The sequence below is a fragment of the Trachemys scripta genome, chromosome 4, assembly GCF_013100865.1.
Source record: "Trachemys scripta elegans isolate TJP31775 chromosome 4, CAS_Tse_1.0, whole genome shotgun sequence".
NCBI classification, from domain to species: Eukaryota; Metazoa; Chordata; order Testudines; family Emydidae; genus Trachemys; species Trachemys scripta.
In genome coordinates, this window is record NC_048301.1 from 50,043,739 (window position 1) to 50,115,827 (window position 72,089).

Genomic DNA, 72,089 nt, shown 5'->3' on the forward strand with positions numbered 1-72,089 from the left:
AAAGATCTACTGCAGAGAACTGCAAACCCCTCAATATCAGAGTGTTCACCAATACATCCTTCTCAGGCAGGGGGTAACCCACAGCTGGGTACTATAATTGCCCTACATATTTCTCCACCCATTTCCACCCTGTGGCTCCACTTCATTCACCCCAGTCCCACCCCTGACTCCCCATGGTCTGCTGCAATCCCAGCAACCACACTTCCTAGGCCAAGCCCTCCTCTCACATTACCACCCACAGCAGCAGCATAAGAACCTAAAGATTGTTTGCCAGCCACCGCTGGCCCAGTGTGTAAACCAGAGGGCACTGATTTCTTCTTCCTGGTAGCTGTGCAGCTGACAGGTTCTACTCTTCCCATGGCTGTTGGGGTTTTGGTTCAGGCAAAGACTTTGCTGTGCCCAGGCCAGCTCAGAGCACTGCACTCCCTGTCAATGTCCGTAGCTGTTTCCCCCCTTGTGATTTCTGGTCTGCAATGCAGGATAGCAGAATCTGACCACTCCCTCCATGTCTCTTTTCCTCTCTTTGTCTGATTCTCCCCTTGGTTGTCTCAGGCCACTTTCCACTCTCTACCATACCCTCTTCCCTTGAAGAGGAGGAGAAGGGGTGGGGGACAAAGCAGCACTATCCTGAAGTGCAGTTCCCTCTCAGATCAGGTACCACATTGCCTCCTCACCTCCATTTCTCTAATCTCTCTGCTGGTGTCCAGCTCCTGGGCTCGCAAAGAAGAGGCCACTGAAACCCACCCTTGCTCCTCAGGCCCACCAACATTCCAGAGAAAAACCTCACCAGCCTCTCCCTTCCCTCTTCCTGAGCTTCCCACACCCCATAACAGCCTCAGGAACCTTTACTGGCAGTCTCAAGAGTGAGACTACCCTACCCTTTCCCTCCAATATATCTTGTCCCACCTGCCCCATACTAGCAACGGCTGCATGGTACCCTCTTGTCAACCCCTCCTCACCTAGTGCTTGGCCCATTGGCTCTGCTACTCCAACTGGCTGACTCCATATCACCTTCCTCTGGTCAGTAGTCCCTGTGACACCACCATCTGTACACACCACCAGTATCCCCACCAGTCCAGTTGTGGGACCAGTCTCTCCTCTTCTTCTTCCTGGGGTATGTCCACTGGTCGCTGTTGCTGCCCACTCCCAGTGTCAGCCATCAATTGCCTTCCCAGTTGTCCCCTCCCCATCAGCAGTTCCCACAGTCTCCAGTACATGCTACGGTTCCCCCCAGTCCTCCATTTGGCAATCTCATATGTGGATTACTTGCAGTGACCAGTTCATTGTCCTTTGTGGCTATCTGCAGAATTGCAGCCTCTTCAGCTACTCCTAATGTTTCTGCCATAGCTGCTATCACTTCTATTTCTTTACCAGTCATTAGTGGAGCTCCTTGTGGCTGCTTGGCTCCCCGGGGACACTCTCAATCCCTGCAAAAGGTTTTACCTGTCACTCCCCAGTTCCAGCAACTGCTGTGCTAGCATCCTGCTCTCCTTTGCTCCCCAGATCCCTCCCCCACAGCTGCATCCCCTCGGGAAGCCCAAAGATTCCCCCGCACAGAACCAACAATCACTCCAGGTTCCCGACTGTGCTCACCTGTTCTTAACAATGGCCGTACCCCTATAAGAGGTACACCATTCTCCCCACCTCACCTCCAGGTCCCTTGGGCTTTCTCCAGCCCCTTTCTCTCAACTCCTTCTAGGCAGCACTTGAGCCATGCTGTGGCACTAACAACACCTGAAGATGGTGAAGCTCCAGCAGCCAGATGTCTGGCTGCAGAACCCAGACTTCTCCACCATCAACTTCCTCCCAGCCAAAGGAGGCCAGGTGCCTGAGGCATTTGGAGGGTGAGCCAGGCTTACCTGATGATGAAATGTAGCTGGGGAGGGGCAGGAAGAGGACTATAAACAGAGGAAGTTCAGAGCAGAGTCAAAAAGGCTGATATACTCCAAGGCCCTGAGAGAAGGAGCAAAGTGGCTTGATTTAGAATTTTAATTGGCCATTGTGGCTTAAATAGTCATCTGTTTTTAGTAAACAAACATAAAGATGGACAATGGGGGATGTGCAAGATCCAGTAAACAGCTGGTCATCTCCTTTGGGAGTGCAAAGAGTGTACCATCAAAATGGGGTATTTATGTGAAAAACAGAGGCTTTAAAGCAGGGGTAGGCAACTTTTCAGAAGTGGTGTGCCGAGTCTTCATTTATTCACTCTAATTTAAGGTTTTGCGTGCCGGTAATACATCTTAATGTTTTTAGAAGGTCTCTTTCTATAAATCTATAATATATAACTAAACTATTGTCGTATATAAAGTAAATAAGGTTTTTAAAATTTTTAAGAAGCTTAATTTAAAATTAAATTAAAATGCAGAGCCCCCGGACTGGTGGCCAGGACCCGGGCAGTGTGAGTGCCACTGAAAATCAGCTCGCGTGCCGCCTTTGGCACGCGTGCCATAGGTTGCCTACCCCTGCTTTAAAGTATCAATTTTTTTGATGTAACACCTAGTAAGAGCATCAGAAAAATGGAGCCCTATGAAAAAACCAATACTGCAATTCTTTGAGAATACTGGGAAAGATGAAAGACTTTAATTCTTGATTTATCTGTGGTGTCCAGTGCTTGGTGGACACCACAGATACTCAGAGACTCAGCAGGTGAGTTTGCTTTGCCATAAAATGAGAAGAAAAAGAAGGAGGCTGCAGAGACAGAAGGAAGAACTCTGCAGTCACACACTGAAATAGAGAGGGTGTGAGGAGGAATCCCAGCTGGAAAGTTGGCTCTGGGAGCCTCTCCTGAAGTAAAAAATGTGAGGAGACACACACAGCAACCACCAGGGTGGAGCAGGCTCTGGTGACATGCCCTGAAAGAAGGGCAGGAAGCAGACCTCCCAGGGAGAGAGCCTTGGGAGGTGCTCAGCTGAGGAACTGTGCAGGGAAATGCAAGAGGGATGTATGGTCAAGACCAAGTAGGGTTACGTTTATATTTTTGGTCTGGGATTTAATGGAGGGTTCCAGGGGGAATCCTGACAGTCCTGGTCCTGGAAGTAGGGTGAATCTAGAGATGTTGTGGGGGAGAAAAGTCTTGCTGACAGGTTACAGTAGGAAGAAGTCCAGTGAGATAGCACTAAGGAGTCTGGAGAAGAAGACCTTGGCTGCTACTTATAAGGTCCCTGAACTAGAAACTCGTGAGGAGGTGGGAGGCCAGAGAAGGGGCCAAGGATGACAGAGAGGTGTGGGAGAAGGGGTATGAGGACTACAGGGCCCAGAGTTAGGGTCAAAAACTATTTTGTAAGGACATTTGGATTTTTTAATTTGTTGCCCTGGAAGGGGTGGACTAAATTGTGACCTGGCTGGAGGGTCGAGTTAAGGGAAGAGAGAACACCGCAGGGCCAGAGCAATCATCTGGCAGGGACAATAGAGGACAGAGTCTGCTACGCCACACTCAAAAATGAGGAGGTGCTCTAGAAGCGAGTCTACTTTTCTAAAATCCTTTCCTGTTGGTCCCTCCTTCCTGGTGGCCCGGCTTAGAAGAGGAAAAATAACACTGAGCTGTAGATGGGATAGAAGCTGCTGTCTCCTGATGCCTGGTACACTGGCCAGGACAGCAGTAACCTGGAATTGGTTTTAAAACCTGGAATTGTCCCAGTCAATACAGGATTCTGGGCAGCCTCTGTTCTACTCTGAGCAATGAGGCTGCTCCCCCACTCCATTGCATTGAAGCTCCTGGCTCCCCAGTCCCTGGTACGTTAGAGATAGGGCTCAGTAGTATAAATTTAGAGTATTGTGGTTCTCCTGACTGAGCTGGGTTAATGGGAAAAGCAAGGTGCTGGCCTTGGGCCTAGTTCAGTGGTGGGCAACCTGCAGCCCATGGGCTGCAGCAACTCGTCAGGGTAATCCACTGGTGGGCCGCAAGATAGAGTTTACATTGACCATCTGCAGGCATGACCACCCACAGCTTCCAGTGGCCCGGTTCGCCATTCCTGGCCAATGGGAGCTGCAGGAAGCAGCACAGGACTCTCCCTGCAGCTCCCATTGGCCAGGAATTGTGGACTGCAGCCACTGGAAGGTGCGGGCGGCCATGCCTGTGGACGGTCAATGTAAACACTGTGTTGTGGCCTGCCAGCGGATTACCCTGGTGGGCTGCGGGCCACAGGTTACTCACCACTAGAGTAACAGCAGTTCTTAAGGTTTAAGGCTTAGTGTAGCACATATAAAATTTAAATGTATTCAAATGTACCACCTTTGTAATTTTAATTGGTAGTTCCTATTTGGATATTATACTTTAGACCAACATGCTTACCATCTGATTGTGGTCTGTGTACCGGATGAAAGAAGCACTTGTAGGGTTGCCAACCCTCCAGGATTGGCCTGGGGTCTCCACGACTCAAAGATTAATCTTTAATTAAAGATTATGCCATGTGATTAAATCTCCAGGAATATGTCCAACCAAAATTGGCAACCCTATGTGTGGCACTTGTAGACCAGTTAAACTGTGTATGACCCATAACAACTTAACAAGAGGCATTACAATTGTAACCAAGATGATCTACTTATGTATGGGTATCAAAGAAATGTTAATTAGGCTAACAATCCCCAACTCATTCACTTTGTATTGATAACAATCAAAGGGTAGATGGGACGTGTATTTGTCTGTGTTTACCTACATCCTGTTAGAAGTTTAATAATGACACCAAATTAGCTTCTAGATGCTAATTCCCTTTCATGTCTTAATTGCCTTAATTATGTATGTGACTGTGTCCAGTTAACCTTTCGATCAAAGCTGTAAGATACGGCAGGAAACTAATAATATTATCTACACTGTCTTCAACTTAACTATCTATGCTATAATGAAGTACAGGCTAATTGCTTTATTTAACTAGTTCACCTATGTATGCATAGGGAAGAGATGATTAGCTTCAGAGCAAAGATGTGCATTGCCTATTCTTTCTCAGGGAAAGACCCTGCTGTGACAATTTCTGTGAGGAGGCTGGTTAGCCTGCTAGAAGAGCTATAAAGGAAAGCCCTGGTCCTGGTCCTTTCATCTTTAGTCTGCTTAAACTTTGAACAGGGATAGTATAAATTATAAGATGGAGATTTTCCAAATAATTATTTGGAATACTCTGGAAAATGAATGGAAGTACTTGAACAGACTCTATACTTGGACTGCCTATTGGACTATAACCCTTCAAACTGATTCCCCAAACATTTTTACAAATCAACAGCCTCACCATCTCTGCTATGAAACTGACACAAGGACTTTACACATGTGTATGTATATTGATCTTTTAAACATTGCAACCCTCTTCTTTTTTCCCCTTTTAGTATAAAAGCTTTAGTTTTTTAGTTGCTAAAGGATTGCTATCGGCGTGATTATTGGGTAAAATCTGAGACTCTCACTGACCTGGGGATAAGTGTCCGGTCCTTTGGGATTGGTGAACCTCACATATGGTGAATCAGGTTTTCAGTAACCCCTACCTATATTAGATTGGCTGTCTAGCCAGGAGCTTAGGGATAAATTACCTAAAGGGGACTGTGTTTGGCTTCTTGTTAACCGGTGTGATACTACAGCAGCTGTTTTGTTACTTGCTTGGTAAATCTAATTATAGAATAAACCACCAGTTTGGCGCATTGTCTGCCCTATTTCTTGCAGTCTGCCCTGAGTGAGGCATTCTCAGTGTGGCCCATCAAGGCACCCAGTCATAATTTGTCTAAAACACGCTGCCTGAAGTGGTGTCACCTTTAAATCCACCACTTGTTTCCTGTGTGTAAGCAATTACGATTATAGAGGGGAGAAATGTTTCAGATAAAGTTTATTTGCCAAAAACCGCAGTTTTGATCAATCTGAAACTATTTGCAAAGTTGTCACAAATTTGCTGAATAGCTGCTGCAGCAGTATCCCCAAACGTTAGGGCACTCACCTGGGATGTGGGACACCTGTGTCCAATTCCCCCCTCTGTCTGAAGTGGAGGAAGGATCTGAATTTGGGTCTCTTCTGTCGCCCTAATCACTGGGCAATAGGATATTCTTTCAGTCTCACCTGTGGAACCTGTTCTATTTTATATAAAATATCTGAATAGTCATTAGGCCAGAGAGAGACTGAGAAAATGACTCTTTAGAACCAGTGGTTAGATTAGTCACCTGGGATATGAACCTGGATTTCCCACAGCTCATGTGAGTGCCCTAACTACTGGGCTAAAACTTATAAAAAGGACACCATTACCTCCTCCCATTTTTTAAAAAAAAGCCTGGAAACAAAGGATTTGGGGTTGACTGACCAGTTTTGTTCAACCTGAAACTGATTTTCAATTTGCCTACACTTTTCAGAATTTTTATTTTGTTTTGATTTTAACTGATTTTCAATTTTTTGGAACTGCCACCGAATCAAAAAAATAGGTTATTCACCCTGATCTAATTATTATGTTGTATTCCAGCAGCGTTGGGAAGTGCCTCACATGGGAATTGGTCCTAGTGATGTTCTGGCCAAAGCTCTTGAATGGGATGGGCATTATAAAGAGCAGTGTCTGAACTTTATTATGTACATGCAGATAGAATTCCTCCAAGAGGATCTTCAACAGCTGAGAACACCACATAGTCTGGTAACCAAATGCAAGTTTTTAGCAGTACCTTGTTTTAGTGTACATACCAAGTTGCGGGGCAGGTTTTGATGTGTGTGTGTGTGTGTGTGTGTGTGTGTATTCTGAATTTCAAGATCTTAAATTCAAAGAAACTGCCTGATGACACCTTGTCACTGTTGAACACTTATTACCACCTCCCACTGTTTCACTTTAATTGAATTTCAGTTACTTTTAATGAAAACTTCACACTAATATTTTGTTATGGAACATACTTAGCTAGGAGGGACTGATGTTATGTCTGTATTAGCAGTATACCTTGCTAGTATGCCGTCTCCACTCCTATCCCCAAATCAAGACACAAGGCTTATTCTTCTTGTACACTTAGAGTATGCTCACTTAAATTCTTAAATATTCACTCATGAGAATTAATATTCAAGTGTTGTACAGTTATAGACAGTAAGATATTATAAATTAAACACACTTAACTGTTTTCTTTGTAAACTATGTTCCGGGAATATTGAATGGTATATGCAGTGATATATACATTGAAATCCCCTTCATGAGGTATGACTATGGCCAGGGTGGCATCATTGAGATCACCCTGAAAACAGAAACTCTCATGAGTTGCGCTCTTAGCCTTCACACCTGGAATGGGCTGGTGGAAGACTTTGCAAACAAATGACACCAATGAGGTAAGGTGGGTGAGGTAATACGTTTTATTTGACCAACTTTTGTTCGTGAGACAAACTTTCAAGCTTATGTAGAGCTCTTCTTTGGGTCTGCGAAAGGTACAGAGTGTCACAGCTAAATACAAGGCAGAACAGATTGTTTAGCATAAGTACTTAACCCAAATTTCAAGGGACCATTCAAGGTGAAGTAGCCAATGAGGCACAAAATATGAGAGATCCACAAAGAAGAAATGAAGACAAGCTTTGATGCAGCAATCCACCCTCAAACCAACAGTTATGTGGAGAGAACCAACCAGATCCTGGAGCAATATCTTTGATGCTGCATAAACTTCTAGCAGCATGACTAGTCCTTGCTGCTACCTCAGGCAGAGTTTGCATACAATAATGCAGGATTCATGTCTACAGTGCAAAGCCCCTTTTGTTTGTTTTGTTTCCTGAACTATGGTTTCCACCTTCAGTTCTACCCAGAGCTACTTGCAGCTTCTCACAACCCAGCAGCCCTGGACTGGATACAACAGATACTCAAAACTGTGCCAAGAAGAGTTACAAACAATATATGGACTGTTGATGACAGGAGGCCAGAAGGCTCTTGACAAAAAACCCTACACACAAACAGCCTATTTTGTAAATTGGTCTACCAGTTCCTTAGCCCCTATCGAATTTGCCAGTAAAATAACCCAGTTGCCTTTTAACTCAACTTACCCCATTCTCTCCAAATACACCTTATTTTCCATATATCACTCTTGAAGCCCCACATTCAGGACCCCATTCCCTCACCACTCCCAACGACCTGACCCTGTACCAATACGTGTTCAAGACCATGATGAGTATAGTATATTTTCCACGAGATCCTTGATGTCAGAATCAGACAGGATAGACTCTGGTATCTTGTGGATTGGGAAGCTATGGCCCTGAAGAGCACTTTTGGAAACTGGCAGAGGTCTGTTCTCCTGACTTGGTAAATGTCTTACACAAAAACCACCCTGGAAAACTTGATTTACTACAACCCAGAGGGTACTGACAGGGAAAGGATGAGATAAGGAATTGCAGGCCTTGAACACAGGTCCCCAGGTAGTGCACAGACCACAGCTGCCATCCCGCAACTCACCTGAGCCACTGGAGAAAGGGGCTAGTGAAGCTATAGCTTGCAAAGAGCCACATTCATGAAGCTCCTGATTGGGGGAGACTTTCATCCCAATCAATTGGCTGGGAAGTGCTACTTAAATCAGAAAGAGGCACAGGAAATTGTCTGACCAACTATGTGAATCCTTGGCTGGCTGCTACTATGGATCCTGCTTACTTGCTTGACTCCTGAGCCCTGCCTGTTCTTGGTTCTCATCTTCCTTACCCCAGACTCCCATGTGTTCCTGCCTAGCTCCAGGTCGCTGCTTCTCTGCCCTACCTCAGAAACTGACTCTGGCTTGAGTCCTGATTCTATCTCCAGCTGTCACCTTTGGCTGGGCACTTGGCTCTGACCCGGGCTCTGGTTCTATGCTCCTGACTCTGACCATTAGGCATAGCCATACATGCCCCAGTCCCTACATCAAGAGCAGGAGACTTGACGAGACAATGGTCAAGCCCAGACTGAGAGTCAGCTGAGTACAGCCACCAAATATTACCACCATGTTGGAAGCATGGCAGAAATCGTGGGAAGAGAAAATTGGCAAAAGTACCACATCAACACTAATGGTCAGCTTCTTACCACTACCAACTGAAACATTTATGTAAAATGAGCTCATCACCAGGCATGTGTGTGGAAAAGTGCTTTAGATCCAGATGCACCACCAGCTGATTACTGCAGTATTCAGTTAAAAATTATATATATATATATATACACACACACACACACACATATAACTTAATGATCATTATAATCTGTTGAATATTTCACATTAAAAAGAATGGCTGCTGTATCAAATGAAAATTTAGGTCTGTGCTATACCCCCAAACACCCTTGTCATATACCCCTATTACTTGAGTGTGTATTGTTAATGATTGATATATTGTAAACGTTAGATACAGCCACTCTATCTATTAGAACAAAATCAAGTCAGAAGAGTATGCCTCAGATCATGCCAACTCTTACTGATTATGAGAGGGAGGGGTGGCAAACATAAGTTGAAACCCTGGTAGCCAGGATGAAATGTTGGTATTTCAAAATGCTCAACAGTGATAGTGTCATCAGGCAGATTCTTAAAATGGATGGGTCTGTGACACAGAATCCACACACACACACACACACAGAAAATAGTATGGATCCTAAAATAAACTTAACTAGAATGACTGCTGGACTAACACTAAGGTCACCAGTTCCTACTGGGTTTACTCCATCTGCCATATTCCAACAATCAGCTAAGATCAACAGCATCTTAACTGCTCCAAGACCAGCTTCTCACATCTCCTATCTAAACGACTCAATCAGAAGCTTCACAAAACCTCCCATTCACCTTTTCTATGTCTAATATTAATGAACCTTACTATTATAGCAAGGATGAGAAAAAGGAAAGTTAGGATGGAGAGGAAGGCAGATTTTTTTAAAATTAAGAATAGTATTTGTATACCCATGTGGCTCTCTGTATTCAGAAATTGTCATTATGATGCGTAACCCACTTCTGGTAGCCAACCAAATGTTCTTAGTTGTAGATTCTATTTTCATATCTCCCATCCACCCCAATCATTTCCCAATTACCTGCATCAATATGATTATGAAATTCCTAACCTGATAATACCAACAGAAGCAACATTTGGTGCAGATATTTTGATATGAGAAGATGTGGTAGGGGTAATACAGCAGTAATTGCTGGCTCATTTACGGACTATTTAGCTCGTGCAGTGAGCCAGATGAGAACAGCTAATGAGCACAGCTTCTTGCTGTAATTAGTAGAACAGTAGTGGCTCACAGATGATTTACAGTTTGCAAAAATCTGTGTATTTACTGAAGAGCTCTTGTGTTCTGTAAAGTTGTGACCATGCAATGACTTAGGAATTTCATGCTTCATGCCCTGGCATACCCCTAAAATTGATTAAGTAACATCTTCAGAATAAGCAGATAAAAGCAAATGGAAATACAAAGCCTCCAATTTCTGTGTGCCTGCTCTCCCTCTCCCCATATTCTAGGTTATTTGAATACTGTTTTGCCATTTTGGCATTTTTCCCCTTTGTCTATTATTGTTACATAAGTGAATTAGAAGGCAAATGGTGTTGGCCTAGTAGAGCAATGAAGACAATGCTGCTGTATGGATTGAGAATTGGTAATCCTGCTCATTCAATGGTGAGACTCAAGAATCCTGGGATCTATTCCAGGTACTGGGGGAGGACTGTGTTCTCCAGTGGTTACAGATCCTTTTGCCCTTGTCCCTGCAAACCTGATCACTGCTGGCCCCATCTCCGTCAGCCTGTTCTTGATCCAGTCTCCCACCCACCAACCCCACTTAGCTCCTTGCCCGAGACTCAGTCCTGCCCCCCATGACTTTGTGTTGTAATCATCTTCACACCCTGGCTCTATTCTCCAGACCACCACCTCATCTCCTTGACCAATCACATTCTTCCCCACCTTGGTTCCAGTCTCAGTCTACTCCTCAGACTCTTCATCCCAGTTTCCCTCTTTGTCGTTCCACCTGGCCAGGCTCCTCAGCCCTCTCCATCCCACTCAGGTTGTTTCCTCCTTGCTACTCGGGCACCCACAGTGAGAGCACTGAGTGCACAGAAGAGACAGCCACCCAGCCATCAGTTCCAGTGCGTGGCAGCCCTGTGGCCCCTGGCTGCTGGCCAGAGCAGTAGCAGAGAAAGTCCCATTCACGCCCTGCAGCACTGGGCTGGAGTATGATTAATGCAGACAGTCTTCTGAGCAGTTAGCTGCCAAACTCTAACAAGTCTCTACAGCGCATGTGCAAACTGAGTGTCACTTTATGAATGAGTTTTTGGAAATATTTTATTTAGCGTAAACAATATCTCCCTAGACTTAGCATTTCCTTGGTCAGGTTCTATGCGAAGAACCTAGTTACAGAATCTGAATCCTAGATTTGAGTTAAAATTGTAATTGGGATATAATTATTTAACAGAAAAACCTTAAGGTGCCACTTTTGCATTTATTGATTTGACATTTCCATGAGAAATACATAATGCAGTGCAAACCTGTTAGGAAGAAATTGCCTTTTGCAAGAGAAAAGCAATACAAGTAAGAATTACATTTACTGTCAGGAGTAGTTGCCTTCAGGCACTTGGACATAAATACCGTAAAGACAGGATAGGAATTCTGGTTCCTAGATGCTCTTTAGGCAAGGATTATCAGTGTGAAAATTACAGTAACTTCTTTTATATATAAACATCCCTACCCCAAACCTCTAAGAGAGATGAGTATTTTATCTTGTGTCTAGGAGTAGGGGTGAGGAGAGGAAGAAAAAATGGAGTGGATCTAGGAAACACATGAAATATCTACACAGGTAGATTAAGATTAAACAGGAACCAAACTCACCAACATTTTTGTGATCATGTTTCTCATTTACAATTGTTTAGGAAAATACTCCCACCCCCCCACCCCATTCCTTCAAATTCCTTGATATTCCTTACAACCTACCACTGGGGGGGGGGGGAAATCTTACTTGGAGGCTTGTTCATAGGGTATCTGCCCCAGGCTTACCCTGTTTGGCCTATATTTTTTTAAAAATCAGTAAGAGTAGCCAGTATAAGTTTTCAAAGTCAAATGAAAGGATTTTTAAAAATACAGGGGAACAGACAGTACAGCACGTTTTATTGATTAAGGACCAACAGGTCCCTAAACCATTCCACAGAGGACAATGGGCCAAAGCCTAAGGTCTTTACTCAGGCAAACTCCCTTGACAATTTCAGTGGAAGTTTGTCTGACAGTTTTTGTTCAGTCCTCTGACTAAAGACTGCAGTAATTTACCCATTCATACCACCACCCTCACCCATTCCCTCTGAAAATGACTTTCCTCTCAGACAGACTCCTTGATTTTCCCTACACAGCAACCCAATGTTTCCCAATCCACTCCTGTGCTCTCTGTTCTCTCTCCATTGGCCAGCCTGAACAAGCATCACCTCTTTCTTGTTCTCACTGCAACATTTCATTTTTTTCCAACTCTGAGATCCGCCTTAATGCTTCTATGAATATCCATCTGCCACAATATCAATGATTTTAGCTCATTATTTTGTATACATCTTTGTGGGGGAGTAAAACGAGTGTGAACTACATAAGCTTATGAAAAATGACCATATTGACTATGACCTTACATCTCAGCATTATTTATCACCTTTCTCAATTCACTCATTAAGCATCATTGCTATAACTAGGGAACTTTTTTTCTGCCTATGGTTTCAAAGTTTTCTATCAGGCCTGCAGGTTCTGTCACCATGTCACCTCCAAGTCTGTGTCTTCATGTTTTTACCAATCATGCCTCTAAGTTTGCTGCCAACACATTGTTTTTACAGAAGGACAATGATGCTGCTGTTGCACATACACATAAGTCTGAAGCTTTGACTATGAGGCAATAGCTAACTTGGGGAAAGGAATCTGAACACTGGACAGAATAAAGGATTTCCCTAAATATTCTCAGCGATGTATGTAGCATCTGGTATGGAAGTTGATGTAAATATTCTAAATCCCATGTCAATTCTTCATTATCTGGAATGGGGAAAGGGAAAAGTCCGTCCCTGGAACTCCATTCTGTCACCAAGACAATATCAGAGGGGTAGCCGTGTTAGTCTGAATCTGTAAAAAGCAACAGAGGGTCCAGTGGCACCTTTAAGACTAACAGAATTATTGGGAGCCTAAGCTTTCATGGGTAAGGACCTCACTTCTTCAGATGCAAGACAATATCATTATTCATGGCTTAAAGATAAAGATAGACACTGTTCTGGAAAGGATGTAAAAAAAGGCATGGGAAGCTTTAAAACCATATTTTTTAAGACTTTTAAAAAGAAGTACTCATTCAGATAGCAAGCATATTTAGGAGCAAAATATTGCTAAACACTTGAAATTCAAAACAAAACAGGCAGACCTTCAAGCTCTAATGTGAGCATTTTTGGTATTCTTTACAAAAACAAGACAAAGAAAGATACTGGCACAACTTTGAGAAGCAGTTTTGTGCCTGGATTTGCTGAATAATGTGCATGATGCTTTCACAAGTGTTACACAGTATGCTTCTTGGAGTATGCATGAATACAGTCAACTTAAAGTCGCACATGCACAGCAAAACAAATCATAAATAATGAGATACTGAAAACCAACTGTCACTGAGGTAGCAATTATTTGTCTCTTTTTTGCTTCAGTGACTCTTGCCTTTTAGCCTGAGACATGCAAACAGAACAAACAATTAGTGCAATAATTGATGATCAGTACCTTCAAAGCTTGTGGTGACCTGGTTGATGCTTTGTAAGTCTATTAATGAGAACACCTCTTGCTTTGTGATTAGTGTGCTGCCTGGTGTTCACCGATGGTGCTCGGGAGGTACATCTGTATCAGACAAAAGGTTTTTATCTGCCCTTTTCAGTTAGTTAGTCCCTAATGAACTGATCTTTTGTCCCTTGCTGTTTTTAGATTCCAATTAAACTTGTTTATGGAAGAAGTGAAATAATTAAATACGTACTGTGTTTTCCAGTACTAAATATTGCCTTCTGATTGGATTGAGTTGGATGGCAGTGTATAAAATAAATATAAGTATTAAAAGGCATTCCAATTTTATTCAGTACTTTGCCCTCCTTGAATTAATAAACTGTTGGCTTTTCTTTTGAGCTAGATACTATAATTATTATTCACTGCTGGTCTAATTAAACTTTTTTTTTCCTGAAGAATAAAATCAGTTTTCATTTTTATGCCTGAGAACCCCAAAACAGTGTAGTTTAGGCTACAGCTTTCATTAACAGGGCTGGATGCTTTAAGTTTAGGACAAACTGCCATTATGTTGTGTACAACAAAATACATTAAATAATAGAAAAGTAGCAGATCCTGGTGGAAACCTCTACTAAAGCACATTTTTCTTATTTTATTAAATTCCCTTCATTCTCTCTTGTAGATTATATCCTTATGCACAAGCAGCCTGCATGCTGGCAAAAGGTTTCCTGATGATCATAGAGCATACTAAGAGGGGGATGGGAGGTGGGATGAAGAGCTACAGAGAGCTATTCATCAGTGATTCACCCCCGATAAGCCAGTCTTTCTCCAAAAATGCTTGCCAAGACTCCCTACCTTTACCTTTTGGCTTATGGGTAAAAGCCAGATGGAAATTTAGCCTATCTTGCCTAAGTAACAAGGAAACTCAAATCTCCCCAAGAGCCTTATCAGGGTGTTGTGGGAACCATAACATGGCACTGAAAGGATATGTGAGGCATGGAGGCATGTGATGTTTGGTGCATGAATCATGTAAGAGGAAAACAAGAGAGATCTATAATTTAACCCTTACAATGCTGGTATTTTTCATCTGTATGTCTGCCAGAGAAATGTATGCGTAAGAAGATGCCTTGTGTGTGTGTCTAGTTATTTCATTGCTCTACCATTATACCACTTGGAAAGGTAACAGGCCTAGCTTCTCATGGGGACTGAGTTCTACAAGGTCCAATCCTGAGATTAAAAAGTCATCACTTTTAAGTCTCTTATGTGTAAACTGCGAATATATGACATCAATATAGGTTTCTATGGCTTCCTCTGAGCCCCATACTGTAGTTTTCATGGAAACACAAATGCTCACCTTACAGGTGAAGGCATACAAAAATACAGGCCCACAATTTTTTCAAAAAATTCTAAAAGTTCTTAAAATGTGTATTCTGTAAATGTCCACATATATTACAGAAAACGTAATGGCATACCATGGAATAAAAGGTTTTATGAATGTTTAACTAGAATGATGAGACTCATTCCTGGCTTCAGAACTCTTAATTGATGTCACTTTCACAACCTCATGCTGACAAAGGTCTGATCCCATACTACCATGTTACAAACACCTGTAATGTACAGACACACTATATAATATTCATAAATATCTCTATTACTATGAAATAGTGGGACCTCGGAGAATTTGTTCACATTTTATTAGATCTCATTAGAATAAATAAACCTGCAAGAGCCTGCAAAGCCCACTACAAGATTTTCAAAAGAGACTTGCCACTTTCCATTGGAAGCCAGCATTACAGTTGTACAATATTTCCTGTGTATCACAGTAACATTCTGAAGAAAAGCTCTGTGTAACTCTAAAGCTTGTCTCTTTCACCAAACAAACATTGCTCCAATAAAAGATACTACTTTCCCCACCTTGTCTCTCTCAGTAGCATTATAGGACAGCTCTATACAATGCTGTGCTGATGTCATACAAAAGCAAAATTTCCAATTAAGTGTGTAAAACATGCTGGATACTTTAATAGATTATAAAAGGCTCTTGATCTGTAGAGAAAAACAGTGAAAGTCCTGGATAAAACCCTCCCTAAAAATAAACAAGGTAGTATCAATATGGAAAGCTGGTTTGCATGTACCTTATTCCTGCATTTCAACTGAAACCAGAGATGTAAGTGCCAAAATTGTACGGGAATAGTTACTCTAAAAAGTTGCAGTCCAGTTTTGCAAAGTTGGAGTAGTTAAGATAAAGGTACTAACCTTTTGGGAGCTCTTCCAAATTGAAGTGAGCCATTGAGTCTTTTGAAGTGCACCCATCACCATCTTACAACATTTACTTGATTTAAAAAGCAGTTATATCTATTGTCAGCTGTCAGCCTCCTGCAATGTGTGGAAGTAGAGGCAGGGGCTGGAAATATGATTCTGTATTGTAATTAAATTATTACTCAAAGTTCTGTATTAATATGTCTAATAAGGAATCTGTTTGTCAAAAAGCTTTTCCTGAAATTTTTTTGTTGTCTGTATTGTTACAGACATATTTGCTGACAGGTATTTGAAATAAATTACCAAAATAATTGAAACTAGTGTGATTATACTGTTATTTTGACAAATAAAATATGCAGAATTTCAAAATATTGTACACATAATTTTTAAGTTTTTAGTGCAGAATTCCCCCAGGAGTACTATACATAATTCATGATTACTCATGGAAATCAGATAGCTATTATGTATTTATATAGGGGGAGGAATAGCTCAGTGGTTTGAGCATTGGCCTGCTAAAGCTAGGGTTGTGAGCTCAATCTTTGAGGCACCCGCTTAAGGGTCTGGAACAAAATCAGTACTTGGTCCTGCTAGTGAAGGCAGGGGGCTGGACTTGATGACCTATCAGGGTCTCTTCCAGGTCTATGAGATAGGTATATCTCCATATATTATTATTTATTTACCTGATTTGTGAGAGTAATTCCAATTTACAAGTACCAACATGGATTTGTTTGCCCAAAAAAGGATAAACAAGCAATTGTGCAGGCCTAGGTTCAGAGTACAGTTTGAAAATTTTCTCCTTAGAGCAGAATTCTCTTGTATAAAGCTTATAAATTATAGGAAAGATGTACGTCAATGCTCTGAGATGCGGTGCTTTGGGAATTACAGGAAGGCATGGAAGGGAAGTCAGCTCACACAAGAAGTGCTCATTTACATTAAGCCCTCAAAAAGAAGCTGTGTAGAACAAACAGAAGCTCTGTGCACACTGGAAACACTATACCTGCATTTTACATATTATTTTATATAGTTTAAACATGCTGTTCTAGATCTGCCAAGTTTTTGATAGCTGGTCTCCATCACTGCGTCAGGTCTGTTGCAGGCACACGTTAAGGCACTTAGATTGACAATATAGCTATGGCACTCAGGGGTCTGAGACGTCCACCCTTCACAGCACCGAAACTGTGCTGACCTTAGCCCCTGTGTAGATGCAGGAGGTAGATGGGAGAATGCTTTTGTTGTAGTGTTCCTTTAGTGAGGGAAAAACCCCTTCGATCGCTGTAGGCTTTTTACACTACAGGGTTACACCTGCACCAGGGGTGGCTCTGTTTTTTACCGCCCCAAGCACAGTAGTCAAGCAGCTTTCGGCAGCGCACCTGCAGGCGGTCCGCTGGTCACACAGATTCGGTGGCATGCCTGCGGGAGGTCCACCAGTGCCGGGCCTTCGGCGTCCCTGCCGCAGAATTGCTGCCTAAACTGCGGCACCGTCGGACCTCCTGCAGGCATGCTGCCGAAGGCAGCCTGACTGCCGCCCTCACAGCAACTGGCAGGCCGCCCCCGGCAGCTTGCCACCCCAAGCACGCACTTGCTGCGCTTGTGCCTGGAGCCGCCCCTGGCCTGTATAAGTACAGTGCCATAGCTATGCTGCTGTAGTCCCCATAGTGTAGTACTGAATAAATTTTATAGCCAGTTGTTTGGCTACACCTGTGGTTCATGATGAAAATTTTCAAGAAAACAAATAACCAAACTGAGCCAATTTATTGTCAAAGACAAAGTAATACAATATGAAAGGGAGACATACATACCCCTCCTTATGGGAAGCAATTCTTATCTCACAGCAAGCTCATCTTACACTGTAGCTGTGCTTCAAAGGTCCACCCCTTAAACCATTTGTATTTATAGGATGGTTGCTTACAAGTTAGGTGACACATAAAGTGCTTTCTAAGATCTAACCCACCAGTTTGTATCAGTTCCATAACTTGCCACTAGCATTCCAGGTACTGGTCCGTGGAGGTACCACCCCAGCTTGTACTGGGTAAAAATATTAGCATATTTTGTCTTTGACCATTTTCCTATCCACTTATGCCAAATATTGAGTTGTATTGTTCCAAGGGATTGTAGGATATACCAGTGAATGAGATATAGGATATAGGATATAGGATGTAGGATATACCAGTGAATTAACAGCACTGTGGGGAATAAACAATACAATTCATTTGGTATAACTTGCCCAACATTCATACATAAAATATTCATACCACACACTTAACACATATTGATGTGGTATAAGTAATACATATAACATATACATTGGCTAACAATCTCCCACTTGGCACCACAATTATTATTAAATCAGGGTGGCACCTTTGCCATATTGATATACAAAGCAGAGATAAAATAGTCTAAATCTCACAGAAATGATCTTAACAAACTGCCCAAGTGGCAATACATAATTAATACAATTATGTATGAACTATAACTCCTTAAACTGGAATAGGCATTAGTATAGTGTGACCCACGATATTATATACATGAGTAAAATAGACATTTGGAGCAGCAGCATTACAAACGAGGTTCCCATACATAAATTTTAGTTACTAAACAATACTGTCCATTCATATTATATTAGTGTCATCCTGGTCACTGCCACATGATAAACTTTGTAGTGCAAAAGACTGGAACCACTACCATCTGTCTCATAGTACTAGTCCAGCTCATCATGGAGACACAATGTCAAAAACCACTACATCGACACTTACTGAGAGCCCTTAATAGAACAAGGCCCTCCAAGTTTGCATTGCTGAATGACACATCAGTAGCCAAGACAGATCCAGATGTTCCTTGTAGATGCTGTTTTTCAGGTAACCTACTGAGTGGATAGTAGCCACCTTATTACATATTGCAGTTTACAAGAAATATAAGTGGAACCCGACACTGAGCATGATTGTTTTGAACAACATGTACCTTGATTAGGATGCGGTGTCACTGACCCCAAATTGTGCTAAATTGAATTTGCCTACATGATTTAGCACATTGCCAATTTACAACAGCCAGTTATACATGGAGGACAATACCATTTAGCTAATTGCCTGATTTTATTAGCTAATTGCCTGATTTTATTAGTAATAAGCTATTTCCTCTTTTCTATATTCCCTAATAAACTGGTTACAGTAGTTAATACACAACTCCCATTGGTAATACACAGTTTCTCTACCTTCATGATTTTCCTTTGCCTTTTCATTGTTTTCTCTGATCAACTCATCATTTCATTAATTTTTATTTGTGTTTGGTTGAAGCGTTTAGCAATGTCATCTTGTTCAGCTACTAGGTCCTGTGCACCTTTTTGATAGGATGATATATCAATTAACAAAGTAGTATGCAATAATGATACATTTGCTTTTATGCAATAACTAAATTCAGCCATATTCCAATTAGAAAGATTTAAAAACAAAACACGTATATGCATAAACTCACATGGCTTAGTAATATTCAGCTTAAACAACAGTTAGATCTGGTTCAGTTAAAGGTCTTTATACTCTCTATAGTTGATTGCGATGAACTTAGTTTATTATTATACAGTAGAGATCAAGTCCAGCAGAAGAGTGCGGGTTGTTTGGTGTATTGCACTAAATGAAGCATGTATGATTATCTGCCTTGTGAGCAGGTGGCATATGCGTGCTTTTGGTGCAAGCAACACACAGCCCTCAGACTGAGTATGGGCTCTTGAGACCAGAGTGGCCGAACTGGAGGAGCTAAGGGATACAGAGAGGTACATAGACAAGACTTTCTGGGACTTAATACTGTGGGCCTGCCCCTCTGCCCCCACACACACCCTGACAGCCCCTGTGCTATTGAGGATGAAAGTCTCAGGAAGGAGAACATCGAGCCTGACAGGAGGAAAAGTGATCCCATAGTGGGGACCCTCCTTCCAGATGATGTCATGGTATCCTCTCACACTGAGGATACTCCTCCATGGGCGGGAACCACTCTAATTAGGAAGACACAGATAATAGTAATGGGGGATTCGATTATTAGAAACAGAGTTGTTTGTTTTGTGATGACTGGGTCAGTCACATGGTGAATCGCCTGCCAGGTACAAAGGGCACAAACCTCTCAAAACATCTCATGTGATGTGGAAGAGCTGATGGTTATGGTACATGGAGGTACCAATGACAAAGGGAAAAGTAGGAGAAAGCCAAATTTAGGCTACTAGGTAAGATAGATTAAAGTCCAGGACCTCCATAATAGCATTCTCTGAAATGCTTTAGTTATACATACAGGACCAGCTAGACAGGCAGAATTTCAGGGTTTCATTGCATGCATGAGGCAATGGTACTCAGAGGCGGGATTTAGGTTTAGTAGTTATTGGGAAACTTTTGGGAAAGGAGGAGCTTATTCAGGAAGGATGGGCTCTAATTAACCGTAATCAGAACCAGATTGCTGGCATGTAAAATTTAAAAGGTCATAGAGGAGTTTAAGCTAAGGGCTGGGGGCAAAGTCAACAAGTGCAGATGAGGATCTTACAGTTCAGAGAGACCCATCCCTTAGTGGAGGATTTATTAAAGGGGATACTCTATATCCCAGTAAAGAGGAAAAGATATAAGTTGATAAAGTACAGATAGGAACTGAAGAGAAACAGTAAAATGAAAGATTTCCATTCAATTACATCATATGAAGGCAGACAACTAAATAGTGACAACTTTTATAAGTGCTTGTATACAAATGCTACAAGGGTGAACTTGAGTGCCTGATATTAAATGAGGATATTGATATAATAGGCATCACAAAAAATTGATGGAATGATGATAATCAATGGCCCATTAATACTGGGGTACAAAATATATAAGAATGGCACAATAAATCATGCTGGTGTGGGAGTGGCACTAGATGCAAAAGAAAGCATAGAGTGAAATATAGTAAAAGTCTTAAATGAATCATATTGTACCAGAGATTCTCTATGGATAGAAATTACATGCTTGGAATAATAAGAATATAGCAGTAGGAATATACTACCGACCACTTGACCAAGGTGTTGATGGGGATTATGATATGCTCAGGGAGATTACAGAGGCTACAAAAACAGAAAACTCAATAATAATGGAGGATTTTAGCTTTCTGCATATTGACCGGGTACATGTCACATCAGAACAGGATGCAGAAGTAAAATTTCTAGACATCATTAATGACTGCTTCTTGGAGCAGCTAGTTCTGGAAACCACAAGGGGAGAGACAATTCTCGATTTAGTCCTAAGTGGCACACAGGATCTGGTCAAAGAGATAATAATAAATAAATGGAGATAGCCTATCTCCTAGAACTGGAAGGGACCTTGAAAGTTCATCGAGTCCAGCCCCCTCCCTTCACTAGCAGGACCAAGTACTGATTTTGCCCCAGATCCCTCAGTGGCTCCCTCAAGGATTAAACTCACAACCCTGGGTTTAGCAGGCTAATGCTCAAACCACTGAGCTATCCCTCCCCGACTAGCTGAACCACTGGGTAATGGCAACCATAATGTAATTAAATTTAACATCCTTGGGGGGGGGGAATACTAAAGGAACCAATCACAATAGCATTTAACTTCAAAACGGGGAACTACACAAAAACGAGGAAGCTAGTTAATTGGAAATTAAAAGGATTGTCATCAGAGTGACATGCCTGCAAGCTGCATGGAAACTTTTCAAAAACACCATAGGAGACTCAAATTAAACATATCCTAAATAATAATAAACAAAAAAAAATCAGCAAGAGGACCCAAAAAATGCCACCATAGCTAAACAAAGTAAAAGAGGGGGTTAGAGTCAAAAAGGCATCTTTTAAAAATTGGAAGTCAAATCCTACTGAGGAAAATAAAAAGGAGCATAAACTCTGGCAAGCCAGTCATTTTTGAAACTCTCTCACTGAAGAAATACTTCTACTAGGACTGTCGATTAATCACAGTTAGCTCACACAATTAACTCAAAAAATTAATAATGATAAAAAAAATATTTGTGACTAATTTCACTTTTAATCACACTGTTAAATAATAGAATACCAACTAAAATGTATTAAATATTGTGTATGCTTTTCTACATTTTCAGATATATTGATTTCAATTACAACACAGAATACAAAGTGTACAGTGCTCACTTTTTTTTATTACAAATATTTGCACTGTAAAAATGGCAAACAAAAGAAATAGTATTTTTCAATTCACCACCTACAAGTACTGTAGTGCAATCTATTATCGTGAAAGTACAACTTACAAATAATTTTTCTTGTTACATAACTGCACTAAAAAAACAAAACAAAGTAAAACTTTAGAGCCTACAAGTCCAATCAGCCCTACTTCTTGTTCAGCCAATCGCTCAGAAAAACAAGTTTGTTTACATTTATGGGAGATAATGCTGCCTGCTTATTATTTACAATGTCACCTGAAAGTGAGAACAGGCGTTTGCGTGGGGACTTTTGTAGCTGGCATTGCAAGGTATTTATGTGCTGATATGCTAAACATTTGCATGCCCCTTCATGCTTCGGCCACCATTCCAGAGGACATGCTTCCATGCTGATAATGCCTGTTAAAAAAAAAAAAAAAAAAAGTGTGTTAATTAAATTTGTAACTGAACTTCTTGGGGGAGAATTGCATGTCTCCTGCTCTGTTTTCCGCATTCTGCCATATATTTCATGTTACAGCAGTCTCATATGATGATCCAGCACGTTGTTCGTTTTAAGAACACTTTCACTACAGATTTGACAAAACACAAACAAGGTACCTGTGATGGGTTTGGGCCCTTTGGGGTGTCACCTGATGTGCTGAGATATCACTGAGCTTGTCTATTATGCCAGCCTGGGTCCCCTTTACTTGGCCTTGCTGGGTTAGGCTCACAAGCCTCTTCCAGCCAAGCACACAGGCAGGGCCACTCCCAGCTGCACAGAGAGATAGTGATCTGCTCTGAAAAGATTCAGCTGTAAGGCTCTCCCCAACACTCTGGTGCCCACTCTCTTTAAGGAGTACAAACCCAAAGGTTTTATGAAATTCGCCCCCTCCCTCAATGCGGAGGGAGATATGCACAACTTCTTGCCCCCCCCCCTTTACAAATTACATAAACTGGGTTATATTATAAACAAGAAATAAGTTTATTAACTACAAAAGGTGAATTTTAAGTGAATATAAGAGATAACAGACAGAACAAAGCAAATTACTGACCAAATAAAACAAAATACGCAAGCTAAGCTTCATAGACTTAAGAAACAGATTACAAAATGTAATTTCTTACCCTAAATGTTATTTTAGGCAGGTTGCAAAGTTTCTGTGGTTCAGCGTTCTAGTTATATATCTTTTCAGACTGGACCCCTGTCTCAGTCTGGACTCCCCATCCCCCCACCCCGCTGCCGCCTTCCCTTCAGGTGGCTTTAGCAGTCTTCATTCTTGGGCAGATAGGCCAGGGAGAGGAGTCGTCCCGTTTGCCTTCCTCCCTTCCCTTAAATAGGATTTACATAAGGTGGGGATACTTTGTTTCCCAAACTTGACTCCTCTCCCCTTCCAGTGGAAAGTTACAAGAAGTCCCAGGCAATGTTTAGTATCAGGTGACAAGACCACCTGACTCTGTAGTATCACAGTATCCATGAGTCAACCCTATCTTCTACAAAATTTCTAAAAGGGTGGATAAATATATTCTACCTATGTGCTGAAATCCTATTTTAAAGTGTTAATAACAGTTTAAGTTTAAGTTTACTTCTTTGTGTTTTAAGTTTAAAACACCTTATTTCTTATCTATAAGAGATCTTAATTATTAAATTCAATTATTTGAACTTCAGGATAATTAGTTTTATAAATTTTTCTAAGTCACAGAAAACTCATTTCAGTTTTCGTTAGAACATTCCAAACTCATTAATGTTAATTTGGACTATTTTCTTTGTTTTATCAGTGCATTTTTTCAATTTATTAATCTACTGTAAAAATGTACTTAAATTCTTCTGACATTAAGTTTCCTTAGCAAAGATGCAGTCACAGAAATAACACATCCATAACAATTACATTAATGTATTTTTAAAAGGCAGCTTTTAGGAAGAAAACATTCAACAATTGCTGGGGTATTAGAAAATGCATTGTAGAGAGGAAATCTGCATTGTCAGGGTGGTAGACTACAGCGGGTGATCTAATAAATGTTGGGTAGAAAAGCCTATTTGATCCTAGTTTTTTTACATAATTGGAAACACTCTTGAATGTTATTTCATATGCTTGGTACACAAGTTTGTCTTTAAATACCAGAAAGACTACTCTAAAAAGATGTCATTACATAAATGATTTTGGAGGGCCTCAGGTCTCCTTTCAGTCTTCTTTTCTCAATACTAAACATGCCTTGTTTTTAAAGCTTTCCTCATAGGTCAAGTTTTCTAAACCTTTTGTCATTTTTGTTGCCTTCCTTTGGATGTTCTCCCATTTGTCCACATCTTTCCTAAAATGCAGCAGCCAGATTGGACACAGAACTCCAGCTGAGGCCTCACCAGTGCCGAGTAGAGAAGAAGAATAACCTCTTGGGTCTTGTATATGACACACCTATTAATATACCCTAGAATGATATTAGCAACTGCATCACATTCAATGAGTCAACAATTTGTGATCTACTATATCCCCCCAGGTCTTTTTCAGTAGTACTACTGCCTAGCCAGTATTTCCCCATTTTGTAATTCAGCATTTGATGTCAACCTCACCTCAATCTTTTTATAATCCACTTAAAGCACAGAGAACAGAACTTTTCCCCTATATTAGCTCTACTGGTTCCAAAGCATATACTGTAACAACAATGAAAGAGGATAAACAACCAATAGAGGAAGAGTTACTCAGGACAGTGACTGTAGCACCAACTCAAGAAAGGTTAACAAAGAAGATCACAAGGAGATTTAAAAATCTTTATGCAATCCTTTCCAGATTTTATTTACACAGGATTAAACAGTAACACATACATCTCTTTTAAGTCAACATAAAACAGACTTCACAGGTACACAACTATGGGAAAAGATGTATTACACTTTGCATTTTTATATATGCAATACTATCATGGCTTGAGTTGACATTTTAAGGGAGCTGGGGCTCAATCTCACCTGTGCCAGGAATAGCCTGTCTGCCCAGCTGATGACCAAATGAGTACAGGCATCATGTAACCTGAAACAAGGCCTGCGAGGAATCTAAGGGCAGCTGATGCTCACTCAGGTAGTTTGGGGGAGGAAGCCTGTCACTGTTGAGAAGAGGACAGATGATCGCTTTCCAACGTTCACAGGCAGAAAGTGTGGAGCAGGAGCCTGCTGAGCGATCTGGAGCCTATAGGAGGAGAAGCCCCAGCTAGGACTGCAAAAGATTGCAAGCCTGGAGGGAGGGCTATAAGGAAGGAGAAACCTTGATTAAGGACTAAAGAGATTTCTGAGCCTCACAGGACAGCTATGTAGATGCTGAAAAGCGCTATTAACTGAAAAGACTAAGTGAGCCAGAAAAGAGAGCTGGAAGGTTTATGGTTATGAACTACACCCACCAGGGAAGGAACAGTGTGGAAACATTAACATGGTGGTTTGTTTGAAGTGAGATGGAAAGTAACCTGAGCTAGGGGCAAGCCTGAAGCTGAGACTGATTAATCTTATGTCACTGCTTATGTCACCAGATATAAAGTAATCATTTATGACTTATCTATAAAAGATGCTGAATGAAAGGCTATTTGATTTGTATATGGACATGGGGACCTCTCTATGGTCTCCGGAATGATTACTGAACTGCTGCAGTTAACTGGCATAAAGAAGCATGCATAGCAAAATAAATATTGTAGATGGTGGATTTTATCACTGCTATCGAATAGGACAGCCACTTAGGTAATATTGGCTGTAATCTATACGAGGATTTTATAGATCCAAACCCCGTAAACAGACCTTACAAAGACAAGGTGGGTGAGGAAATATCTTTTATTGGATCAGCTGAGTGTATTCAGAGCTCTTCTTCAGGTCTGAGAAATGTACACAGAACATCAGCACTAAATACAGGGTGGAACAGATTGGTTAGTATAAGTAGTGAAAACATTTCAGATTTGCAACTTTACTAGATACTGAAAATCATGGACTGTTAGAAAAAAGAAAGGCAATTCCATTCTGGACTGTGAGGAGCACTTTATAAGGCCCAAATGAGGCTTCTTGATATTAGACAGAAACAAACAAGTGATGCTATTACTGCAAGTGGACTCATTTCTGCTCTGAAATCAATTAAAGTAACAGGAACATTACAAGTTTATTAGTACAGCCAACGCTAGTGATGACCAACCATCTCCCGAAGACTTCATTAAAAAACATAGTAATAGTAATAGGGTAATTACAAATAAAAACATAAGCTTTAGAAAGTTGTTTCTGCAGCCGTGAGAGCCAATGACCACTTTCCTTTCCTGCTCAAATCCCTTCCTTACTAACAAAGGAAATGCAAGACACCTTGAAAAATGTAGTCTGGGCAAAAGGCTAGAAGTTAGATTAGACCTCAAAATGTCCTCAGTGCGAACAAGCAGATTCCATATCCCAGTAACAAATAAGGTATTTACACACTGGACTAGTATTCACAATTTGCATCTTCCTCGGGCTTTCCTTTATTCATTTGATTCTTAAGGAAATATAAACCTTAGCCTGAGCTGCTTAGAGGGCTGTTTCTAGGGTTTTTCCTTTGCTGAACAGCATTGCATATTGACCAGAGGCTTTCAATGAGTCTTTCAAAACTGCCCACATTTTCCTGAGTGGTTATAATTAATTTATAACTGAGTGGTATCCTTGAGTAGTCTGAGTTTACCTTATGTTTGTCAGCATTGAATTTCATCGGCTATTGTGCTCTGCATTCATGTAGCTTTAAGTCCCCTGAAAATTCCTGTCTTTTCTAGTCTTCACTTAACCTAGATTTTATCATTTGCAAATTTTGCTACCTCACCATTCCCCCCCTTTCATATTAATATTTTAAACAATGTATCAGTCCCAGAAGGAATTCTTGAAAGTATTGTTTGTTTGCACTTGTTGCAAATTAAAGCTGTGAAAACTCAAGATGTTAGATTACTTATGCATAAAAGCAAGCACATACCTAATCAAAATTAATGGGGAGACTGTTTACAACTTGGATCCCTTTTTAAAAAGTAAATAGGTGAAAGAAACCTACCAGTAGCTAATGAGAGATATAAGAGTGACTGAGGAGGTCAGATCTGCCAAGAATTCAGAAGATCCTGCAAAAGAAAACAATGGGGAAAAAAGCTCTTCCCAGGAACTACTAGCACAATAACTTACATCACATGTGTCACACATCAAAGTAGTAATCTACTGCACTGCTGTTCTGACACAATCTGTTTCCACTTCTAGCTCCAACTGCCCTCCTTTTCAGCAGCCCTAGAGTAATGTCAAAAAAAAAAGTCTTAGGGCTTGGCTACACTTGCAAGTTGGAGCGCATTAAATCAGCCCCGGGCGCCCTAACTCCTGAGGTGTCCACACTGACAAGGAACTTAGAGCGCCTGGACTCCATGTCTGGAGCGCTCCTGGTAATCCACCTCCACGAGAAGCACATAGCTTGCTGTGCCCTGGCTGAAATGCCCGGGTGTCAGTGTGGACGACGTGTTGCATTACTGCGCTGTGATTGGCCTCTGGAAACATCCCATAATCCCCTGAAGTCAAGTGGCTACTCTTCTCATTGTTTCGAACTCAGCTGCAGGAATGCATCCCCTTTTAAAGCTCCATGGCTGACAGCCAGTATGCTTATCTGCTCCGGGACAAAGCAAACCATTACTGTGGAATGCTGCTGCTGCCGAGGCAGGCATGTGTGTGTGTGTGTGTGTGTGAGTGAGAGGCGGGGTGGGGCTGATGTTGGGGGAACCCTGCTGCTGTCTGAACTTACAAGACAGCATGTTGATACACTCTCTGCCCCCCAAAACACACTGTCCCTCCCCCCCACATATACACAACACACTCACTGTCAGACTCCACCCCACCCCTCCATTTGAAAAGCACGTTGCAGCCACTTGCACACTGGGAAAGCTACCACAATGCACTGCTCTCTGTGGCATTGCAAGAGTTGCTAATGTGCCCACGCCACTGCTCTTGCAGCTGAGAGTGTAAACACACGGCAGCGCTTTCCCTGCTGCGGTCTCCGAGGGCTGGTTTAACTCCCAGCACTCTACACCTGCAAGTGTAGCCAAGCCCTTAGAGTACATCAGAGCTGGAAGTTAGGTTAAAGTAGGTTGAATCTGGGGACATGACAAAAAGATGTGGTGTCAGCATGTGCGCTGTAGATGGAAGAAAAGCTATTCTCATAAACACACTCAAAGCAAACAAAAGTAAGCAATATTATTGCAGACATTAAGGGTCCTAGAATGGTTTCTATAAATTAGAGTTCACGCATGGTGTGCAACAGTATGGGTGATCATGCTGGATTCATATCTCCTGTCATTTAGAAGACAGTAGATTACAAATGTGTCTGTTTTATTGGGCAATGATTCTGTCATAGCAAAATACACTCATTGTTTGAGTTGCAATGCGTTTAGTTTGGTCTCAAATACTTTGTTTTGACAGATGCTTGTCTCCCAGTTTCAACCCACAGCTCAAGTTTGCTGCCATTCTTTTCCTTGTGTATGTGTCTATACACATCCCTCACTAGCTGAAAAAGTAGATGGCACAAAGGGAAAAGAAACAAGTTTTGGGATATGGCAGACAATCTGAATGCAGACAGTACTTAAAAAATAAGAATGGAAGTTTGTAAAATACCTTTTCATCATTTCTTCCATGCCATGATCAAAATTCAGCCTCTCTGGAAGCAGGCCCAAAATAATCTTGAAGCCAACGGAAGTTGCAGTCTTACACCCAGGCTGAATTTGGCCCTACCAGATTAGCCTTTGACCAGAGAGAATTTTATTGTCATTCCTGAGTGGTTGTACAAAAGCACTCAGAATACAATTTTACAGAACTTGTTATTGCATGCCACAGCTATAGCAGACTGGTAGACTTACTGAGATTGTCAAATTTCTTTTGATTTAAGAATGTCACTTCTGGATTTTTGTTAGATATTTTTATTTAATTTTGTTTGCTTTCTACAGGTTCTGACTGAAGTGAAACATTTTGTTAGACAGTAGATTTAATTTACCATCTCAAACCAAAAATTAATGTAAACTAAAAACCTGAAGAAACTGACTGCTGAGAATCCTGTTGGGAAGAGCATAATTTACTAGTGCCTTGATCTTCCTGTTCGCATACCCAGCATGTTAGTCAGAACATTTGACCAACTAGGTGACAAAACCACTCTAGGGAGTCCCTCCTCAAAACTCACCTTCTACATAATGACTATAGGACACTGTGACCTGCTAACAGAGTGAGGCAGCTGACAAGCTGTGATCAGTACTACTGACTGGCTAAGAAGGGCATACATCCTATTATATATGTTACTCCAACTCCCTCACATGTGTGCCTAAGCCTGCAGCCAACCTCTCACCCACAGCCATCACCAGAACAGATTAGGTCCCGCTGCTGCTTTAGTTGGGGGCCAGTCTGCTACTGCTTGGCAGCAGAGGGGACTGTGACGAGTTGGACCTCTGTCAAGGGTGCCACCTGATGTTCTGGGGTCCCACTAAGTCTGCCTGTTCCACCAGCCTGGGTTTCCTCTACTCTGTGCTGCTGTGTCCGGCTCTCAAGCCCCCTTCCAGCACACAGACAGTTAGGGACACACCCAGCTGTAGAATCACAGAGAGTCTGCAATCAGCTCTCTGTGGGAGAACTCAGCTTGAGGAATTGCCCAGCACTCTGGTGCACACACCCTATGGAGTGTAAACCCAAAATTATATTATCTTGCTCTGTATAGAGATCTATACAGCACAAACTCATAAAATTCGCTCCCTCCCTAATGTGGAGAAAGGTATACACAGCTTTTTGCCCCCCTCCCCTCCCAGTTATGAATTGCACAAACTGGATTTTAGAATAAACAAAAAACAAGTTTATAAACTACAAAAGATACATTTTAAGTGATTATAAGGGATAGCAGGCAGATCAAAGCAGGTCACTGAGCAAATAAAACAAAACACGCAACTAATCTTAATAAAATAAGGAATACTGGCTACAAATAATAATCTCTCACCCTAAATGTTGTTTCAAGTGGGTTGCAGAGTTTCTTGAAGGTAAACTGCACTGCTTGCAGCTTAAATCTTCAGCAATTCCTTTCACAGGCTAGACCTTGCTTGCCTGGGCTCAGCTCCTGCCTCCCCCAGTTCAGTTCCTTTGTTTCTTCAGGTGTTTTCAGCAGTCTTCCTTTTGGGGTGGGGAGGCAGTGGAGAAGAGCCAAGATTAACTCACTTCCCAGTCTTAAATAGGATTTGCATATGGCTGGAATCCTTTGTTTCCTTGTTTGACCCACACCCCCTTCCCGGGAAAAAGCACCAGCATTTCAAGATGATATCCTGTACCAGGTGACATGATCACATGACCTTGAGGTGTCAAAGCAGCATCCTAGGAAACTTCTCAAGAAGGAGGAAGATTAGTATCTTCAAAGCAGGGCCTGCTCCAGGCACCAGCGTAGCAAGCAGATGCTTGGGATGGCCAATGGAGAGGGGGGCGGCACGTCCGGCCATTCAGTGGCAATTCAGCGGCGGGGCCCTCACTCCCTCTCGGAGCGAAGGATCTGCCGCCGAATTACCCTCGTAGAATGAAGTGGCGGTAGAGCTGCCACCAATCGCGGTTTTTTTTTTTTTTTTTTTTGCGCTGCTTGGGGCGGCAAAAACGCTAGAGCCGGCCCTGCTTCAAAGTCCTATTGTCCTTCCTAACGGCTCATCCAGGCTGATGCATACTGTCTGGTGGGTGTTCCCCAAGTACACACACAGTTGTAATTGTTACATAGTCAATATTCCTAACTTCAGATACGTAAATGATACATGGATACAAATTGGATAATTACATTCAGTAAATCATAATCTTTCCAGTGATACCTAACATGACCTATCTTGCACAAAACATATTTTAGTTATGCCATATTCATGTCATAACAATATTTCTATGAAGAATATGGGGTGTAAGATCACAGGGATCACCAATCAAGGAGAGAAGGAGTTATTCCAGGTCCTCTGGGTAGCTAGGGAAAGGAGGATGACATCCAGGGAAGAAGTAGACCCTCCCCATACCCCTTGCTACTAGGAGGCACTTTGAGGGGTGCCCCTCTTTGCCAAAGAGAATAATCCAGCTGCTTGCTCTAGTGCACTCCAGGTTATCTGGAAAGGAAAGGGGCCACAGCCACCATGGCATTTCCCACCAGCTAGAAGAGAAAGGAGTCCCAGTCTTTGCAGCTCCTGGCTGGCAACAATAGTAGGGGCTAATGTTCTTGGCTCTTGGCTCATTGGCCCAGGTACCATGACTTTTCCTGGCCTATGGGATAGGTAGATCTGAGTCAAATCAAAGCCATAGGCCAATTCATGTGTGTGTGAATACTGTCTTCACTTACTATTTTACTCTCACATTACATTATGTGTACCCTGTACTTAATTAACCCTAGATCAAAAGCATAAGTGAGAATTTACTTGATGTGGAAACTTCATGAAAAGTAAGGAAAGATTGTTAACTAAATGCATTATGTATATCTCTGTAATTGGATTACCCATCACATAAGACTGGAGCCTTGGGAATGTAAAAGATTGCTAACTTCAAAGCATAGGTCCTTGTGTTCAATAATGGAATTTCACAAGTTCAGTTTGCATTTAGTCAGCATAGGAAGAGCCCATGCTGTGATGAAAATACTTGCCAGATAGCTGTCTTCCCCAGAAAGTAATAAGATTGATCCTGTATCTCTGAACTGTTTTGGATTCTAACAGGCTGGAATACTGAACAAGTCGACAGAAATCACCAGATTTACCCTGGGTAACCCTGAAAAGACTTTTGTAAAACTAGCAGATTACTATATCTCTGCTATCACTTTGCACTTACAAACTTGGACTCTAATTGGTTAATGCATTTTATCTGCTTTAACCTTTCACTAACTCTTATTCCTTTTTCTTGGCTAATAAACCATTAGTTCACTAGAGAAATAGGCTTCCAGAATTGTTTTTGGTGTAAAATGGAGAGTATACATTGTCCTGCTGTAAGGGACTGATCCTTTGGGATTGGAAGTAACCTGATATGAAATGATTTTTGTTTTTAATAACCTTTCAACACAAATTATGGTTTGTCTGCATGGCAAGATGCACTAGAGAGCCTAAGGAGGCTCTTTGTGAATCTATGGTAAAACTAATTTAGTAATCCAAGAGTACACATTTGTTACTGGCTTGATGAAATCTGATAATAGAATATACCACCAGTTTGGGGTGTCTGACCTGAAACTGGCACTCAGTTGTGAGCTACTCTAGACAGCCTGACACATATGACTGCAAGAAATCAAGTTTAACATACATGAGCACAGGAGAGAGAGAAAAGATGTGCTAAATGAATGAGAGTGGAAGAAGGAGTGGGAATGAATGACTGAAGAGGTAGATGGAATGAAGGATGGTGTGGAATAAGGAGGAAGGTGATGGGAGTGGAATTTGAGCTTGGGCAGCCATTCATTCCACACACACAAAAATAATTAGTGGGAACATTCTTTGGAACTCCCACCCCTTAGAGCAGAGTGTGTGTGTATGGGTCTGCCAACACCCATCCTGCAGAGGGTTCTGTGGGGCAAGGGGATGTCATTGCCACCACTCCACCATAGCTTTTTTGCAGAGGAGGAACCAAACACAGAGTTGTCTGCTTGGATGTGGCTGGTTCTCTGCTCAGAAGGGTGGTGGGCAGAGTCCTCTTTCCTCCTGGATGGAACCCACCCCTCCTGAAAATAGGGAGCAATGATACAGGAAGCACTTAGCCAGCACATGGAAGAGCAGTGGATGGCAACCCAGCAGAGACCACTCTTGTGTCAGTGACCTCTCCACCACCCCAGAGAGGAGCTGGCTATGGCACAAAAGCCATTACAAATTAAGTGGCCTTGAATAATATACACTGGGATTCTTAATTAGACTTTGAATCTGAAGGGGAAAAAAAGGTAAATATTCTCAATTTGTCCTCAGAGAAAAATCATCATCATTGCACATGTTACATGAAATAACTAGTAATGGATCCAGAAAGAAGAACACATAAAATTATTTGATTATTCCATGTTCATTGCTGAACACTTACAAAGTGCTGTCCTGTCTAGGCTTAAAAGTTCTTCTTATGGGAGAAAGCCAAGTACCAACATTAGGTCTGATCCAAAGCCTTCTGAGATAAATGTAAGATCCCCACTGACTTCAACAGATTTGGAATCAGTTCTATTACACTGTAAATGTAATCAGATATTATGATCATCACTGAGTCCTTTCAATAAAGTAATTTAATAACTTCCATATTAGTAAAGCCCCAGAATTCATGAAAACTGGCCTTGCATCTGACCAGATGATTCACTGTAACAGTTTGGGGATTATGATGATGATGATTTTAATACCCCAGCCAGTAGAGAAACCCACTTGAGGGAGAAGTTATATATATGCAGAAAACACATTGGGCTCATGTAGCTCCTCAGCTGATATAGTCCCTTTGGCTTAATTCCCACTTGGAATCTGGCCAAATATAAGCAAGTCTCCCCTAGCTAAGAGAGACTTATGAAGTATAAGGAGAACTTTCTGATCATATTCACAGTGGAGTACCTTGAGTGCTACAATTAGGAGGAGAAACAAAAAAAATCAACAAATCTTGACATAGTGCTTGTGTGGAATGTCTAATGTGACCTCCAAACATTCTGTTTACATTGAACTATTCATTTATCACATTGCTATAGCAGTAGGAGTTACATAACCAAAGAATTAAATTACATTTTCACTAAAAATAGCCCCATATATTTTCCTCTATACTCTAGAACCTTTTGGCTTCTTTGACAGACAACTTCTATTTTTGCAAAAGACCCTATAAAATACGTTTCCTGAAGACAACGTGATTGAGTCCCTAATAAGGGGAAATCACATGACTTAAATGTTCCTGCTTAATAGTAGAAAAATAGACGGACAAACTTTTTGCCCAGCACTATCAAGAGGAGCTCTAGGGCACTCTTCCATGAAAGAAAAACAAGTGAGGAAGAGGTCATTACATTTTCCATTTTTCCTTATATAAAATTATTAAGTGTGACAGTGCCTCATCAGATGTGTATCAGTTAGCTATACCAAAATGCACAAGTACTGCTGCCAAAATATAAAGCATAACCCTCTCTAATATGGTGAAAGAATACTTTACATCAGGGGTAGGGCAACCTATGGCATGCGTGCCAAAGGCGGCACGTGAGCTGATTTTCAGTGGCACTCATACTGCCCGGGTCCTGGCCACCAGTCCGGGAGGGTCTGCATTTTAATTTAATTTTAAATGAAGCTTCTTAAACATTTTAAAAACCTTATTTACTTTACATACAACAATAGTTTAGTTATATATTATAGACTTATAAAATGAGACCTTCTAAAATTGTTAAAATGTATTGCTGGCATGTGAAACCTTAAATTAGAGTGCATAAATGAAGGCCTGGTCTACACTATGAGTTTAGATCGAATTTAGCAGCGTTAAATCGAATTAAGCCTTTTTTTCGACTTAAAGGGTCCTTTAAACCGGTTTCTTTACTCCACCTCCAATGAGGGGATTAGCGCTGAAATCGGCCTTTCCGGGTCGGATTTGGTGTAGTATGGATGGAATTCGACATTATTGGCCTCCGGGAGCTATCCCACAGTGCTTCATTATGGCCGCTCTGGACAGCGCTCTCAACTCAGATGCACTGACCAGGTAGACAGGAAAAGCCCCGCGAACTTTTGAATTTCATTTCCTGTTTGCCCAGCGTGGAGAGCACAGGTGACCACGCAGAGCTCATCAGCACAGATAACCATGATGGAGTCCCAGGATCGCAAAAGAGCTCCAGCATGGACCAAACAGGAGGTACGGGATCTGCTCGCCATATGGGGAGACGAATCAGTGCTAGCTGAACTCCGTTGCAGTAAACAAAATTGCAAAATATTAGAAAAAGTCTCAAAGGTTATGAAGAACAGAGACCATAACAGGGATGCAGAGCAGTGCTGCGTGAAAATTAAGGAGCTAAGGCAAGCCTACCACAAAGCCAGAGAGGCAAACGGAAGGTCCAGGGTAGAGCCTCAGACATGCCACTTCTACGCGGAGCTGCATGCCATGTTAGGGGGTGCAGCCACCACTACCCCAACCCTGTGCTTTGACTCCATCAATGGAGAATCATGCAACAGGGAAGGGGGTTTGGGGTACAAGGAAGATGATGATGAAGACAATGAAGATAGCAAGGAAGCGGAGAAACTGGTTTCCCCAACAGCCAGGATATGTTTATCACCCTGGACCTGGAACCAGTAAACCCCGAACTCACCCAACACGTGCTCCCAGACCCTGAGGGCACATACGGGACCTCTGGTGGGTGTACCTTTATAAATATTGCACATGGTTTAAAAGCAAGCGTGTTTAATGATTAATTTGCCCTGGCAATCGCAGCCAGTACAACTACTGGAAAAGTCTGTTAACGTGTATGGGGATGGAGCGGAAATCCTCCAGGGACATCTCCAGAAAACTCTCCTTCATGTACTCCCAAAGCCTTTGCAAAAGGTTTCTGGGGAGGGCTGCCTTATCCCGTCCGCCATGGTAGGACACTTTACCACGCCAGGCCAGTAGCACGTAGTCTGGAATCATTGTATAACAAAGCATGGCAGCGTATGGTCCCGGTGTTTGCTGGCATGCAGACAACATCCATTCTTTATCTCTCTTTTGATATCATTCACGGTCACCTGGTTGAAATGGGGTGATTTTATTAAGGGGACATTCAGAGGTGCCCATTCCTGCTCGGCTGAACAGAAATGTTCCCCGCTGTTAGCCACACGGTGGGGGGGAGAGGTGAAGTGATCATCCCAGAGAATTGGGGCATGGGGGGTAGTTGGGTTTGTGCTGCATGTTAACCCAGAAACTGCGGCCCTGCCTTTTACATTACAAACCCATTTTAAATGGCCAACCCATCGGGTCCTTGGTATGGGAAATGAGGGCGCTGCTATTTGAAACCATTCCCACATGTTATGAAGGTTAAAAAAGCCAAAAGACTGTGGCTTACCATGGCTGCCTGCAAGTCCAATTCTGTTGCCTGGCACTGCGTGAGTGATCTCTCACACCAAACCGGCAGGCCCTCAATATAAGAGGAAAAATGCGACCTTGTAACGAAAGCACATGTGCTGTGTAATGTGAACAGCAAAATTTAACGTGAAAGAGTGTACCCATTGTTCTCTAAAATGTGCCTTTTTTAACCATCTCTCCCTTCTCCTCCACCAGCTGCAAATGTTTCTCCTTCACAGAGGCTAGTGAAGATTAGATGGAGAAAACAGTGGACTCGGGATGATATGTTCTCAGAGCTCCAGATGTCCTCCCACGCTGACAGAGCACAGCAGAATTGTGGAGGCAGTCTGGGGTGGATTGGCTGGGTGTCCGGAGGCCCCCCGCACTGCCTTCTTGGGCATCTGGGTGAGGAGGCAATGGAACTTGGGGAGGAGGGCTGTTGGTTACGCAGGGGCTGTAGCGGCGGTCTCTGCTCCTGCTGCCTTTCCTGCAGCTCAACCACATGCTGGAGCATATCAGTTTGACTACAATTTCTTGCTCACGCTTTTTTAATTGTTTCCCTTCTCCATTCTTAATTTTTTTTTATAGCATCAATTACAAAATAACTATAGTAGGTATGGAACAATAAGATTAAAAACGTAAGTGGAAACATAACTCTGCATAAAAGTTTGCCCAACAGAAAACATCCACTTAAAAAAATAGATCAATCAGCACCACTACACAACTGACCCTGAATCTCTGTTCTCATTTCATGGTATATTTGAAGTTTAATGTAGTTAGAATAGTCAAAATACTTGTCAAAGCCTTAAATGGTATAAAGTGATATAATTCCACTGACTTCAGAGCTATGACAGTTTATACCAGCTCAAGATCTGGCCTGTAAATCTACATCAGTAATATAGCTATTCAGTTTACTAAAAGGAGAGATTTTGGAGTTTTAACTTGCATTATTAGACCAAGCACTGATTTTTTTCCTCTTCAGTAGGAACCTCTGAAACCAAACCAAAAACCAGGGCCCAGCAGCCCCAGCTTGTTTAATGTTTTTTGCAGCTGCTTAAATGCATATATAGTGTGGCAGCATTTTCCTTTGGGAATTCCATTCATTTGAATGGATGTTCAAGACATGACAGGCCTGTCCAGATGCCCTGGATAAAGACATTTGCTAAATACATTTGCTACATCTTTCAGCAATGAAGCAATTAACAGTGTTAGCATTTAAGCAGTCACAATTAGGGTTCAAAGAACACCACATTTAGATGAATGGGGAAAGGTAAAACCTCTCTTGATGCTATTGTTTTAGTCTGACAAGGGCAGGAGTGTCAAACTCTTTGAGGAGACAGTTCAATTCCATTTTTAATTATTGTCTGTGATCTGGGTACACATTTAGGGCTTCTCCCAATCCGTAATGGAATGCCCATTTGTATCAAAGCTTGCCTCTTTCACCAACAGAACTCAATCCAATAAAAAAATATTACTTCAGCCATCTTGCCTCCCTTGTATCAGTGGAACATGTGTACAATGATCAAGAAAGAATATGGCCTTTATGTAGTTATTACATTTTGAGTTATTACTCAGTACCTTAAGGTTTGTCTACATAGGGTGATAATATGGAAGGGGGTGGGGGTGAGACACACCAGCAGGGTTTATATGCACCAACTAATGTGCAACATGTTAACACTTTAGAAATCACACCCCCATAGGGCACATTAACCCAACCATGTAGATAAGCCCTTAGTGTTCAGGATCACTCAGTGGGAAAAATAGGTTCCCCTGTTGGATCACTACATTTCTGCCTTTTATTTCTCCGTTTTTCCTCCCTCTTTCCTGTGTTTGGGTGCCAACATAGTTCTTCCCTTTATATTTTCTTCCTTGCAACACCTCCCAATCTCTACTCTTGTGAGCTTCACTTGCATTCCTTCCCCACTCCATCCATTAAAATGATCAGCGATATAATAGTGTCAATGCTAACGTAGCATCATTGAGCTTTAGAGTTAAACACCACAGTGAGACTAATGATAAATATGGGAAGTTCAGACCTCTCAGTAAATGGATCCAGGCTGTCTGCAGACTCAGGAAGACAATGTTGCATAAGTTTATATTTTGTTAAGACAATCTTCAAAAATGTGACCCATGAAGGCTAGATTTAAAAATAAAAAAATAAAAAATCTTAATATCTGACAATGATCTTTAAAGGCTCCAGCTGAGCATAGCCAGACAGTAACATGCTCTTGCCGCATCTCCTACCATCCTTCCTCCTGCAGAGGAGCTGGAGGGAGGTGGGCATAGAGGTTGGTTAAGCCAGGTCTGTGTCTCCTAGGTGGGATACAGCAAGTCTTTGCTCCCTTTGAACTACCTGAAAAAAGCATCTTCACAGCCACATTGTCCAATATAGGTATAACTTTAAGAAATGTTAATCTTCAGTGAGTCTTTGAAAACTGCTCATAGACATTTACTTTTGAGAAATAAAGCTAAAATTCCCCTCCAATGAATTACAGCTCATATTACCATCCCACTCAGTTCCTCTCTGCCCATCTGGGCTAACCCAGCTTCTCTTGGCTTGTCACCTCCACCTTTCAATAAAGTCCACACCTTTAGTAATACTGGCTGTGCCCATTGTCTTCACAGTGTTTTAATTTCTTCATTATTCCAGCTGCTCAGCTAAACCATCAACAATTTGCTTCCCACCAGCTAAATTGGGCCAACAATACTGCAATACAATATAAGTGGCAATTGATTCAAATTAGGCAAAAGTTACATTGTTCCCAGGTTTACAGCCAGTTTGCAGTTTATGAAATTTAACCCAGATGAAGCTTAGTCAGTTTGACTCTAAGAAACAAACTCCAGCCATCAACATCCTCTTGAGGAAGGGGTAGAGTGTGGGAAGGGGTAGAGTGTGGTTAATAGGGTCTGTCTTTTAGTGTCTGGGAGTATTCAGCTATAGTATCCAGTATCTGTAGGGAACAATAAAAAGCAACCCCATTAGGTAAACTAAAGACATGCAGTTTGTTCACTGGCAGGGATAAAAAGTCAATGAAGAGGTCCTGTTGATCTAACACTTCTGACTCAACTACCTCATTGAAGAGAAAAGAGAGGGCCAAGGTAGACAGTGCCTATGTTCCTGGAAGCTAAAAAAATGGTGATCCATTAGTTGAGTTGGTGACTTTAGAAATGTATGACCAGTTTACATCTTAAAAAAAACCCTCAGGCTGATGATATATTGACACTGAAACCATGGGAAGAAGTGTTAGAATCTCAATGTATCAACATCACCCCCAGAAACAAGTATTTAAATAGAAGATGAAAGCTAATGAATATATGGAACCACAGGAGTGGGGGATCTAAATGCTTATCAATGACACGCTAGAGAAAACATAGGATAAACATGACAATGTATTCTATTACAGAATGCTGCTAATACTGTCAAACATTTGTAATGCCTATGCCATATGGGCAACTTAAACAACAACTGGAAGGAATGGGAGACTACATCCATGAAAACTTAGAAATATTAGCAGCAGAGATACATCCAGATAGCCATCCCTGACACAGCTGTTTCTATTATACACTGGATGTGTAATTTGTTACAAACTATAGGCCAGAGTCTGACCCTTTAGAGGATCAACTTCTAATCTACTTAATAATAATAATAATAAAAAAAACATTGAATAGTTTGACACTACAACTATGAACCCCTCTCCCGGTTTGTGGTTTTACTAACAAGTTTTCTTAATATTGCTCTCACCTTGCCACCCCTATTACTTTGTGAAAGGGCCACACAAGCAAAAAGGAAAGTGACTAAATCTGGCTTTTAGGACTACTGAGCACCCACCACTCCAAATGAAACAACTGACTATACAGGACAAGTAGTGAAAATTACTGAACACAAAGTAAACACAGGTAAAGAATATTTAACACACAAGTGTTATTTTTAAATTGGGGTCTTTTTATTTGACCAAACCTGAGTTTGGACTAAAAACTTGACCCTATAAGAGAAGACTCTTCATTTGGCTCTTCCTAGATAGCAAGATAGAAACAGTCACTCCTTAGCTAGGCTTTTGTCAAGTCTAAAGGGGGGCAGTGGGCAACATCAGCATCCAGTCAGAAGTCACATCAAAGCCAGAGTCAGGAGCCATACCAAGAATAGGTGCCAGGGACAGAGTCTAAAGCTAAGCCAAGGATTGGAGTCGGTTACTAGAATCAGGGTGAGGAACAAGGAAGGGACAGGATGGAACTTGCTCTCAGAAGTCTAATCAGCAGCAGGCCTATCAACTAGCTGCTCAGATAAAGGGTGGGCAGAGACAGGAAACTTTATGCCCAGTGGTGTCGAATCAGAAGTCTGCTGCTAGTTACCAGGCCCAGCTGAATCAGTGGGTGTAACCTCTGGCCATGAGGTGTTAGCTGCAGTTCCCTTACAAGAGCTTGCAATGTTATGGAACAGTGGGTCTGTTTCTTGCTTAACAACACCATGGGCCTAGGTTTGAGAACTGCTACCTTTGATCAGTATGCAGAATGAGGTGGTGCAATATGTTAGATACTTGTTCAAACTGCTACTTGTTTCAGGATCTAAAGAGAAAACTAAAGCCATGTAATCAGAGAAAGCACAGATAGCTTGGAGTTAATTAAGACAAACCTACAAAGTCTCAGTCAAGAAGAGATCAGAGTTAATAGATAAGCCATTGCTGGGAGAGTTTGTGAAGAGGCTCAAGGAGCAAGTAGCAGAAAGTAACTCCAAACATTGTTTTCACTGCAAATGATTAACCTGGGTGATCAGTACTTGAGTTAACCTAGTCCAAGTGACAGCTGCCATGCTGCAAAGCCCTACCCAATTCACTGCATCCTCACTAGTACTGTACTTACCTGTGTACATGTGTTGCTAAGACTTCAAGGGGCATTTCCAATTGTTTCTTGTGGTGCAGTAAGCTGAGTCACTGACTCTTTCCTAGTGAGTTGTGGGAGAACTTGTTTGCCTTTGTGGGTACCTGAGGGGAGATGGGGAAAGGCATTAGAAGATTATCTGTACTCAAGCAATCTAGTCTGTGTTCTTCCTACAAAGTGGGTGTTTTACCAGCCTGAGTGAAAGTGGCATCTGAGCACTAGCCTATATCCTCAGCTGGACCATCTAGCCTGGGTTTAAAGTACTGCCAAACTCAGGTAAGAAGGTTATGTGTGGGGACAGGCATGAGTTTAGGAGCAACACCTGAATAAGAGCCCACATTAACTCTAGTGAAGAGACACCCTCAGACAGATTTCTTGGGGTAATGGCATTTAGAAAGCATATGAGAAACTACTAGAGGGAAACTAAACATCAATTGTGGAAGAAATGGAGGCAAAAATCAGAGTATAAGAAGACTACAAGAAGAAAATATTAGAAGATGGTATAAATAGAAGAAAACTATGCTAATTCAACATATCTGAATATGAAATTTCCTCATAATTGAATTGTATCTCTTTTTCAAATTATAATTTGAGAGAGATTTCTATTGAACATCTGAACAGTAACTCTCCTGGTTTCATATTTGCAGACATCTTAAAAACCTCTACAGTTATGAGAGGGAAATTCTGCTCAGTTTTGGGAGAAGCATCAAAGGGAAAGGAAGAACTTTAATCAGCAACTAAGACATCTAACCATTCCTTAGTAAACTGCAAATGTTTAATGCCTATCCTCAATGGACTTTATGCTATTGACAGGTTATGGATATGGTAGTCTCTTGATAGTAAAAGTTGTGACTAGCTTTTGGCTAGATTCTGATTTTAAAAACAATTTAAAAAAAGTTAAAATCATTGCTTCTGAAACTCCCCAGGTATGCTGTCATCTGCCAGAAGGTTCTTCCTCAGAAGATTTGTGGGTAATCAGCCAAATTGGTTGTCAGGTATGATAGCTTGAGGGTGAGGGATTGAGGAAATCAATTTCTACTCCTGCAAAATTTCCTTAATATTTAACGTATTCCTTTCTTTCACCATAGTCCACAAGCATTCTGGCCACACAGGCCTATGTTTAGGGTGTCATCTTTGATTTGACTTACACATCCAAGCCATGCATAAGTCTTACCATTTCTACTGCTATAACGTCTCAAAGATCTGTCCATTTGTATCGCTATGGACTACAATGATTCTTGTCTAGGACCTTATCTCCTCCTCTCTGGCATTGATGCCTCCAACCTTGCACCTTTCATGTCTATTCAAAATTGCTTCTGCTTCTAGACTCCTCTTCTGGGACTGCTATTCTAACTGCCACATACCCCTCTCTGGATATCTTTTCTTCCTTCTCCACTGCATGACACACAAGTTTCTCTCCATCTTTAAGGCTCTCCCTTTCCCCCATATAGTCTGTCCTACTTTTCAAATCTAAATTTTCTGTGTTTTCAACCCTATATTCACTTCACTAATGATGTCAGGCTTGATCACCCATGTCTCCTCTTGTCTAGCACCACCTTTCTCCCATGCTGCCTCATCCATGATAAGGGCTCCCTGTTAAACTTCAGAAAATCACCACTTTCTCTCTCTCTTTCTGCCTTGATGCATACCACTCACTACCATGTGGTTCTGGTTTGGCTGACAACTACTTGTGACTATTGAAACAATTCTCCTCTATTAATTTGTCTTCCCTCCACCCCTGTTTATGCCCTATTACATACATTTACATTGTTCCAGCTCCAAGGTTGGTGCACAGGGTAGAATCCAATTTCTTCCATTCCTCTGTCATTTGCTGCTGCTTCCCTTTGCTCTATGGTGTTGAGATTGACTATTCTGCCCTTCCTGCTAAGGATTCTTCGAACCCTTATTTCTTCATACCAGTTGATTTCCACTTGATGGTTTCATATGGGAATCTGTGTTGGCATCCAGAGTACATGCCCCAAATATATTCCAGTGCTTCATTCTGATTCTGAAAGCTACCTCGTGGTTGGTGATTTTTCAGATCTCTTTTGTTAGTGATGAAGTCTTCCAAACCAGAATCCTTTGTAGGCACTTATGCCTTATTGCATATTGTCTAAATCTTAGACAATCTTCTTTGGAGCTGAGAAAGAGGAGATTTTAGTAGCTGAATAAATGTCAGCTGACTAACATAGCAAGAGAAATCTACATTTTGGAGAGTTACAGCAAATACAAAGTATACAGCTATAACCTTGTGGTACTGAAACATTTTGTTTTTTCACGGCTAAGGTCCTGCCATCCTCTTAGTTCTATGCACACAGGTCTTTAAGAGATAAAGCCATGATTCTGCAAGGCTTCTTGTGATTATTAAAGATCTCATGGCACTTTTCTCAAGTTCAGAGGCGTTAGCCAAAATTCTTACTCAGATAATTACACCCTGAGCTTGATTCCCTCTCCTGGTCAGCCTGTGCTTAGCACAGGAACAGAAGGGAGTGGTGATAAATATGGCTTTAAGAAACCTTAATCATTGCCCTATTCTCAGGCTAGCCAGCTGCAGGCATAAGGTACAACAGCTTTGAGGCTGCTCTAACTTGCACTCAGCTATCTCTGGCTCCAAGGAATCATTTTGACATCAGGGAAACGACTAGAGCACAATAATGCTCCAGCCACAATCCCTTCCCCCAGGGTCCCTTCCCCCAAATGTGCCCACTACTCTGGGGGCTGGGAGGGCATGTTGTAGATTCAGTGTAACTGCTCCACACCACTGAGCAATTCCACTTGCATTGGATAAATCCTCCAGTGGCCATATCCACCCATTGTGTTGAAGTGATGTAAAGATGACATTATGCAACAGAGATTCAGGCTCTGTCTGCCTGCTTTTCATCTACAGTTGTAATAGGATAGGATATTTTTTTCCCCTCTTTTAAACTGTTGGAAGAGACCGTGGCAACACTACCTAATTGCCACATCACACACAAGTTGGTGCATTACGGTAATTAGTAGAGAGATCCCTGTACATCTCCTTTCTTTACTTCAGAGGTATGCACTTTTTGCTTAATGCCTTTTGCCATACATTTTAATTAAATTAAGCACTTTTTGAACCTCACATAAAAGCAGAATGTTATTAAGGGAAAGGGCACGGCTGCACTTATTTAAAGTAACTCAATCGTTTATACATGCAGTAATGAATCCACAAGATTGTAAAAGCAGAAGAGGGTGGTAGCTTGTTTTAGTAACCATTATAAACATAAAAAAAGAATAATTGTTACATCTCCCAGCAACTTCTGTGATGCATCTTTTAAACTTTGGGAAACCTGTATTCTCTTATGGCTAACTTTGCTCCCCTTAGGTGATATTGCAAAGAAGGAACAGACCAAATGTTGATTTTTAAAACTCCTCCCCCCCTTCATTTATTATGGAAAATTTGTTCCTTTTCTTTGTGTGGCCATTACGTAATCAAGAGCTAGTGTATATAGTGGCATATACACTTTTCCTCACAAAGGAGTAAATACAGCATTTAAAATGCAGTGATTGACTTTATTTAAGATTACATTGTAGAATAATTATTCAGACTTTCAAGAAATAGCCACAGGGAACCATGAATGTGCTAAAATAATAGAACAGGATTATATCACTGTACTGGTGTCACTTCTAGTATGCCTTTAAACAAGAATTACTGTTTATTTCCAAACAAAAATTTGTGTATAGAGGAAAAATAGAAACTCAGAGTCCTTTTTTGGCACAATAAGTCAACACCAGAGTCAATAGCTTTGTTCTCCATTTATCAAGATCTACTGCTCAATGATGAATCACCAGACAATATAATGACTCTACATCAATCTGTCTTTACTTTTATACAAACCCAGATTTACTGTGTCAGTCTTGTCAACACTGCTGAATATTAATGTGAATAAAGTTAATTGCTGGGTGGATGAAGGTCTGATGCAGTCAGAGTGAAAAGGAAGCACCTAACTGAAATCTGTTGTTTATGACAAGCTGTAATTTATTTCTACCTCATGATATGTACTGACAGGTTTCAAGCCTTTTTCAAGTCTTTACCATAAATTTCAATTATTATAATTCACAATGACATTTGACCCAGGGGTTGTGACCTATATAGTGACCCACATATAAAAGATTATCTCAGAAAATTCTCTTGCAAACCAGCCTAAAATTCATTTTGTAATTCCTGGTGTGTTAGACATATATGATGAGCCATAAGAATTTACAACCTGCGCTACTTTACAAAGAGCATATAACTTCAGGGGGGGAAAGTATGATCAAATGTTTTCATGAGTGTTTGCAGACTATGATTATAACTGAACTTCCATATGATTATACATTTACTAATAAGTTGTAAAACTAGATGCTTTCAGCAACTTAGCTTGATTAATTTTGCTCAGTTGTGTTAAGAATCATTAGTTGCTTTTATTAAATGTTATCAGTACAAAAACAGGATAATGATTCTGTAAAATTAAACTAATTTATTTATTTGCTTATCTTTCACTCATTCCATTTGTTAAGCAAATGATTGAATTATATGTCTCATTTTTGGGCTTATGCATATGTAATCTATTTGCAGCCTAAGTTTGCAGTGTTGTTGTAGCAGTGCTCATCTCAGGTCTCTCTCTCCTTCCCCAGACCTAACGATAAGCTTTGAAGCTACACCAAGCTCATACCTTTCACCAACAGAAGTTGGTCCAATACTAAGATTGTCTCTCTGCAGCCTGTGTGTCTAGTTGTACTTCAAAGATCTCACATTATCATATTACTTGACATATTGTGATTCTATGATCCATCAATTTGGGACACTACGGGAAATTGTATTTCTGTACATTTGACTGATGGTTTGGGGTTTTGTTTTCCGCAAGTCCTTAGTCCATTGCTCTTCAGCACAGTCGGGATATAGTGTAAAATTAAAAAGCCCTTGCTAACAGACAAGAGATTTGTAAATTCATTCCTGGGCTGCTATCATAGTCTTCTTTACCTTGGTTAAGTCATAAAAAGAAGCTTGCCATTCATTATAAAAGTCTATACTGATTGTAAATCTATCTCCTTACTTTAGAATAACAAAGCTTTGCTCCCAGATTGCTTGCATATTTAAAACTGATTGGCATTACTTGAACCAACAAGCCCAAAGAACTCTAACAAGAAGTTCTACTTTGCATGTAAAGTATCAGTTTTGATGATCAGAGGGATGTATTGATTTTTGTAAAACAATGATTGAAGGATATACCACTTTTGAACACTTGTCTATTGCATGAAGTTGAATAAAGCATTTTGGCTAAGATACAGCAATGTACTCTGGGGTTTAACAATACTATTACATAACTAGTAAAATACAAAGACTCTATGGAAAAAGTGGAAGAAAAACAAATTGTATTGGTATGAGTGCTAATGAGGCCTACTGCCTAAAGTTCTTCATTCCATAATATGAAAAATGAGAAAGTAAAGCAGTGGGGATATTAAACGAAAGTAATGAGGGCATGAGATGACCCAGTGAGAGAAAAGGAGATGAGATTAGGAAATCCTGTGCTCTTAAGAGTCTGAATTAACAAGTTTCACTAAGAGACTCATGTGATTAATACTGAGATAGAACTAGCAGAATCTGTTATGATGGGTACAAGGCTTTTTTTTTTTTTTTAAACACAACACAGACACACAAAACCCCCTCAAACTAGACCTTTAGGCTGGAGCTCTTATTACATGTTAGCTAACACAGGGTATCATTTTAGTGATGACAAGGCAGTTTGTAGTTTTTAAATGTGTGAAAGCAGGTCAAGGTAAATACTAGGGGAGAGCTAGTAATTCAAGTTAAGGGAGAAAAGAATGTAAGCCATACTTACAGGCTAGGGGACTCTATCCACTATGATCCCTACATTTTTTCCCCAGGGACACTGCTTCCCAAGATAGTCAGCTGAACATGAGTTCCCTGTGTGATGTTGTGGGGGAGAGGGATAGCTCAGTGGTTTGAGCATTGGCCTGCTAAACCCAGGGTTGTGAGTTCAATCCTTGAGGGGGCCACTTGGGGATCTGGGGCAAAATCAGTACTTGGTCCTGCTAGTGAAAGCAGGGGGCTGGACTCAATGACCTTTCAAGGTCCCTTCCAGTTCTAGGAGATGGGATATCTCCATTAATTTATTTATAAAGAGTTAATGCAATCCTGGGATGCTTAAACAAGGCATAGAATCATAGAACATGGGTTGGCAACCTTTCAGAAGTGATGTGCCGAGTCTTCATTTATTCACTCTAATTTAAGGTTTTGCGTGCCGGTAATACATTTTAACATTTTTAGAAGATCTCTTTCTATAAATCTATAATGTATAACTAAACTAGTGTTGTATGTAAAGTAAATAAGGTTTTTAAATTTTTTAAGAAGCTTCATTTAAAATTAAATTAAAATGCAGAGCCCCCGGACTGGTGGCCAGGACCCGGGCAGTGTGAGTGCCACTGAAAATCAGCTCGCGTGCCGCCTTTGGCACGCATGCCATAGGTTGCCTACCCTGTCATAGAAGATTAGGGTTGGAAGAGACCTCAGGAAATCATCTAGTCCAACCCCCTGCTCAAAGCAGGACCAATCCCAACTAAATCCTCCCAGCCAGGGCTTTGTCAAGCCGGACCTAAAAAACCTCTAAGGATGGAGATTTCACCACCTCCCTAGGTAACCCATTCCAGAGCTTCATCACCACCCTAGTGAAATAGTTTTTCCTAATATCCAACCTAGACCTCCCGCACTGTAACTTGAGACCATTGCTTCTTGTTCTGTCATCTGCCACCACTGAGAACAGCCAAGCTCCATCCTCTTTGGAATCCCCCTTCAGGTAGTTGAAGGCTATCAAATCCCCCCTCACTCTTCTCTTCTGCAGACTAAATAAGCCCTGTTCCCTCAGCCTCTCCTCATAAGTCATGTGCTCCAGCCCCCTAATCATTTTTGTTGCCCTCTGCTGGACTCTCTCCAATTTGTCCAGATTCTTTCTGTAGTGGGGGGCCCAAAACTAGACGCAATACTCAAGATGTGGTCTCACCAATGCCGAATAGAGGGGAATAATCACTTCCCTCGATCTGCTGGCAATGCTGCTACTAATGCAGCCCAGTATGCCATTCGCCTTCTTGGCAACAAAGGCACACAGTTGACTCATATCCAGCTTCTCATTCACTGTAATCCTCAGATCCTTTTCTGCAGAATTGCTGCTTAGCCAGTCGATCCCCAGCCTGTAGCAGTGCATGGGATTCTTCCATCCTAAGTGCAGAACTCTGCATTTGTCCTTGTTGAACCTCATCAGATTTCTTTTGCCCCAATCCTCCAATTTGTCTAGGTCAGTCTGGACCCTATCCCTACCCTCCAGCATGTCTACCTCTCCCCCGAGTGTCATACGCGAACTTGCTGAGGGTGCAATCCATTCCATCATCCAGATCATTAATGAAGATGTTGAACAAACCAGCCCCACCCCTGGGGCACTCTGCTTGATACCGGCTGCCAACTAGACATGGAGCCATTGATCACGACCCATTGAGCCCGATGAACTAGCCAGCTTTCTATACACCTTATAGTCCATTCATCCAAGCCATACTTTTTTAACTTGCTGGCAAGAATACTGTGGGAGACCATATCAAGGGCTTTGCTAAAGTCAAGATATATCAAGTCCACTGCTTTGCCCATATCCACAGAGCCAGTTATCTCATCATAGAAGGCAATCAGGTTGGTCAGGCATGACTTCCCCTTGGTGAATCCATGTTGACTGTTCCTGATCACCTTCATCTCCTCCAAGTGCTTCAAAATAGATTCCTTGAGGACCTGCTCCATGATTTTTCCACAGACTGAGGTGACGCTGACCGGTCTGTAGTTCCTCAGGTACTCCTTCTCCCTTTTTAAAAGATGGGCACTATCTTTGCCTTTTTCCAATTGTCCAGAACCTCCCCTGTTCGCCACGAGTTTTCAAATATAATGGCCAATGGCTCTGCAATCACATCAGCCAACTCCCTCAGCACCCTCGGATGCATTAGATCTGGCCCCAAGGACTTGTGCATGTCCAGCTTTCCTAAATAGTCCTTAACCTGTTCTTTCACCACTGAGGGCTGCTCACCTCCTCCCCATACTGTGCTGCCCAGTGCAACAGTCTGGGAGCTGACCTTGTCTATGAAGACCAAGGCAAAAAAAAGCATTGAGTACTTCAGCTTTTTCCACATCATCTGTCACTAGGTTGTATCCCCCATTCAGTAAGGGTTCCACACTTTCCCTGACCTTCTTCTTGTTGCTAACATACTTGTAGAAACCCTTCACATCCCTTGCTAGCTGCAACTCCAATTGTGCTTTGGCCTTCCTGATTACACCCCTGCATGCTCGAGCAATATTTTTATACTCCTCCCTAGTCATCTGTACAAGTTTCCACTTCTTCTAAGCTTCCTTTTTGTGTATAAGCTGACCGAAGATGTCTCTAAGCCACGCTGGTCGCCTGCCATATTTGCTATTCTTTCTGCACATCGGAATGGTTTGTTCCTGCATCCTCAGTAAGGCTTCTTTAAAATACAGCCAGATCTCCAATTTTGAGTAGCAGGAGAAAGGCTATTGCACCTCTTTATTTGGCATTGGTTGACCTCTGCTGGAATACTGTGTCCAGTTCTGGTGCCCACAACTCAAGAAGGATGTTGATAAATTGGAGGGAGTTCAGAGAAGAGCCATAGGAATGATTAAAGAATTAGAAAATATGTCTTAGACTCCAGAGCTCAATCACTATCTAATTAACTAACTAAAGAGAAGGTTAAGGGGTGACTTGAGTACAGGCTAAGGTTATGTATACACTAGCATTTTTGTCAGTATAACTTATATGGCTCAAGAGTGTGAAAAAAACACCCTCCGGCATGACATAAGTTACATCAACAGAAGAACCAGTATGGACAGCGCTATGTTGGTGAGAGACACTCTCCTGCTGACATAGCTACCTCAGCTCGCTGGGAATGGTTTAATTATGTCAACCAGAGAGCTCTCCCACTGTACCGCTGTAAGCTTTCAAGGCCTAAGTACCTACATGGGGAACAAGTATTTAATAATGGGCTCTTCAGTCTAGCAGAGAAAGGTATGACATGATCTAATGGCTGGAAGTTGAAGCTAGACAATTTCAGACTAGAAAGAAGGCATAATTTTAAAATTAACTATTGGAACAATTTACCAAGGGTTGTGGTGGATTCTCCATCACTGACAATTTTTAAATCAAGGTTGGATGTTTTTCTAAAAAAATATATGCTCCAGGAATTATTTTGAGGAAGTTCTATGGCATGTATTAGAGGGGGTCTGACTAGAGTAACATAACGGTCCCTTCTGGCCTTAGAATCTGTGGAAAAAAACCTATAACTGCCTTGTCTTCACTAGCATTTTACATTAGCAACATTGTGTTAATATGTATTAAGACCACCACCTATTTCTCTAGTGAAGAGAATTTCTGTATGTGTTTCTGTTCAGCACTCTGAAAGGAGCTAGGTGGTTCCTTAATAAGTGATTCTATAAAGAATCCCTATTTGCCAGAGTAGATTTCATATTTAGTGAAAGCAGTGTGCAAAGTTGGGGAAATTTGGTTTATATTTGATTTTCATACTTTGATGGCCTAAATTTAACGTATTAACAATAGAAATTCTCACGGTGACTGAATCTGTGGTTATTTTCTTTAACACTATAAATGCAATTTTGAAAGTAGTGCTATGTTCAGTAGGTTTGTTGTTGTCTCTTACACTCTATACTCTAACACTAGAGAGATTTCTCTTTAAAGTAGATGAATATCTACCTATGGTGCCTCAAGTGTTGAAAAGTTAGTCATCTGGGAAGGAAAAAAAGACAGTGTGGAGAAATGTGCTAACCATAATTAAAAGTGAAACAGTTCCTAGCAGGTTTAAAATTGAATTAAGAGAACCTTAAAGTGTCATGTAAACTCTTGCTTTTATGTATTTTTTCTTACTATGAAATAATGGCAGTTGGAAAAAAATCAAGCCAAAAGGCCAATTTTCTAGGTTCTTTATACAATATATTCACACAATTACTTTCCATTGTAATCCAGGACTCCAGAATATGAATGGCAAACCAAGCATTATTTTATGTAGCTCCTAGTCTATGGGGAGCACCTTTTCACATAGCTGTTTTGTATTTTTTGTTGTTGCAAATTATACTAGAACGTAGGGTCACAATAAAATAGCTTGATATTCAGTGTGTCATAGAGCAATTACTTGTCTAAATGTATTTATTCTTTATATTCAAAATATACACACCAGGTTTAGCAGCTGTTTGTGTCCAGATCCCCATCTGATTTCACCTTCTGCATATTTGTGGTTGACATCACTAAACATGATGCTGTGATTTACTATGAAGCAGATGCCTGTGGTCAGCCATTGGTTCTACTCTGCTTCCTTGGCATTACATCCCTTCAGCTTCTCCAGCCCATACTATGAGCATCCCCTAGTACCTCTTTATGCTAGGTTAAGGAAGCACCTCTATAGAAACTCACCTGCACGTCCCCAAAACATGGGATGAAATACCGGCCTGTAGTGAGTCGGTGTGGCTCCCCGCTGCCCCGGAGGGGGAAGAGCCCATCCGGAGGCTGGAGTGGGCGGAGCTAGGGAATTCTGAGCCCACCCCTCAGAGGGTCAGGCGGCGACCCGGAAGTATAAAGCCTGGCCCTCAGAGCTCAGTCAGGCCCCAGCAGACGGAGAGACCAGACGTCTCCAGCCTAGCTCGAGGCTGGAAAACCTCCGCGCCCCGGGACGGCCGTCAGGAGCCGCCGACCCTGCCCTGCGCCCGCTGTCCAGAGGAGCCGCCGGCCCTGCTCTGTGCCCAGCAAACACTGGGACCATATGCTGCCATGCTTTGTTATGCAATGATTCCAGACTAGCCTGGCATGGTACTGGCCTGGCGTGGTAAAGTGTCCTACCGTGGCGGACAGGATAAGGCAGCCCTCCCCAGAAACCTTTTGCAAAGGCTTTGGGAGTACATGAAGGAGAGCTTTCTGGAGATGTCCCTGGAGGATTTCTGCTCTATCCCCATATATTTTAACCGACTTTTCCAGTAGCAGTACTGGCCGCAATTGCCAGGGCAAATTAATCATTAATCATTAAACACGCTTGCTTTTAAACCATGTGTAATATTTACAAAGGTACACTCACCAGAGGTCCCTTGTGTGCCCTCAGGGTCTGGGAGCACATGTTGGGTGCGTTTGGGGCTTACTGGTTCCAGGTCCAGGGTGATAAACATATCCTGGCTGTTGGGGAAACCGGTTTCTCCACTTCCTTGCTGTGAGCTATCTTCATTGTCTTCATCATCATCATCTTCCTCATCCCCCAAACCTGCTTCCGTGTTGCGTGATTCTCCATTGATGGAATCAAAGCACACGTTTGGGGTAGTGGTGGCTGCACCCCCTAGCATGGCATGCAGCTCCACGTAGAAGCGGCATGTCTGCGGCTCTACCCCGGACCTTCCATTTGTCTCTCTGTTTTTGTGGTAGGCTTGCCTTAGCTCCTTAATTTTCACGCGGCACTGCTATGCGTCCCTGCTATGGCCTCTGTCCTTCATGCCCTTTGAGACTTTTTCTAATGTTCTGGCATTTCGTTTACTGCTACAGAGTTCAGCTAGCACTGATTCGTCTCCCCATATGGCGAGCAGATCCCGTACCTCCCGTTCGGTCCATGCTGGAGCTCTTTTGCGATCCTGGGACTCCATCATGGTTATCTGTGCTGATGAGCTCTGCGTGGTCACCTGTGCTCTCCACGCTGGGCAAACAGGAAATGAAATTCAAAAGTTCGCGGGGCTTTTCCTGTCTACCTGGTCAGTGCATCTGAGTTGAATGCTGTCCAGAGCGGTCACAATGAAGCACTCCGGGATAGCTCCCGGATGCCAATACTGTCGAATTCCATCCACACTCCCCCAAATCCGACCCGGAAAGGCCAATTTCAGCGCTAATCCCCTCGTTGGAGGTGGAGTAAAGAAATCGGTTTAAAGGGCCTTTAAGTAAAAAAAAAGGGCTTTGTTGTGTGGACGTGTCCAGGCTTAATTCGATTAAACACTGCTAAATTTGACCTAAACTCGTAGTGTAGACCAGGACTATTGAAAATTATTACACTATAGGCTATATTACTCTTTTCTACTGATCCCCTTCAAGTTTGGGGATCCTCATTTAAGAGAGACTCTAGGGACAACCGTAGCCAGAAAAAGCCCTTGTAAGGGACTGTGTGTCTGGAGAAGGTGGTGGAAGAGTGATTCCCAGTGCCCTAGAGAAAACTGAGACATCTGCATTGAAGGCTCTGAGCTTCTTGCAGATCCCTTGTAGGCTTGCCCACCAGGGTATGTACTACAGCTATTTCCATGGCTGTGGGTGACCTGGCACTGAATGAAAAGAGAGGTAGTGGCTTGGCAGAGTAGAATGGGAGAGTCATTCCAGGCACAGTGGGTGGTGTGAAAATAGAGACAATTGTGGGAGAGCACAGAGGGAGGTCTAGAACCTGTGATAGGGTTGTAACATTAGATTTGAACATCAGTGAAAAATGTCATTGTTTTCTTTACAAACATATCCCTTTATTGTACGAAGCTGAACATTTGTACCAGTCCTAAAGTTTACCTAAGATCAGTGTTGCAGTTCCTTCAGTACATACATTCCTGGTATAAAAATTGTGTTTACCAGTCAGCCAATATAAAAAAGTCATTGTTGTCCATGCTTAAGCCATCTGGAGTTGTTTCTGTTTACAGATATATGGGGATGAATGAGGTTTGTTTTCCTATTAAAAAGAAGAACAGGAGTACTTGTGGCACCTTAGAGACTAACAAATTTATTAGAGCATAAGCTTTCGTGGACTAGAAGTGGGCTGTAGTCCATGAAAGCTTATGCTCTAATAAATTTGTTAGTCTCTAAGGTGCCACAAGTACTCCTGTTCTTCTTTTTGCGGATACAGACTAACACGGCTGCTACTCTGAAACCTGTTTTCCTATTGTATGTTAAAGGATAGTACTGCTTCCACAAATGTCATAGGGTAAACATATTATGGAGATGTTTATTTTGCCTTAGTGGCACTCTATTGCCTAGTTCTGCCAGAGTGTTATTTAAAGTGCTGAAATTGTCTTACAACAAAAGAAATTTCAAAGCTTTTCCACGTATACTTTTCCTAAAAGAAGCTGCAACTATTTCTATTATAGAAAAAGATTGGGTATTGCATGTATTCAGGACTTACACTTTTATTTGTAAACACTTGGAGAGTAATAAATAATAATCAAAAATGTACTGTAACAATGCAGCTTAACAGAAGGAGTTGGTATATTGCCTCAGCATAAACGGAAAATGAAAATAGTAGGAAGGGGCTAGACATATACATCCAAACTCAGATTAAGAAATCACATAAAATAGCTGGATATGCCACAGTGAAAAATACATCTTGTTTTTAAGCATTCACACTGTGCTCAGTGCTACAAAAATAAAGGTTTTCATTTACAGTATTTACAGAATGAACATAAAGTAGTGACCCTTCAAATAATGATGTCAGGGGAGTAATATCTAAGGGCATTTCTTGTTTCTTTGGGATGTGATTTCTTCCTCTCTCAAGAGATTTTGCAGCATTTTAGGCAATTGTATTGGTTGTGATTCTTCGATTATGTGGCATCCACTTTGGCTTCTTCACAATTTGCATCAGGGTATTGTACACAATTATTTATGGACAAAAATTGCTTACATAGAGCTGTAATAGCTCTTCAGTTTAATGTATGCTGCATACTCTAACACCATGGTATTTAAGCATATATGATAAGCACAGTTGTCTTAGGTTTAACTATATGGTTGGGAGCCCAGAGTCTGGTAACCTTTTGTCAATAATATTTTAATAGAGTGCACTATGAATGTGATCATAAATAAAATGCTGTAGATTGAAGGTACAGCATTATATTACTCCTAGGGGAATCCTGTGCCAAAGCATTAAAAATTCTGTGCACAATATTTTAAAATTCTGCATATTTTGTGAAAATAATATAATATAATCACACCAGTTTCAATTATTTTGGTAATTTATTTCAAAATACCTGTCAACAAGTATGTCTAACAATACAGACAACAACAAACATTCATGAAATGTTTTTCAACAAATAGATTCCTTACTAGGCATATTAATACAAAACTTGTAGTTCAAATGAATTATTACTCAAATACAGAAACGTATTGCACTCACCCCACAGGAGCAGTGAAAAGGCTTGGGGGAGAGGTAATGGAAGAGCTGAGGGAGAGGGAAGTAATTACAGAGGAGAAGCCTGGTAGTGAACCTGGAGGGTAGTTGGGTGTGGGTGGGAGAGGTATGGAACAGGGTTTTTTTTTGGGGGGGGTGTTAGAGAGTTGGGGATCCTCCCCCATGCAGATCCTGGCTGACCCCTAGCCTTTATCATTCAGTCAGGCACATCTGCCCCCACTTCCATGTGGCCCTGCACACACCCCCATCCCCATGTGACCCTGCACCCCCACTCAGCCATCCCTATGTGTCTCTGCACCCCTCCCACTGTCCCCATGTGTCCCTGTACCCCCACTTCCATTCAGCACCCACCACAGACTGTCTCCCTACTAGCCCTTCTGAATCCCAGTCTGTGAGCCCCCAGCAGCCCCATGTGCCCCCCCACACACATCCCATGCCTCCTCATCGGGCACTGTGAGGAATGCAGCCTCTTCCTTCTCCCTGGCTGGCTGCTCCTGACCAGGAGCAGCTGCCCTCTGTTCTGATGCCACAGCAGCCCCTAGTGGGCAAACGTTGTAACTTCAGCACCTCTCCAGAAGAATGTATTTTCTGCAGAGGAAAAATAGATTCGGTGGGGGACATGTATTCTGCCCAGGCACAGTGACACAGAATTCCCCCAGGAGTATTATATACTAGGATACATATTTTGATAACTATTTAGGACTAGTCACCTCTGAGGAGAGTGCCCTAACCACTGGATTATGGGATTTTCTGATGTGAGTCTCCTTCAAACTCTCCTATTTAACTGAATAATATTTAATTGGGCCAGAGAAAATTAAAATGACTATAGCCTAATCATAGAATATCAGGGTTGGAAGGGACCTCAGGAGGTCATCTAGTCCAACCCCCTGCTCAAAGCAGGACCAATCCCCAGTCAGATTTTTGCCCCAGATCCCTTTATGGCCCCCTCAAGGATTGAACTCACAAGCCTGGGTTTAGCAGGCCAATGCTCAAATCACTGAGCTATCCTTCCCCTAAGAGGTGGCAAATCCTTGTTCAAATCTTTCTCATCGAGCAGTGGAGGGGGGGACTATGAACTTGGGAGTCTCAACCCCAGGCAAGTATCCTAACCACTGGGCTAAATATTATAAGGGAGATCATTGTCTTCCTCCTCCTCCTCCCCCTCCCCCAAGTTGTGTGGGGATTTAGACAGGCTCAGATCAGGCCCTGCAATTAGGCAGCCCAATGCCTATCATTCCCAGGGTTTATGGATCATTAAAAAGACAGGTCCCAAACTCAAAGAGAAGGGTGTGATTTAGCACACACATCTCATTGACAACACTTATTAGATATGGAAGAGAGGCCAAGTTTTGGATCATGCGTGTAACATATCCTTTTACCCTCTCAAGTTGGACCCTCCAGCCATAGGATTGAAGCATAGCAGGGCAGCAGGACTACTCTTTAGTGAAACTAATCCACCACTTTTCACCACCAGTAAAAGTATTTATGAATCATTGTCTTATCAAAAGAAGTTCTTTAAATCAAAGTTTCTAGACACTCATGGAATTAACTAAAGCCATCAAAGTCATTGAATCATATTTACTGTACTACAAACAGCATATTAATCTGCTGAAAGATAAATCTGAGCAGCAAGTTCATTTTGTCTAGATGTACACTGCACTTTTAATAAAGAGCTGACCCATTTTCAGGACTGTCTTTTCATTATGGTAGAACTGAAAGCAAAGGCCTTAAAAGTGGTTAGAAAAGCATGGTGTAATAACTAAGATACCATTATCCTGTCCCTAGCAGCCATTAGATGTAAGCTTCCTAAAGCTAGAACAGCAAATTACTCATTTACTGTTACCTGAGCTGTGTAAAGAAGATTGAAATCTGGGCTATTAATGATCTCTTCATTCTGTTTGGGAGATTCTCTAAGAGATTGTGTGTAGCACAGATGCTGACTGTCTACATTACCTCCAGACATATAATAAATTGTAGAGGTGGAGTGTCACCTATTTTAGATGAAATGAAGCTGAAAAACTCCCATCTCTGTCTGAGAGCAGTTCTAAGGAAACAATTGTATTCTAGTAATCCAGATGCAACTTTGAGAGAAAATTATGGTTTTTTTGTAATATTTGCTTAAAGTAGCAAGTGATCTACATTACTAGGTAACTTAAATGAATTATTAATTGAAATTAAATAGAATTTCTTTTTACTAATTTATGGACTGAATAATTTCCCACAGCCAAACAAATCATGTATTCAAAACAAGAGTATCTGGCTGGTATTCTTCTGTTTTCTTTTGCTATGTCAGATGTGTTTTAATAATGGTTCAACTTTCATGGATAGCAAGGGGTCAAAATGCCCTCTAGCCAGCCACTAAAGGTAGCTTAATAAAGCATTGTGGTATCAGGGCCACTGGCTCCAACCTCCAATCTACAGGACTCTTAAAAACCAATATGTTCTAACCCACTGGTTCTCAAACAGATGTGTATCCCTGGGGGTACACAGAGGTCTTCCAGGGGGTACGTCAACTCATGTAGATATTTGCATAGTTTTACAACAGCATACATAAAAAGCACTTGTGAAATCAGTACAAACTAAAATTTCATACAGACAATGACTTATTTATACTGCTTTATATACTATACACTGAAATGTAAGTACAATATTTATATTCCAATTTATTTATTTTATAATTATATGGTAAAGTAAGTAATTTTCAGTAATAGTGTCATGTGACACTTTTGTATTTTTAATTTTGTAAACATAGTTTTTTTAAGTGAGGTGAAACTTGGGGGGATATGCAAGACAAATCAGACTCCTGAAAGGGGTACAGTAGTCTGGAAAGGTTGAGAGCTACTATTCTGGTGCTGGGGGCAGTGCACGGAGCCTCCTTGGCCGACCCTGCAGCTCCCATTGGTCACGGTTCCTGGCCAATGGGAGCTGCAGAGCCCGCCCTCAGGGCAGGGGCAGTGCGCCAAGCCTCCCTGGCTGCCCATTTACCTAGGGGCTGCAGTGACCTGGATGCCACTTCCCGGGAGCCATGGTAAATGCTGCCGGGACCCCCACACCCCAAACCCTCTCCTGCACCCCAACCCTCTGCCTCAGCCCGGAGACCCCTCCTGCACCCAAACTCCCTCCTGGAGCCTGCACCTCCCCCAACACCCCAACATCCTGCCCCAGCCCCCTCCTGCACCCCAATCCCCTCATCTCCTGCCCCACCCCAGAATCCACACCTCCAGCCAGAGCCCCCACCCCTGCACCCCAACCCCCTGTCCCATCCCAGAGCCTTCCCTGCACTCTGAATACCTCATTTCTGGCCCCACCCCAGAGCCCACACCCCCAGACCATACCCCATCCTGCACCCCAATCTCCTGCCCCAGCCTAGAGCCCTCTCCCACACCCCAAAACCCTCATCCCTGCCCCCCCCCCAGAGCCTGCATCCCCATCCGGAGCCCTCACTTCTCTGCCACACCCCAACCCCAGCTGATGAGTGAAGGTGCGGGAGAGCAAGCAATGGAGGGAGGGGAGTGGAGTGAGTGGGCCTCAGAGAAGGGGTGAGGCAGGGGTGTTCAGTTTTGTGCAATTAGAAAGTTGGCAATTCTAGAATGCGCATCTCCTCACGCTGCCTCTTCTACATCTTCTGAAAATGAAGCATGCAATGAGAGAGGGGAGCTTCATGGGTGTACTGTTTTCCTTAAGTTTCTTCGGGGTTAGAAGAAAGTAACTATTTCTATGCTACATCATCATGACAGGTAAGATAATACACTGCCTCCTCCACGTCTTCTGTATCCAGCTATGTTTCAGAACTTAAGGGTTTTTTTTAACTTTCAAAAAAAGTGATATTTACCCAGAAAACTAAGTTAACTTTTGCACTGATTTTCACTATTTTTTTTTTTAATTTTGTAATAAACTGGTAAATTCCTGGAAATTTTTAAAGATAAAGCCTGAAAACAAAGGGCTTTACCCATAGGCCATGGCAGGAAAGCCAAAAATCTGCCTTTAGTACACTACAGCACATTCTTTAAATCTGTCACTCACTGTGATAGCTGAGTACCTTACTCATTTAGAGAGAGGACCGTTTCAGTCTCTGCATTCCCTAGTCCTTGGGTATTTCCGTATTTATTTTTCTTTTTGTTTGACATCAAGCTGCCTGATTTTTATGCCTCAACACAGCAAAAGCAGAAAAGGAGTTAAACTCCTTTATGCTAAACTCATAGGCCAGGCTCAGAGCAGTTTGATCTGAGGCTTTCCAAACATTCCAGAAAACTTGAAATGGTGTTACCATATTCCCCAGAAAATGTATACTGCCTCCAAGTAGACAAATTGTAACCTCATTGGAAAGGTCAGATTTTGGCTTTTTATTTCCTGTCTTTAAAGGAACTACTGGAATAAAGGCCTTCCTTTTGTTTTGCAGAGACTTCAAATGTGTACAGAAAAGGAGACTGTTTTCTATTTATTGAAGTGAGCAGAACACTCTGGTAGCCTGGCCAAAATTCCCTTTCTGAACAATAAAGTTCTAGTGTCCAAAGCAGGTGCAGGAGCTACTTGATGGTTACAGAATTAATTAAATGGTGTTAATACATGAAGTATAAAGTGCTTTTAGACATGCTGTGTAAGAAAAGGAATTCTAGAAAGAAACTCATTTATGAAGAGACCCTTTCACTCAGAAGAAACCCATATTGTTTTATGGGCTGTTTATTGTCGTTTCTGGGAGAAAGTTACTCAGGACTATTCAGCAAACCTAGTTTACCAACTTTACTTGATCAGACTTTCAAGAGGCTGCTGAGTTGTAATTGCACACCAGCTACTAGGCACAAAGATGATCTAGATTTCAAACAGCTAAATCCCACCTTGGTTAGCTAAATTTGTGATAAGCAACAGAGGGTCCTGTGGCACCTTTGAGACTAACAGAGGTATTGGGAGCATAAGCTTTCGTGGGTAAGAACCTCACTTCTTCAGATGCAAGTAATGGAAATCTCCAGAGGCAGGTATCTCCATACTGATTTATACCCGCCTCTGGAGATTTCCATTACTTGCATCTGAAGAAGTGAGGTTCTTACCCACGAAAGCTTATGCTCCCAATACCTCTGTTAGTCTCAAAGGTGCCACAGGACCCTCTGTTGCTTATTACAGATTCAGACTAACACGGCTACCCCTCTGANGCCTCTGGAGATTTCCATTACTTGCATCTGAAGAAGTGAGGTTCTTACCCACGAAAGCTTATGCTCCCAATACTTCTGTTAGTCTCAAAGGTGCCACAGGACCCTCTGTTGCTTTTTACAGATTCAGACTAACACGGCTACCCCTCTGATACTAAATTTGTGATGGCTCACATGATTTCCTTTTGTTTGCTTCAGACAACTTTTACTACTTAATTAGAAATAGTTTTCATAACTACTATCCTACCTGTCATGATGATGAAGCATAGAATAGTTTCTTCTAACACCGAAGACACTTAAGGAAAACAGTACACCAATGAAGCTCCGCTCTCTCAATGCACGCTTCGTTGTAGTGTTTTTGCCTAAAACCTAGTTCCACTGCCAGACTTCCTACAACAGAGTTAAAGAAATGGCTCACAGCACAGATAGTCAATAATTATGTGTAAAGAGTCCTAGCTACCCTCTCCTGGAGCCTACTGAGTTATGCAAATATTTTACTTCCAACAGGAAAGCATTTCCCCAATAACTATTGCACGGTAGCCAAAGGGGCAGTGTGGGGTAGTAGAAGGCTTAATGGTCTAAGTTTATGTCTGTAATGCAGAAATTCTCTGGAATATTCCACTCCTGATGAGGTTGATTCAGTCCTTCATCTTTCTAAAGCAAATTAAAACTGAAAGTTGCTGAATTTCTTTGAGGGATCTGTTAACAGAATGAACATGAATGTCAATAGAAAGATAAGGTGGATGAAGTAATCTCTTTTATTGGACTGCTACCAGAGAAATTTCCCAGAGTCCATTTGGTTTCCCTACTTCCATTTTGAAGAAGCAAGAGTCACTCCACCACTGGAAGCCGCAGGTCACATGGTATTTCACCACTGAAAGTAGGTGAAAGGTCAGATGAGGTAATCATAACTGAGGTAAACAATGGCAGTGAGCACATGTGAAATGTTTGTAATGTTGGCACGCATTCAAAAAATGAGTTAATGTTGTCATGTGTTTAGGAATGTTTAGTACTGAGTATGTGTAGTCCAAAAGTAGGCCAAATGTCACATAAGAGAGTGTAAACAAGGTAACTGTAGGTTAAAGGTTGTGAAAATAGTAAACAATGATTGAAAGTTAATGGTCACGGAAGTGATGGACAATGATTGGAGAATAAAAATAGAATGAGCAGATACCCAGTGAAATCCTGAGACTAAAAATAGATAGTGGAAAAGAACTGACAGCTAGCATAATATAAAAGGCAGGTGATTAAAGGGTGGAGAAAGAAGCTAGGAGTCAGAAGTCAGGAGGAGAGAGAGAAGTAAGAGATAGCTCAGTGGTTTGAGCACTGGCCTACTAAACTCAGGGTTGTGAGTTCAATCCTTGAGGGGCCACTTAGGGATCTGGGGTAAAATCAGTACTTGGTCCTTCTAGTGAAGGCAGGGGGCTGGACTCGATGCCCTTTCAAGGTCCCTTCCAGTTCTAGGAGATATCTCCATTAATTTAATTTAATTCATCTTCTTCCTCATCTTGGTTGTCATCGCTTTCAGTGACAAAAGCACTTTTGAGACCATGATGCCAACATTTCTGTATCATTGACAGAGTGATCATTGACAGCTAGGCTGTCTCACCTAAGTTAAATACATCCAGCAAATTCAATTTCTTGATTACATCTGTTATGCTACTGTTGTCCTCAACAATTTTCTTTACTAAGGCTTTATGATAGTTCATTTTAAATGTGGCTAGAATGCCTTGATCGAAGGGGCTGTATTTTGGACGTCGTGTTCTTAGGAAGGTAGCTCACTTTTATCTTCCCGTCTTTGCCGGTTAAGGTCTCAACTGGGGGGTGGGCGGGACAGTTGTCAAGTAGGATCAATGCCTTTGGCTCCAGGTTTTGTCTGCCTAGGTGGCTGCGGACAGCTGGTACAAATATTTATTAAACCATTCCTCAAAAATATCCAGTGTCATCCAGACATTTTTTGAATGGCGATAAATGAATAAAAGCGAATCCATGTTCTTATGGTGGAAAGCCCTAGGTGACCTGGATTTGCCTATGCACAGAGGTTTAAGTTTATGTGAACCGGTTTTATTCACACAGAAGTATTGTCAGTCTCTCTTTTATCACCTTAAAACCTTCGGCCTTTTGTTCTTCGGTCCTAGAAGCAAGTGCTCTATCCGGCAGCATATGGTAACATAAGCCGGTTTCATCATCATTATAGATTTGCTCTGGAGCATAGCTACGCTCGATGATGATCTCTTGTAACTTTTTTCAGAGTAGCAGCCGTGTTAATCTGTATCCGCAAAAAGAACAGGAGTACTTGTGGCACCTTAGAGACTCTAATAAATTTGTTAGTCTCTAAGGTGCCACAAGTACTCCTGTTGTTTTCTTGTAACTTTAGCAGGTATTCGTCGCAAGCTTTTATATCTGCGGAGCGCGTCTCTCCTGAAATTGTGACTTGCCAAATGCCATGATGTTTTTTAAAATGATTAAGCCATCCACTGCTAGTTTTAAATTCGTTACCTTGATGTGCAGAAGCGTCCCCGCCTGAGTGTCTAAAATTGAGATCCTTCTTCAATTTCTCCGCTTGTTTCCTCATAATGTCACCAGAAATTGGCGTGCTGTCGGAGCGTTCTTGTGTAAACCACGTAAATACTGCTCTATCTAGTTGGTTATCCTGGGCAGTTTTTAGGTGCTTCCTTTCCAGGCCTTCACTTTCATCCAGTTTAATTAGCATTGATCATAATTTTTCCTCATCTTTGATCCACCCTCTTAAGATTGATTCCCCCACTCCTAGTTCTTTTGAGACCTTTGCTTGGCTCATTCCTGATTTCAGTCTGTCCAAAGCTTCCAATTTTTCTTTGACTGTCCATGACTTTCGTTTCCGTGGCTGTGAACTACTTGCCATCACATCAATGGTATTTTAATATTAATACTAACCATTGCTTAGTCTGTGCTGCACACAATTTAGAAACGAGATTAAAATAGGCAGGAGAGATGAGAACGCCTAATGAGACCATGGGCAGACAACATACGTTTACCCATGCCTTCTCATTGTTGCATATTCGTTCCACCACTTTGATACATGCACATTTGTACAGACAATGTACTGTATGTGTGTAATTTGATACAGCCACATTTTAAGAGCCGAGGCGCCAACCACGGATGGTTTTGTAACAACTTTAAACTGGCAAGGCAGCAGCAGGTTAGTCAACGATGAAGTTAGACTGAACTCTCCTTTTTGATAAATTAGTCATGATTATAAATACAAAAGCTGTTTTTATTATAACGTCTGTTGAAAATTAGCTACCACCTCGTACATGGTTTTGTTGTCTGCAAAATGAATTTAAACTTTCAATGGTTTTAAACTATCAACGGATTTAAACTGTCAGTGTTATAACTTTAATTAAGGCTTGCAGACAGACTGTTTTTTATGCAATGAAGATCAGAGTGAAAGTTTAAAAATGCTGTAAATGCACTCGGCTTTGTGTTTCGACTTTCGATCCAAGGCAGGCTTGTAAAAACATACATACTGAATATGTACGCGGTAATCATTAAATGTATAAACTGGGACTAAACAGAATAAAAGTATGTTGTAGATGAGACAGAAAACCATTTTTGCTTTACCGCGTTATATCTGAATACGTGTTATATCGGATTGTGTTATATCAGGATAGAGGTATATATTGCAGTGATGCTCTGTGTGTAAATAGTTTGTGACCATTACACAGGCATCAACTGAGACTGAAATAGAATAACTACTGTACTTCAACAACATTATTACAGGAGTTTTTAGGAGGGATGGGAAAAAAGTAACCAGTAAGTAGAATGTAACAGTGTGGACACTACTTTATTTAAAATAATGAATTTTCTAAAGTGATGGTAAATTCTAAAACAAGACTTCTAATAAATTCAGTGAAATACTGTCTTAAACTGAGCATTCCAGAATCTGGATATATCTTTAGATTTCCACCACTACATTAATACAGATATAATTCAAATAGAAGTCAAAAGTTTCATCTTCCATACCCTAGGACATTTATTTCTTCCACACATAAAACATACACATAATAGGTAGCTAAAATTTGTCCATTTTAGATTTACAAACCTCAAAATAATTTTTTTATTGGATTGTAGGGAACATAAGGAGCTCACATTATATTGCTAATAGAATCAGAAAATTGCATTTCTCTGCAGCCAAGTCTTATTGTTTAATAAACTAAATCAAATCCTCCAAGACATGCTGCCCAAAATCCAGGTGCTGCGTAAAATTGATGGGCTGGGACAATTTGTTGTGACCTATTCTTTGTCTCAGACTTTCTATCAGCCTTAGTGGCCATGCTGTAAATGAATTACTATGGTCTATGTGACCAGAACTGGAGAGGTCAAGGAGAGGTGAAGAGATCATGTACATACTGTAATTCACCTTCCCTTGAAAATCAACTGGCTTAGCTACAGTGTGTCCATTTTGGTAAAATACGTGGTACCTTTTCCCCAAGATAGGAATAAATTAGTGACTGAAAATGAATTATATTCTGCAGACCACATCTGATCTGCTTATTAATGGCTCGTACTCCCTCTGAGTTGCATCTTGGGTAAATAAAGTTGGGAGACCCTTGATTATGTAAGAGGGTTTTTTTAAACATATTATCCTGTATTTGTTAATTATGACTTTCTGATTGTACAAAGGCTTGAATTGAAAAAGCTAAGAAAGTTTTGTTAAAAAAAAAACAGGTTTAATGTGTTACAAAGTGGTAAGAAAGAAATTAGGAGCTACATTGTAGGATTATTCTTTGGCAGAGTAATGAAAAACGTCACATGGCTCAAAATGAAGCCAACTCAAAACTGTTTTCCTAAAGCAAAAATTAGTCAAGCTGCAGTGATATTATCCCAGCCATATCAGACTAGTGGTTGAAAGACTGACGATGCTGACTAAATGCACCTTCTTTATATTTCCAGTAGATGGCAGGTACAGTACTTCAAACTTTTAAACCTAACAAAATTTTCAATTTACTCATATTTTGTAAATACCGTATGCTTTAATCTAAGAATAAGTCTTGTTTATAACTCTGCCATCTCTAAAAAGGTGTTGCTTTATATTTAATATGTTATAATACAGACAGCTGTAGCAAAAGAATAAAGTTTGAGGTGTAATTATTAAAAATTGAAAAACAGACGTGATGAAGTTGTTAAAATGCTGAGGGCTTAATAGAAAGCCCATTGAAGTCATTAGAAAGACTCCCATGAATGGAGCTGGGCTTTTGTTCAAAATGGGATTGACCTAAAGCACATCTGATTTTAAAAGATAAAAAAATTCTCATCCTAAACTTATATCAGTTTGCAGCAATTTTTGTTTAATAATCTGCCATTTATATATAATTGCAACTGGGGCCTGGGGAAAGGAGCTGTGAAGGCTGACTAATCTAACTCCAACACAGACTGACATATAAAGGCCAAAGCTTTCAGTACCAGGTTTGTTCGGGTATACACAACCACCACATTATATATTTACAACATATTTACAAAAATTACATTAAAATATTAAGGTTGAAGAGTCAACTAGTCAAGAGTGAGGAATGCTAGAATTAAGACTGTCTGTACAACATTAATGCAATTCCCTTGTGCATATGCATTATGATACAGCCTTTAATTACATAATCACATATACCTCTACCCCGATATAATGCGATCCGATATAACATGAATTCAGATATAACATGGTAAAGCAGTGGTCTGGGGAGGGGCAGGGCTGCGCGCTCCAGCGGATCAAAGCAAGTTCAATATAACACGGTTTCACCTATAATGCAGTAAGATTTTTTGGCTCCCCAGGACAGCGTTATATCGGAGTAGAGGTGTACTATTTTTTCCTGTATCATGCAGTGGATGGATGGTGCTCAGTTAACCTGCAGCTATTTTATTTTATCTTCATTGTTAAGTGTGTGGCTCCATACCTTGTTGACTGCACACTACCCAAATCCTGCTCTGAAAACAGTATTATTCATTTCCTCACAGGTTTTTCCTGTGGTGCTCATCACGATAGTGCAGGGGTTGGCAACCTATGGCACGCATGCCAAACACAGCACGCAAGCCGATTTTGACTGGCACGCTGCTGCCTACCTCAATCCCGGCCCCCAGCCCCACTCAGCCCCCCCACCCACCGCTCTCCCTTGCGGGGGCAGGAGGAAGAAGCTTCCCTCCCCGCTTCTTCCCCCAATGTGGTGCTTTCGTGCCCCTCCTCCTCCCCCTCCCCCTCCCTCTCCCTGCGCCGATCAGCTGATGGCCCTTGCGAAGGGGAGGGGGAAGCGGAGCAGAGCCGAGCGGCAACATGCTCCCTGCTCCGTAGAAGAGGAAGAGAAGAGGTAGGGACGGAACCTTAGGGAAGGGGGTGGAACAGGGCATATCCCTTCCAGCCCACTGCCATGAGCCGCTGAGGACAGGGGGCTGGGAGCACCCCCATGAGACAAGCACCCCAGCCCTCTGCCCTGACCCCTAAACCCCCCCCACACACACCCAGCCTTCTGCCCTGCACCTCCACACACACCCAGCCCTCTGCCCTGACCCCTGAACCCCCGCACACCCAGCGTTCTGCCCTGCACCCCCCACACCCCTCCAGCCCTCTGCCCTCACCCCTGAACCCCCCTCCCAGGTCTGGGGTCCTGGCTGCCGGCCCCTTGCCAGCCGGCATCCTGGCCGCAGGCCCCGTTCAGCCCACTGTCGGCCTAGGTGAACAGACCCCAGGCTGGCAGCAGACAGAGCAGGCTGGTGGCGTAAGATCAGCATTTTAATTTAATTTTAAATGAAACTTCTTAAACATGTTGAAAACTTTGTTTACTTTATAGACAACAATAGTTTTGTTATATAATATAGACTTATAGAGAGAGACCTTCTAAAAAATGTTAAAATGTATTACCAGCACGCGAAACCTTAAATTAAAGTGAATAAATGAAGACTCGGCACACCACTTCTGAAAGGTTGCCTACCCCTGCTATAGTGTCTGCATGCTTTACAAGCATTAGTCTATCTCCTCACCTCACAGGGGAGGCATGGTGATATTATCCCCATATTGCAGAAGGGGACCTGAGACACAGAGAGTAAAATCAAGAGTATCCACAAGCTTTCGGTGTCCAAGCTGACACACTTACAAGCTAACTTTTCAGAGTACTTATCATTATATAATACCTTGCTGTTTTAGAGCACTTTATACGTTTAAAGCACAGCTCCCATTCACTTCAGTTGAAGTTATGCACATTCAGCATATCTGCAAGTCAGGCCCCAGGGTCTCAAACGGACTTTCTCATTCTCTGGGTACACACAGTTAGTGACCACCTCTGAAAAGTTGGTTTAAGTGATTTACTTAAAGTATAGGTTCTCAAACAGAGGGGTGTTAAACTTTCTAGGGGGACATGACCATGGGCACCCAAGATGGGTGGAGAGAGGGCAAAGGGCCATTGCCCCCAACTTTTTAAGACAGGGCTGCACTCAGGGTCTTTAACCATGAGACAATCCTTTCTCTTTCAGTAACCCCCTGCCTTATTGACGACATACCTCCGTATATCTGCAACAAATAAAACTGGTGTCCTAGAGACTACAGCCCTCCTTCACTACTCAACATTGATTCATCCCTAGAGTAGGCCCATCCTGTGCACAGTGGCTTGGCCCTCCAGTTGGGTGTCACAGTCAAAATGAACTCCTTCCAGCAAGAGTCCAACAGAACTGTCTATCTGCCCTCACCAGAGCCTTCAGCCTCAGCTCTGAGCCCTTTATATTCAGCCTTTCACTGAGGCTTCTGAACAAGCCTTGTCCCCTCCTCAGTATTTACACCACTTCACTGGTGGGAGAACCCAGGCCCAGCCACTACTTTAGGACTCAAACAGCTGGGTTTCACAGCCCTATGTTGTAGAAATTCAAATACCGGGGCTACCTATCTACCAACTAAAGCCTGAATAGAATGGCAGCCTATTAAAGACCTTACTCCAAAACCATTTACTTCCTCTAGGACAATATGTCATAATGGATGCTCCATTGGTTACTGAGCCTACTCTATTGCCAAATCATCTTGCCAGAGGTGAGTCCTGATTCTTGAGAGTTTCTCTTCTGATGTAGATGGCACTCATTCTGTTCATGACCCTATTACTCTGATGGATGCACTTGGTTCTCCATAAGACTTATTCTGAGGAGGTTTACCCTGACTATATTGTGACAGTTTGCCACACACACACCCCCTCCATTGAGCTGCCTGTTCCACCAACCTGGGCTCCCTTACACTGTCCTGCTGAGCCAGGCCCTCAAGCCTCCTACAGCACACAGAAGTAGGGACACCCCCAGCTGCAGAAAGATAGATACTAAGATCAGCTCTGCATGGGAAATCTCAGCTAAGGAACTGCCCAGCACTTAAGTGCACACCCCCTCTGGAATGTAAATCCAAAATTGTATTGTCTTCTGCTGCACAGAGAATTGTACAGCACAAGCTCGTAACATTTGTTCCCTCCATGTGGAAGAAGATCTGCTCAGCTTTTTGCCCCTCAGTTATGAATTCCACAAACTAGTTTTAGAGAAAACAAAAACAAGTTTATTAGCTACAAAAGACAGATTAAGTGATTAGAAGGGTTAGCAAACAGATCAAAGCAGATTAACTAGCAAATGAAACAAACACCCAAACTAAGCTTAATACACTAAAGAAACTGGTTACAAGTAGTAATTTCTCGCCCTAAATGTTGCTTTATGGCAGATTGCAGATGTTCTTGAAGACAAGCTGCTCTTGCTTGCAGCTTAAAACTCAAGGCATTTCTTTTGCAGGCCAGACACACCTTCCCAGCCTTTTCTCCCCCCCGCACCCCTTTGTCTTTATTTCTTAAATATTTCCAGCAGTCATCCTGGGTGGGGATTCGGTGAAGACAGACCCCTGATTAAGTCACTCCCTGGTCTTCAATAGAGTTTACATATGGCAGGAGTCCTTTGTTTTCCAGTGTAGAAAATACTGATATTCTATCATGGAGTCCAGTACCAGATGATGTGATCACATGACCCTGCAGTGTCAAAGCAGCCATGAGTCAGAGGTTGTCTGTGGCATCCCAGGAAAGCTTCTCAGGAAGGTGGGAGATTAGAATCTTCAAAGACCTATTATTCTTCCTAAAGGCCCATCAAATTGATTTCATTCTGCCTGGTGGATGTTCCCTAGGTGTAAACCCACTTGTAACTGATACATAATCAATATTCCTAACTTCAGATATGGAAATGATACATGCATACAAATGGGATAATCATATTCAGTAAATCAACCTTTCCAATGATCTCACATGACTCATCTTCCATAAAATACATTTTAGATATGCTATAATCATATTATAACAATATTTCTATGAAGAATATGGGGCATAGTGTCACATATATGTTTGTATCCTGGACCCTCAGATATGCCTTTTGAGTCTGTTATATTGTTACTTGAACCACACCAACTTGAAAGTTCAGCTGAAAAAACCTCCTTTAAAACCTGAGGTGTCCTCACTTTTACTTGAGCGAGATGTTTCCAGACTCTTGCATGGGCACACTTGAACATCTTGTAGGCAGGGACAGCTCACTGTTAATCTGGTAAAGTAGTTCAAGGCACCCAGGGGAACGAGTGATTCTGAGTTGGACCATTCCAAGCTGCACAACCCCACTGAAGATGAGAATTGTTAGAGCCAGAGGTCAGTAACCCTGGATCCTGATTAGACAATAAGACCACTTCATCTCTTCAGACTCAAGAAAAAATGTGAAATGTATACCCAATCATTATGCAAAAAAACACCCACACACAACTTTCTAGCTTACAGAACTTTTTCCGTAAGTGCGGATTTGCGTAAGTTGGGTTTGTGTGTCTGGGGAGCATCTGTACCTAGTCCTACCATGAGTGCAGGAAACTTGACTAGATGATCTCTTGAGGTCCCTTCCAGTCCTATGATTCTGCAGATTGGCATAGAGAAGGACTTGCTACACATTCATCAGTGCACTTGCATCACAATTGGATTGGAAACGGGAAGGACAAGAATAAGGCACTTTACAAAGAAGTGAACTTACTGAAGTATTGTGGCAAGAGACACAGCTAAAATAAAACATTGGGGATTTAACAAGGAATTTTAATAAGCATGACAATTTTCAAAAACTGCTAAGACTTTCAAAGCTTCAGGAATCTCCATGAATCACTGAAGGCATTTCTCACCAAGCCAACACAAATTAGTAAAATGATTAATTGACTATTAAGGGCATGAGGAACCAAAGATCTGACTGTGAGATGCATAAGAAACAAGACACAAACTCATGTGGTACAGATAGAACAAGTCTGACAAATTTTAAGACTGCACTAAAAAAGATAATTCAGTTTATGGAGACTAGAGAAAAACCTCCTGGTTTAAGCAATAGGCTTAGTTCTCTGGAATCTAATTAACCAATCTGACACTAACATCATTAGTCAAAAGAGTGACATGTAATTAACTCCAGATTCTTAAGACTCAAGAAAAAGTGTGAGAATAATTTTCCTGACATTCTAGTGACCTGAGATTGTAAATGCAGGGTATTTCCTTAAGGTTAAAGAAGGGATTGTAATGAAAGAGAGCAATGGATGACAAAAATTGAAACATAGAGAATTGAGAACAAGTGTTAATCATATGGAAAAGATTCTGTAGTTTGAGGCGGGGGAAGAGGTTTTTGATATTAGGATGAAGAAAGGAATAAGTACATTTTGATATAACTAGGTAATGGAAAGGACATTTGACTGAATCACCACATCAGGATGAATCCATCACCATAGAAGCAGCCTAGAAAAACATTCATGGGGAGATGGAATGTAGCTGACCCTTTTGTGGAACATGCATTGGTTTGACTGCCCCATCCCATGTAAGGAAAAACCACCCCAGGAAGTAGATGCTCCTGATAGGAAGAGTCTGGGAACAGCAGAGTCCAATTTAAAAAAAAAAAAAACATGGGAGGGGAGGTAACAAAAGAGACATTGAATTCTTGCTTCTGTAACATAGTATTACCTTAAGGGAGTTTTTTTTAAAAATGTGTTTTACATTAGAAATTTAGATCCTATCTCCACTGGAATGCTCTGACTAAAAGAGAAAAACAAATTACAATCTGCAAGTTTTGAATATAGCTAACCTATGTAAACTTGAGTTTCCCTTATGGTGGACCTCACCTCCACTCTTCAATCCCTCCACCTTCTGCTACATCCAGTGGTTGTGTCTCATCTTAACTGAGATCCTGGCCTGATCCTGTAATAAGGTCTGCTAGCACAGTAGGGTCCTAAGGAGGGAGATAGTGTGGGAATGTGTCCAACGGGATGTTTCTGATAAAATAATCAGCAAATAGTAAAGGTAACATCAACAGTTTTTATATTTCAGTGTTAATAACCCATTGTGATGGGACAGTTCACACTTCAGACCTATTGTTTCAAGTTGAGTGCAGTCAGGAAGATATCACTGCATCAGTTGACATTTAGGTCATGTTGTCAAGTCTACTTTTGCCACCATGAGGGCTAGATGTTCCCCCTCCCCCCCAATGAAAGCTGACATTCTAGAGGATAATTTTGCAATTAGGCTGAATGCTGAATGCTGTGGTTGGGGAAATACAGAAACAAGGCCCACACACACCCATCCACTCCCCCGCAGCAGTGTATTTGTAATACTAATACTAGGCATTAAATGTTAATATTTGAATTGGGAACTTAATATGCATTTAAAATATGTTAATGCCATGGGAAATAATTCCAATACCAATTATTTTGATTATTGGTTAATGGAAATTAGACTAAAAAGAGAATTATTAAATAAACACCAGTACAGGTAATGTTTAAGTCTTATGATACTTGTGTAATTGAAAGAAAAGAAGTATGAGTTTAAAGAGATTCTCCCCACCCCCCACCCCCGGGAAAGAAGAGCAGGCAAGAGTATGACAAAGATTTAGAATAAA